Source organism: Microtus oregoni, unplaced genomic scaffold (assembly GCF_018167655.1).
Source record: "Microtus oregoni isolate MIOR12 unplaced genomic scaffold, Mior012 000022F_ref0000154, whole genome shotgun sequence".
In the NCBI taxonomy this organism is placed as follows: Eukaryota; Metazoa; Chordata; class Mammalia; order Rodentia; family Cricetidae; genus Microtus; species Microtus oregoni.
In genome coordinates, this window is record NW_024543081.1 from 10,274,699 (window position 1) to 10,346,089 (window position 71,391).

The window sequence follows — 71,391 nt, forward strand, 5'->3', positions numbered from 1 at the left end:
AAGACATAACCTACGGAAGGAGGGAGAGCCATCCCATCTTCCAGGGCGGTGAAGATACAGGGCTGGGGTGGGGTGAGGACAGCATAAAGGCATACTGACAGTAGCAGGGCAGGCTTCTCACTGTTTGGTTCCCTTAGAAAAATACTGTGTCAGTCCAGGAAAACCCAGCCATGCGTCATGAGGACATAATCAGCATCAATCAGTTGGCCTTGCAGCGGAACAGCGAGGAAGCCTGCCAAAACTGGAGCCAGATGCCCAGCTAATCCGGTTAGGGCTGAAGCTGAGCAGACACGGACAGCCTGACCCATGTCTATTAGGGAGTTCACTGGCTCCCAGAACCACAGCTCAGGGCTGCCCAGACTTCTGCTAACAGGGTGCTACCCCAAACGTGAGGGAAGGGTGATCGCTCTTCCTAGTTAACAGATAAACAAAAACAAACAAAAAAACCCACTGAGGGTCTGCTTGGCCCACGGTCACAGAGAGTGAACTGCTGAGACACAGTGTGTAGGTATCCCAGCCCGTCTGTCTCCTAGGGGTAGGTATACCCTGGCTAGCACTGTCTGATATTACCATGTGTGAGAATGGACCACAAGGCATTCGATGAAACCCACGTTAAGAGCTTTATTAAAAGAGAAGGAAAGGAGGGGCATGCACAGGCCTGTCTGCAAGCAAAGCAAAGTGGCGAGAGAGGGTGGAGTAGGAGTGTCTGGTTTTTTTGTTTGTTTGTTTTTAAATTAATTAATTTATTTATTATGTATACAATATTCTGTCTGTATGCCTGAAGGCCAGAAGAGGGTGCCAGACCTCTTTACAGATGGTTGTGAGCCACCATGTGGTTGCTGGGAATTGAACTCAGGACCTTTGGAAGAGCAGGCAATGCTCTTAATCACTGAGCCATCTCTCCAGCCCCCGAGTGTCTGTTTTTTAAAGGAAATTTAGTGTATGTGCACGGGACTTACAGAGCCACACCACGCATAGGTTACAAGCTCATGCTGCACACAGATTATGTAAGGCATAAGACACCTGGTGTCACTAGGCAATTGGGCCTGAATGCTGATGGCCATGGGACTCCGGATGTGACGGAAATGACAACCCTGTCATCGAATAGCTCTGGCTGACTCTGACAAATCCCTTTCCCATGGGTTCTTTTCAGTACCTGGAAGCCACACCGACCCCTACTCCCTATCCTCACCCCTCCACCCCCATCCAGAAATAAGCTTTGATTCCTTTGTAGACTTCCTTGGAAAACATTTGGCTAGGTCATTTTCTGGGGACTTTCTTTAGGTCACAGAGAACTCCTGTCTCAACCCCCTCCCTCAAAAAGATGTCTTATGACTTCTACACATGTGACATCTGCCCTGCAATAAGAATACATAATAAGGGTTTTTGTTATTTGTTTGTTGTGTGTGTATGTGTGTGATTAGTTTTCAAGACAGGGTATCTCTGTGTAACATCTTGGCTGTTGGGGCTGAAGAGATGGCTCAGTGGTTAAGAGCATTGCCTGCTCTTCCAAAGGTCCTGAGTTCAATTCCCAGCAACCACATGGTGGCTCACAACCATCTGTAATGAGGTCTGGTGCCCTCTTCTTGCCTGCAGACATACACACAGATAGAATATTGTATACATAATAAATAAATAAACATTAAAAAATAAAATAATTAAAAAAATAAAAAACATCTTGGCTGTCTTGAAACTCTCTCTGTAGACCAGGCTGGCCTCCAACTCACAGAGATCCACCTGCCTCTACCTCCTGAGTGCTGGGATTAAAGGCGTGTGCCATCACCATGCCTGGCCAAATAAAAAGTTTTCCAAAGAAAATAAACCAGTGATAGGGAAGAATGGACACAGTATACAGACGACGACAGACACACACAGCTACATGTAACAAAACAGCAGGCATGAGAAAGGGACCCTTGCTCTCCAAATGGGGGGGGGAAGGTGCCTCATGAATATGTAAATGACACGATGTGCAGGCTCAGGTAGAGCTCTGCAACCCACTCCTGCCCTCAGGAGTTCCTTTTCCTTCATGGAGAAACCGTCTGTTTCCATCATCAGCCACGTGACCACAATCTTCGTTGTGGAACTCAAGAACCTGGCCATGTCAGTGGGTTTTCTCTGGACTCAGGTTCATTCCCGTAGCATCAGACAGACAAGACGCACTGTACACCCACTAATCAAGCTGAAGAGACACTGAGCTGCATCTGGTGGATTGATTACATGTCATTGTATGGATGCCACCTCCGCATGGGGTCATCAGAAATGACAAGTGTGGGGAATGCCTGGGAACCCTTCTGCTGGGCATAGTGGCGCACACCATCAACCCCGGCACTCGGGAGGCAGAGGCTGGTGCATCTCTGGGAGCTTGAGCTTCAGCCTGGTCTACATAGTCCTTGTCTTAAGCATAGATAGATGATAGATAGATGATAGATAGATAGATAGATAGATAGATGATAGATAAGAGATAAAAATAAACTTCTCCCTCTGTAATAATAAAGTCAAGAGGCTAGGGAAACAAAGCTGTGTTTAATATGCCATTCTATAGAAAGGAATGTCAGAAAAAAAAAAAACAGCCGCTGTGCGACTTGGTGCCAGGCAGTGGCTTTTAAATCCCCAACCCTGAGAAATCCCTGCCCTCTTTCTCCAATAGGGCAGGACTTCAGGGATGCACAATCCAGCACAGCCCTCTTCGAAGATCCTCTGCCGCATTGGTTTGCGATTCAAGCCCTTTTCTAAGGACTCCTCTGGGACTATTCTGATCATGGCTTCAGGTCCTATAACAGATTGCCTGTCACTTTCCAGTCTCAAGAGTTTTAAGACAAACAGGTCGCAGCTTCCAGCTAGAGAGGGGCCTGATGCCTGCTTCTCTCTCACCTGTAACTCTGAGGAACCCTAAGTGCACCCTAAGTGAAAAGGGACCGTAACAATTTATTGTTTACACCAGGGATGTCACTATGAGGCTCCTACTCTAGACGACTGGGAAGAGGCGGCACATCTCCCATCCTGCTGGAAGTGGTACACAGGACTGGAGACTAGGCCTGCAAAGGGAGGAAGAAGACCTAGGCGGTAGGTCCCTCGTCACCTGCTCTACCCACCCGGGTAGCAGGGCAGGAAGGGAGGGATTTCAAACCCCAAGGGAAAGCTCACAAATGGAAATCTGAATCTTCAGGGCCACACCCTGCAGCTGCCCCAACACAGGCAGGAGGGCAGGCACTGAGCTAATTCCATCCTCCCCCTTCCCCACCCGCTGTGATCACACTTCCCTGAAAGCCAGATAGTCAGTAGCTCAGGAATCAGAACAGTCTGAATGTATACATTCAAACGACGGGAATGACTGTGTTTAAAGAAAAAAGGCTTCCTCTTGTTCTGAACAAATCCCATTATCCCCTGGGGCATTTCTCCTGAGCAACCCAATATCACATCTGTTTGCCTTGCTTCGGGCATAATAAGTAATCCAGAAATTACTGACAGTGTGTGTGTAGCCTGGGGTGTGATGATGCAGGCCTGTAGTCCAAGAGCTAGGGAGGCTGAGGCAGGGATTGAGAGAGTCTGAGGCCAGTCTGGGTTACTTTTTTTTTTCCATTTTGAGAAAGACAGGATCTCACATAGCCCAAGCTGACTATAAACTTGCATACAGCCAAGGCTGGCTTTGGATTTCTGATCCTTCTGTCTTGATCTCTCAAGTGCTGGGATTACAGTCTAACAGTTCACTGGCAGCCACTATACCTGATGTAAAACACTTGAGCACCCATGGGATTCGGCAACTGCAGGACTCCTAAAAACACCCTCACAGGTGGGGGGTCCTTGGACTTCCCACAGGGCCGGGAACCCTGATTGCTCTTCAGGCTGGGGGGGGGACTTAATTGGCGGAGGGGGAGGGAAATGGGAGGCGGTGGCGGGGAAGAGACAGAAATCTTTAATAAATAAATAAATAAATATACCCTCACAGTCCCTATGTATTATGAGGGATAAATAATAATAATAAGCTATTATTATTATTGAGCTATATAACCCTGGCTGGCCAGGAACTCACAGAGAGCCATCTGCCCCTGCCTCTGAAATGCTGGTATTAAAGGTGTGCAAATCTACAACTAGCTGGGATAATTTATTATTCATGATTATCAAGAATGTTTTACTGAGCTCTAAAGTTCAATACCATAGTCTTTTCCCAACATTCTATAGAATTAATCAGCCATTCATACCATTCTCTAGTGTCTTTGTTCACTTCTTTTAGTTTATTAAGCATTTTAAAGTTATTTTACCATATGTGTGTGTGGGTATTTTGCCCTACTGGATATCTCTTATAGAATATTAGTTAAAGGGGCTGGAGAGATGGCTCAGAGATTAAGAGCACTGCCTGCTCTTCTAAAGATCCTGAGTTCAATTCCTAGCAACCACATGGTGGCTCACAACCATCTGTAATGGGGTCTGGTGCCCTATTCTGGCCTGCAGGCATACACACAGACAGAATATTGTATACATAACAAATAAATATTTTAAAAAAGAATATTAGTTAAAGATGTGATACATTTGTTTATACTGTGGAATACTGTGGGATAAAGCTCTTATGCACTGCAAAGACTTGTCACTCATATTGGCTTAATTAAACGCTGATTGGCCAGTAGCCAGGCAGGAAGTATATGCAGGGCAACCAAACAAGGAGAATTCTGGGAAGAGGAAAGGCAGAGAGTCAGTCACCAGCAAGATACAGAGGAAGCAAGATGAGAATGCATTACTGAGAAAAAGTACCAAGCCACGTGGCTAAACATAGACAAGGATTATGGGTTAATTTAAGTTGTAAGAGCTAATTAATAATAAGTCTGAGCTAATAAGCCAAACAGTTTATAATTAATATAAGCCTCTGTGTGTTTCTTTGAGATTGTATGGCTGTGGGACCTGGGACCTAGTAGGACAGAAACTTCCATCTACAGTGGAACATTTGGTTAATGATGCAAAGATGTGTTGTAACACATCTTTTATGTTGTTCTTTTCTGTTGCATTTGTTTAACTCTGTGAAGCTGTGTTACTTTGCCTGTATAAAAACACCTGATTGGTGTAATAAAGAGCTGAACAGTCAATAGCAAGGCAGGAGAAAGGATAGGCGGGGCTGGCAGGAAGAAAGAATAAATAGGAGAAGAGGAGAGATCAAGGAGCAAGAAAAGAAGGGGACAGTCACATAGCCACACAGCAAGCCACGGAGTAAGAAGTAAAGAAAGATATATAGGATAAAGATTAAAAAAAAAAAAACCCAGAGGCAAAAGGTAGACCAGATAATTTAAGAAAAGATGGCTAGAAATAGCCAAGTTAAGGCCAGATATTCATAAGAAAAAATAAGCCTCCTGTGATTTATTTGGGAGCTGGGTGGCAGGCGCCCAGAGAGCTAAGAGTAAAGAATAATAAAACAACCAACTACAGGTGTCTGCATACCATGTGTGTACATAGTACCTGTGGAAACCAGAAGAATCCATCAGATTTCCTGGGACAGACAGTTTTGAGCCATCACATGGGTGCTAGGCTTGAACCTGGGTCTCTGGAAGAACTTAACTGCTGAGCCAGCTTTCCATCTCTTTAAGTGTGTGTGTGTGTGTGTGTGTGTGTGTGTGTGTTCACTAATGAAACAGCCTGCCTCCATCTCGGACTTAAAATCCATCTTATAGTAAAGGTAAACTAGATTCATTCCTCTTCATTGTCTGTTCCTGCCTGGGTGGTGCAGGGGTGGTCTCAGTTTGTGGTCTTTTTTGGAACTAGGTATTGCCTTAGGGTAAACTACTGAGACTCTGGCCTCTGTTGAGTTTGTCACTGCCGGGTCCTACACTGTTTACGTTTAAACCTATTGCTCAAGGACTGGGCTATGTCCCTGTTAAAGTTTTTTTCTTAGGCCTGGTAAGCCTCTCCAAATTAGACCAAATCAGACCAAATCAGAAAAAGCCCAGGTTTAACGAATGCCAGCATTCCAGGGAGGCCCTCTGGGAAAGTAAGAGACGGTAAAAGAGAACTGAAACCACATGTTCGTTCTCTGGGGGGCAGTTTAAATAGCTTGTTGGAGGGGTCACTGTTTGGTGGGCTTCCTCGGAGGTGGAGTTTGGACAGAGGCAAGTCCCAGGGGAACGTGCTATGACTCCCCCCAGCCAAACGTTCCAGACTCCTTGTATATATGGATGCCAGGGGGCTAGCGTGACTCTTGCAACCAAACATTCCAGACTCTTTGGATATAGGGGTGCTGGCTCAAGTCTGGCTAATTCTGTGAGCATGGGGCAACGTGGGAGAGGGGAGAGCTGGGAGTTGGTGGGCTCGGCAAGAGGTGTGGCTGGAGAGGTGTCCGGTTTACTGCCATCTTGGAGACCTCAGGCATCTGTTCCTTGAGGGAGCTGAGAAGGCAGGTGGCTAGGAGAAAAATATATTGTTGTTATTGGCCCTATGAAAGGGGCTAGCCATGGAAGGGTCATTAACTGTCAGAAAGAATGGGACAGAGAAGTGCCCTGGTTGTACAGAAGAGGCTCAGGTGAATAACCGAGACATGAGAGCAGATATGCCCTTGAAAACCAGATTTTAGTTGGTAGGTGTCCTTTTTGAGCCAAGAGCTGGTTCTGATGTTGGCATTGTCTGGAGGGCCCTTTGTAAGCTGGTCTTGGCCCAGACAGCAGGAGTGACCTGTAAAATATGCTTGAAAATGGGTGGGGTTAAAATAGGCTCTGGAGACTGTTAGTTCTACCAGACCAGATTTCTCTGGAGAGCACCAGCCTTAGAAGCAGTACCTGCCCTGAGCTGCTGAGTACAAGAGGCCAGAAGATTTTTTTCCTGTGGGGGGATGATTTAGTCTACCTGTCTTGGCAGGATGAGACAATCAATCCCTGGTGTTGCATCCAGGAAGCTGATGAGGTGGAAGGCTGTTTTTTGTTGTGTGGGTGGCTTTGCCATACCCAAAGGCAAGCCTCCGGGTGGAAGGTCTTTGCAACCACGGATCTTCTTGGAGGAGCTATAGGATGTTGTAGGAGCTGGCATGTCATTGTGTTAGAAGCTCTTTTTTTTAAATGCCATACTCTTAGATCTGCAAAGGCACCTGAGAATTAGGTACCATTACCTGTTAGTTATATTTAAATTAGACGTATAAGTTAAATTTAGACATGTATTTTACCCAATTAGTTACGGCTTACCAATGCTAGTAAATATAAGATTAAAAGGAATATTTTAATAAGTTAAAGAATTTTGGAGGTGAAATGTCTCCTTGGTAGGTCCAGCACAAGTGGGTACTCTTACCAGAGATGGAGCTGAGGTCAAAATGGTGGCTACCCACGTGTATTTTTCCAGAGCTGCTGTAATCTGGAGTTACAAGTTTTACAGATCTTAAAACGCATACACATACACCAAGAAATATGACAAACATACTATGGAAACAAACACATATAGACATAAAAGCACAGAGTGGCCACATTATTTTAACAGACAGACAGAAGTTTTTCTTTTGTTGTTTTTTTTTGTTTTGTTTTGTTTTTGGAACCTATGTCAGCTGACCAACTTAAAATCGCTGTGTAGGCGGCTGAAGCCAGGGAAGCACACAGGTGGTCCCATTAAGGACCAGATTAGCAGATGCTGCAAGAAGAAACAGAAACAAAGGACAGAACACCTCTACAGTTTTAGAGCGGAGGGAACCGATCCTTCATAGAGGCCTATCGTGAGACGAAACAGCACACAGCTAGAGAAGCCGAGAGGGGAGCAGGGAAGGGGAGTGGGAGTAAAAGGCAGCCCAGTGCTGATAGAGGATCCGGCTTCGAATTGCAAGAGCCCATTTATACAAATCTATGCCAAGTGATATGATTCTGGAGTCAGAAAACAGAGGGGTGTGAGACTCGCGTGGGAGACAGACTGTCCCACGCAATCTCACCTTAGCAAGGACTGCCTCACCACTTTTGGTGGGGTCAGGTGCCTGGCACAGCCGTGACTTCAGCAGACTATCCGGATGAACATTTGGGTCCTGTACCCTAGGGCCATGTACTTGATAAAGGGAAGCTCACCCAGGCAAAGCCGATCTTAGCCAGAGAGCACGGGTGACAAGGGCATTTTCCATCATGTAGCCCCAGGCCAGTGGGAAAAACAGCCCATCTCAATGGGACCTCCAAATATTAAATTTTTTCTTTGGCCATGAAAAAGCCTCTTTGCAGACGCAGTAATCCAAATCAAACCAAACCAGATCGAATTAGAAAAAGCCCAGGTTTAACGGATGCCAGCGCTCCCAGGAGGCCCTCTGGGAAAACACTGAGAGAGGAAAGGAGAACCCAAGAGACCAAGTGTTCCAGCTCTGGGGGACAATTTAAATAGTCTGTGGGAGTGGTCTTGACCCTCCTTGGGGAGGGGTCACCGTTTGACAGCCTTTCTCATAGGTGGAGTTTGGACTGAGGCAACTCCCAGGGGAGGGGGCTTTGACACCCAGCCAAACATTCCAGACTCCTCGTCTATATGGATGCCAGGGGGCTGGGGTGACACTTCCAGCCAAACAGTCTTGTGACCTTAACTACAGAAGGTTCTGGTTCTGCCTATCTCAGGAATGGCAATCATGTCTTTCTTTGAAAAAGCATATAATCATCTTGCAACCCTACCTTTACGACTACCTTGTTATAAGGTATACCCTGATCACTTTGCGATCATGTCTTTGTTTCAAGAGGTCATTAGGACTAACCTGTTGGTCCTATTCCTGTAACCCCACCTATTCTGTCTGCTAACCCCCCATTAGGAAACCCCCAAACCCTGAACTATAAAAGCTGCCTCTTCCTCACATCCAATGCTGACCTCAAACCCCACCTTAGCGGGGAGCAGCCGGTGTACACGGATAAAACAGCTTGCCTTGGGGGCTGGAGAGATGGCTCAGTGGTTAAGAGCACTGGCTGCTCTTCCAGAGGTCCTGAGTTCAATTCCCAGCAACCACATGGTGGCTCACAACCATCTGTAATGAGGTCTGATGCCCTCTTCTGGCCTGTGGACGTACATGGAGGCAGGATGTTGTATACATAATAAATATATAAATAAATCTTAAAAACAGCTTGCCGTAATTAATTGCTTGCTTTAATTTGGCCATGATGATTTGAGTCAGTGGTCTTTCTCCCACTAGGACCTCCTGAGTTGGACATATCCTTACTTCCCATACCCGGCTCACTTCCCATACCCGTCTCACTTCCAGAAGAAGCTCATTTGAAGTTAGACAGGCACCTTTTTTCTCTTGGAAACCAGAGAAAGAGGTGGAAACTGCCTGGGGTGGGAGGAGTACCTGTAAGCTGTTTCTGAAAACTCATTCATTCACTCAGCCATTCATTCATAATTTTTTTTTTTTTCTTTTTGAGACAGGGACTCATTGTGATTGTGTGGTCTTGGCTAGCCTGGAACTTGCTTTTCTGTTTTGAAACAGTCCAAACTTGTTTTCAATAAAGAAGATTCTTTTCAGGTTCAATAGTGAAACACTGACTGAGATCAAATTTCAGGTGAAATACCCTTTAGTTACCCAGGCTACCTGCAGAGGAGAACTGAACTGTAGACCTGGACCGCAAAGCTCACCTTGAAGGAATTTCCTCCCTTGTGTTCAGAGGGGAACTGCGGAGATAAGGCTTCACAGCAATTGAGGAACTCGCCCAAGGGCTTCCGCTTGCCAGCTACTTTCTAGCTCTCAAAGGTACTAGAAAGGCTGTAGGGCAGTAAATCGGGTTGTTTGGAACCTGAAGCAGATCCGGTTTTCCTGACCTCCCCACCATAAGGTCTCAACGGGGGGGGGGGGGGGGGGGGGGGGGGGGGGGGGGTGTAGGGGGCGGGGCGCGGGAAACAGCCAGGGGAGTAACTAAACCTAAGGTCCAGCCAGTGCTTCTGGTTCTCACAGCTCCAGAGTTCAGGTTGGTCTCCAACTAAAGGCAACCCTCCCGGCTCAGCTTCCTGAGTGCTGGGGATTACTAGCATGAGCCACCACACTCAGATTCAGCCTTCAGAAATTTGGTTTTGTTTTCAAGACTCGGTTTCTCTGTGTAGCCCTGGTTCTCCTGGAATTTCCTCTGCAGATCAGGCTGGCAGGGATTTGTGATTCTCTGGGAACAGAATATATATACCTTTCTTTCCCTAACCACAGTGGCGCCAGGTTTTCTCTTTCCCTAAGACTTCCATCTTCGAATCCTTTTTTCTTTTTAAAAAAATATTTTTGACTTTTTATTTATTGAAGAGGGTCTATGTAGCTCTGCCTGGCCTGGGACTACAATGTAGACCAGGCTGGCCTCAAACTCACAGCAATCCTCCTGGCTCTGCCTCCTAAGTACTGGAATGCACCAACATGCCTGGTCTGATTATTCCAATTGTTATTTTTTATTTACGTGTATGCGCACACACGTGTGCTCATGGAGGTCTATATAAGAATAAATGTGTTAGAGCCGGGCGGTGGTGGCGCACGCCTTTAATCCCAGCACTTGGGAGGCAGAGGCAGGTGGATCTCTGTGAGTTCGAGACCAGCCTGGTCTACAAGAGCTAGTTCCAGGACAGGCTCCAAAACCTGGAAACCCTGTCTCAAAAATAAATAAATAAATAAATAAATGTGTTAAAACCTGGTAATATGACTATCACGTGGGACCGAACTCAGGTTGTTGGACTTGGAAGCAAGCATTTTTTCACCCCTAAACCATCTTGCCAGCATCTGGAGGCAGCTTGTAAGTGCCCGATCAGATGCCTCAGCACCACCAAGGTCTCTCTACCAGTAACTGCCAGTAAGGTTAAGACTACCCCTAGCCATTTAACCAATAATACCCATGCGACTACTGAAGTAGAATCCAGATGTTTACAAGAACAGGGTGGTAGCCAATAAGACCAGATTTGACACAAAGAGGTGCAGAGGATGCATCCTATGTGTTAGTATTCAGGCATCTGCACTGGCCTGCCCTTGGGGTCCTGACGGGCTATGTTCTCAGCTCCAGCCACTAAGGGCACCTCCTGTGCACATTCACTATCTACTCTTTTAAAAGGTGGGCCCTGCCCACCTCCCACCTCCTGTCTCTTTTTGTCCTCTCCCCTCCCTTCTACCCTCCCCTCTTCTCCCAGTCCTGTCCCTGGTCTCCTCCCTCCCCTCCCTCCTTTCCTATTCCCTTTCCCCCAATAAAAAACACCTGATCTCTGTGGCTTGGTGTCTTTCTCTCTCGCAGCGTTTTTAAAATGACAACACTATGTAGCCTGCTTATGGGAAAAGGGAGCTGACACAGCCATGCTAACCCTCAGGATGAAGGGAGTCAAAGGGACTTGGGGAAATCCCCACATATTTGAAGGCCTAGGATGAATTTTAGATAGAGCCAGAGGGGAAAGCCGTCCTTTACTGGATTGGATAACGGCTGCATGGAGGTAGGGTTTCCCCATACTTGATCTAACTCGATTTGAGGCAGAAGGAAAATGGAAGATGGGAAAGAAACAGCTCAACTGTCAATAAAATCGGGTGTACTTTAATTTACCAGAACAGTCTGTGTTGGCTTGAACGTAATTGGCCATTATAAACTCAGCACCCAGCAGTGGTGCTGAAGGAAGCGTGTCACTACGGGGGCAAGCTTTGAGGTCTCTTCTGCTTAAGTTTTGCTCGGTGTCAGAGTCCATTTCCTACTGCCTTCTGATCTAGATGTAGCCAACACCATGTCTGCCTGCACGACACCACACTCCCAGTTGCCATGCTCCCCACCATGATGATACAGGACTGAACCTCCAAAACTAAGTCACCACCTCAAATGTTTTCCTTATAAGAGTTACCATGGTTATGGTGTCTCGTCACAGCACTAGAAACCCTAACTAAGACACAGCCCAATGCCACGGATGCTGCGCTACTCCCTACCATGAGGAAAATTCTAATTAATGACAGAAAATGACGAGATCAACTCTGGCCAATTGCCAAACCACTGGGGAACCATCAACTACATCCCTCAGCCTAAAGAATTGGAGACAGAATACGGTATCCCTCCAGCCCAACATACAGAATCGAACCAAACCAGCACCACGCAAAGCCTCACCTGAAAGGTGACCTTTATTTAAGCAGAGGCCAGGCAAGGCTGCCACCCAGAGCCAACCCTCCATTCTGTCAGAAAATCAGGGATAGAAGACCATTTGGAAGAGGAGATCAGATATTAATGAGGCAGCCCCAAGGATGATTCGGAGACAGATTCCTTAGGCAGACCAAAGAATGGATGCAATCAACAGCTCCAGAATCAAAAAGGACCCCAGACCCTTCCTACAGATCCCAGCAGAGGTCACGGGAATGGTTCAAGGATGGAGGGGCTGACTGACAGACACAAGGAGTTAGGTGAGAACTTGCAGCCTCTGCCCACCCCTGCCAAACCACGATACTGAGGTTAGGATTGAAGGAGCAGCACGAAAACCATTCAAAGCAATGACAGAATCTATCGAATTACTAGTCTGTAACTGACCTCTAAATATTCCCACAACATTTATACCAGCATCTAATCGTGTGCTGAGGATGGATGTCATCCTCAAATTATTTACCCAATGGCATCACATTAAAAAACTTAAACCAGGCCAGGCAATGGTGGCGCACGCCTTTAATCCCAACACTCATGGGGCAGAGGCAGACGGATCTCTATGAGTTCGAGGCCAGCCTGATCTACAGAGCAAGTTCAAAGAGAGCCAGGGCTGCAAAGAAACCTTGTTTCAAAAAAACCAAAAGAATAAATAATAAATAAATAAATAGGGGCTGTACTGCTCTTCCAGAGAAACTGAGTTCAATTCTGAGCACCCACATCAGGTGGCCCACAACCACCCGTAACTCCAGCTTCAGGGAATATGACACCTCTAGCCTCCTTAAACACCTGCACCCATGTGCATAGCCTCCAACACACATACACATACACAAAATTTAAAAATACATAAATATTTTTAAAATAAATAAATAAACCCTTAGACTATATATCACTCAAGTCCAAATCCCCCTTATAAAACTCCTCAAGAAGCTGGGCAGTGGTGGCGCACGCCTTTAATCCCAGCACTTGGGAGGCAGAGGCAGGCGGATCTCTGTGAGTTCGAGACCAGCCTGGTCTACAAGAGCAAGTTCCAGGACAGGCTCCAAAACCACAGAGAAACCCTGTCTCGAAAAACCAAAAAAAAAAAAAAAAAAAAACTCCCCAAAATTAAAGGATCATTTACCAAGCAATACCCGCTCCACAGAGGTGATGAAATCATCAAAGATGTTGCAAGTCAATTATCGAGGGAAGATATTATTGAGCCCACATTGATCCTTTGACTTCAATAGTTTTTTCTGACCAGCAAAGAAGCCAAAATAGTCGGGGGAGTAATTAACTTTCTTGCAAATACCAGAAAGTTTACTGATGTGGAAGATACATTATTTTGCTTTGTTTTGTGTAGTAATAGGGGCGGCTGGGCTGCATCCCCGGCACCCGGCCGCCCCCATGGCTAGGTTTACCCAAAATAATTACACGAACACTGTATTCTTTTAACACTGCTTGGCCCATTCTCTTCTAGGCTAATTCTCACATATTAATTTAGCCCATTTCTAATCATCTGTGTATGGCACCCCAAGGTGTGCTTACCGGGAAGATTCTAGCCTATGTCCATCCTGGGTCGGAGCTTCATCCCGGGAGCGGGGCATGGCGTCTCTCTCAGGCGTCTGCTCCCAAGAGGAGAGCTGTAGAGACTCTGAGCCAATGACCTTCCTCCATCAGTTTTGTTTTGTTTTTGGTTTTCAAGGTAGGATTTCTCTGGTAGCCCTGCCTGTCCTGGAACTTACTCTGTAGACCAGGCTGGCCTTGAACTCACAGAGATCGGACTGTCTCTGCCTCCCTCCAAGGCATGCGCCACCACCGCTTTGCAGAAAATATTTGCTTAAAGATTAGGAATTACAACCCAAAATCCTTTGTCATCATAGGCTATCAGACATGTGCTTTAGCATACCAGTCAATGTGGACTCCAGAGACAGTGCTACCTTCACCTCTAGTGATAAACAACACAGATTCAAGAGTGTTCAAGGCTATAAGAACCTGATCACTGCCCATGTGACACTAAGGCAGTCTCTGGAGAAACTACCTATATTGGACTATCTACTCTTTTTCCTTTTTTCTTTTTTGTTTTTTCAAGGTTCCACTCTGTCATAGCCTTTACTGTCCTGGAACTTGGTTTGTAGACCAAGCTGGCCTTGAACTCACAGAGATCTGCCTGCCTCTCCCTCCTGAGTGCTGGGATCAAAGGCATGCACCACCACCATCAGGCTAGACTGCCTACTCTTAAACTATATAGATAATATTTTGATTGCACAAACAATACGGATAATGTTCAAAACCAAATGGAGACAGTGTTTGATACCCCAGTACACGATGGCTGGACCATTAATAAAGACAAGGAGAAAGGGACAGATACAAAATTTCTAGGTGTGGGGGCTGGATAGATGGCTCAGAGGTTAAGACCACTGCCTGCTCTTCCAAAGGTCCTGAGTTCAATTCCCAGCAACCACATGGTGGCTCACAACCATCTGTAATGGGGTCTGGTGCCCTCTTCTGGCCTTCAGGCATACACACAGACAGAATATTGTATACATAATAAATAAATAAATATTTTAAAAAAATTCTAGGTGTGTTATGGACATCTGAAGGACCCCAGGTCCTATATACCATATCGCACAAGATTTTAAATATCTCCGCACCCAGAGACAAAACTCAGGTGCAACACCTGATTGGTACGTTTGCAAACTGGAGGGACCACATAGCATATTTACAGATTATCGTGAACCCCTCTACAGGGCTATTGGAAAGACAGCTGGTTTCCAGCGGAGAGAGGAATAAAGAGAAGCGTTTGAGACAGCCTGTAAATGTTGTAATTGGAGCAGTGGGGCTGCATCCCCAGCACCCTGGCCGCCTGCTAGCTTATGCCTTGAAATAATTGCATGGACACTGTATTCTTTTAAACACTGCTTGGCCCATTATATCTAGCCTCTTCTCGGCTAACTCTCACACCTGGACTAGCCCATTTCCAATCATGTGTGTAGCACCCCAAGGTGCGCTTACTGGGAAGATTCTAGCCTACATCCATCCTGGGTCAGAGCTGAATAGCGTCTGCCCAGGAGAGGGGAGCATGGCGTCTCTGCTCCAGAGAGCAGAGCTGTCGAGTCTGAGCTCACTTCCTCTTCCTCCCAGCATTCTGTTCTGTTTACTCCACCCACCTATGTTCTAACCTATCAGGGCAAGCAGTTTCTTCATTTAATTAACCAATGACCTTCCTCCATCATGTAAGCTCCTCTCTGAGCAATCAGCCTGACCAATATTGAACCAAATGACACTCTAATTATGGATATCATGTTTATCAGGGACTATGACAACATGACTCTTTATAAAGCAAAAGGGAGTGCATCAACAGTTGCCTGTGGGCTTCTGTTGCAAGTGTTCCCATATGTGCAGAATACTCGTTCTTTGAGAAACAGACCTGGTCAATTTATGAGACATGCACAACCCTACAGTCAATCATTGCCAGCCACCCTATCTATGGCCATAAGGGAGTCTATTCTAATGATGGATTGGATCCGCTTAAAGGCAGAGCATCCTTGAAAGGCTCAGCCATAGAAGGAAAGGTATTTCAGTAGAACAGGTACCTGCCTGAATTCCTTTGTGACCAGGATGTGTAGCCAAGGCACCTGTGACTTCCTGCACTGAAGAAATAGCTCAATTGCCTATAATCCCCAGACTCCAAACCACTCACCCCTCTCTGAAAAGAGATACCTATTGGACTGCGGGGGCCAATGGAATGGTCACAACATTTGGATAACACATGGTTCACTGATGGCTCATCAACAACCGATGGGACCAAAACTAACCGGAAAGCGGCAGCCTGCAGACTGGGGGATGGAATGGCTATTACTGAGGAAAGAACCACTAAATCAGCTCAGCACACTGAAGTAGTAACAGCATTACTGGCTATTAGACAGCTAAGAAAGGCAAAAGGAAAATCTATATCTTCTCCGTTTCATAGTGTGTGTGCAATGGTACAGCTATATGCAGGCAAAACTTAGCAAAGACATCACAATTTATGTAGCCTATGTAGATGCCCACACAGGCAAGACAGACCAGGTGTCCAAATACAATGGACTGGAAGACAAACCGGCATCATGTTCACGTAAGACTGGAATATTACAACTTGTTAGGGAGCACACTCAGTACAAACCAGCAAGGACGGTAGATCACGTAGTTGGTAAACTTGAAAGTTTACCCTAACACCGGAAACTTGGGAAATGGAGAACCAAACTGAATCAGGACAACCCTGTGAGATAATTATTGAAAGGAACCCTGACTGGGAAATTAAGAAACCTGGGAGCAGTAGTATAACCAGTAAGGAAGAAATCCTAGGTTAAGACATTGGGACAGGCAGGTGCACACACACTCAGTGCCAATGGTTTCCTAAGAAGAGCCCCAATGTGTCCTGGCATACCTGGGAACAGGTCAGTAGAGACTGCCACCGTTGCCCAGCACTTAAAACCAGATTCAGACATCAAGTCCCAGCTGTAACATGGTCTCCTAGACAATTTAATTATAAACTACAAATAGATTTAATTGGATTCTTGAATACTCACAGGGACCCTGTATGCCTGCACCCTTGTAGATGTAAGCACAGGGCTTAGACTAGCCAAAGAAAGTCATAAACCAGACCAGTTGGCAACGTTATACACCCTCTGGTGTTGGACAGCCAGATACAGATGCCCAATAATTATTGAGTCAGCTCAAGGAACAAATGTTACCGGATCTGAAGTTCAGACGTAGCCCCAGACTCTGGACATACAATGAGACTCCCATCTAGCATGTAACCCCACTACAGCTGGTAATACAGCATGATGGAATGGATTGCTCAAAATCAAGTTATTAAAACTTAAGGATACCAGTTAAGGAAGGCCATTGAAATTGCTTGCTACGAGTTAAATCCTAGACCAAGATTGAATAGAGCTTCTCCCTTAGAAGAGGCTATTAAATTAGACTTAGAGCAACCACCGGATATTTCCAGACCACACAGAATAACTCCCCATAAATGTGTTTACAGGGACAGAAATAATCAAGACTTAAAGGAGACAGAAGCCCTGGAGCCTAGAACAGACAATGGAATCCGGACCACAGACAAGAAAGAAGATCTGAATCTTAGAGAATTAGATGATCTACAACCATATGTGCCTAGGACCACACCGAATACTTGCCCTTTCATATGGGTAGTAAGAGTCTTAGGGAGAATTTACTCAGCACTGGTGCTAACACTGGTGCCTGAACAGAGAGGGAAGGAGCACATGGCCAGGCAGGGCCATAGAAACTTAAACCGGAACACCATGGCATCGATATGCTGCGCCATGGCACCCAGGACACTGTTCCTCGGACTCCTCCTGTTGAACTCTATAACCTTACCATTACCCAACGAGTCAATCTCAAGTGCCCATTGTCCAGTTCGCCATCCCCAACGCCAACACCATTGAGCTCATCAGAATTAGGGACATCATCAACACCCACATCTACAGCAACACGGACAATAAATGAAGCTACAGTGGAGGCGACCATATCAACAGCTACAAAACAAGTAAACCAAGGCTCAAGCATGATATTGGTGACTTACCCTACTACACCTTGACGGATTCCTACCAGAAAACTGGGATCATGAACACTTCTTTCTAACTGTCACATACACCAGGAAAGCATTCTATGCTCAGAATGCTCATTGTGAAGCTATTGGGATACAGTTTGGTATAGCCATTGTGATGCACGGAGGAAGGCTAAGGTCTGCTTTGATTTTGAGAGCCATAGTCACCAAATGACCAAGAGGAAGCAGAAAACACCAATTCTGAGGAAAGAAATCCATTGACGCTGAAACACAGATTTGGAGAAATAGCCATCTACAGCTTCCATAGAGAGAAATATCTCTTAAATCATCCCTCCACCTTACAGTGAAGAACAGGTGGAGAAAAAGACAAGATACCAGACATGGGAGACTCCATGTTTGACTGTGAAATAGCCAACACCAAATTTCTCTAAGCATTCTGTGCCCCATATGCATGGCAAATGAACCCCATCTGACGACCAATACAATAAAACTACAGGGATCGAAAATGAAAATGTATATGTTTACATCAACATTAGCAGGCATGATACAATTTGCAGCCTGAGGATGCCCTAGGTCCTATCATTCTTTTGTGCCATGTTATCATGTAAAAAAAGGCAGACAACAGAACCTTACAATGGTGGAAAACCTCAGACATGGATCTTTCCAAACCGGAACCCTGGAAACAGACATACCCAGGACGTCCCTAATATTTCTACATGATGCTCCCAGTACCACAGCTCAAGGAATGTGGCACTGGAGACTTTTTTGTGACCCATAAGCCCATCTCAATAATATCGCATGCAGGAACACTGCACAGGGGTCTCAATTCAATGAGGTATATGTCTTCCCCATAATGCAGAAATCCCGTGGAACCAAAGAAGGCAGCCTAACATCGTGCATCATTGATGGAGGAGAACTGGATGAGAGCAGCAAATTCTTCACAGCCCACGACAAGCCAGCATTTGTCAACCCTCCTACCTCCCCACCAGTGGTTACCGGCAAGCCCATGATAATGACTGACCTCAGCCTGCCTGCAAGACTTAACATTACACCTAGGACCCAGAAGATCTCATTTACCTTCAATCTTAAAGCATGGCTCCCACCTGAGGAACTCTGCTCTGAGCCCGAGTTTAGGGGAATAGCAGTCTTCCCTACTCCTCGGGAACAGGTCTGCGGCAAGAACACCCTGATAAGTGATGTTGCTGGACTGTGTCAGTTGGCTCTTCACGCGGAGCTGGCTAACACTTTGTTCTTTCGGACATTGATGCAGATATAGCAGACACCAGAAATCTTACCGACCCATAAACATTGACTACTAATGCCTTGTCCGATGGACTAGCTACTGCTCACGAACTGATTATAGGCCTTCATCTGGAACTAAATTTATTAAACCAACATTGGCCGATACTAATATACAGCTGGAAATTTGAAGAGACTAGCTGTAGCCAACCAGATCTCTCAAAATTATCTGCTACAACTTACTCAGAGAAACAGACAAGGAGGTCTCCAAGCAAGACTCGCTTTTCAAGGAGTAGAGATAGACTTGTCTCAGCTCTTTTCTATAGAATCTGGAACAGAAATGACAGTCTACAAGACTCTACCAGAACCAAGGCAAACCTCTTGGTGCGAGCATGCATTCTGCACAATACATTTACTCTTAGTCTATCCAGACAATGCGGCCCCAGATTATTACACACCCATTGCCTAAGAAACCTGGGGACGGATTGCTATACCCACTGATTCTATCCTATGGACTAGTTGGACTAATACAGAAGTTTTCTGCTACCCGGAGGAACATACCATCTGACTCGGGACAGTACCTTTCTGGCCACCCACCTTCTGTCCAATGAGCTGCAAATATCAGAACTGACCCCTTCTGACTAACTCACAGCCCTTGGCAATGGAGTCCTCAACACATGCTCCATAAAAGAGCTTTTAACCTACAGTAGACATCTGTAAATCACCATGAACACCTTGGCCTCCCCTTCTTGTTCTATAGAACCTGATTGTAGGGCTATATATAATGCTATAGAATCATAGCACGTCTCTCCGGACAGGTAAACATATTACCCTAATCTGTGAACAGGACATGCTTTTGACTCAGGTATGTTATATGACTATAACTATATAAACTATAACTATATATATATATATATATGTCACTATATATACCTATCAGTGAACACAAAGATGACTCACTAGGGAAGGCCAGGAAAGCTGTTAGTGACATTCCATTGTTCTCTCCTTTAACAAGCGATGGTTACAGTCAATAGAGATTACTAAGGATAGACCCTGGGAGGACAGAGAGAGTCCAACATTTTTCGGCTACACTCAAAGCAGACACTATATTGCTTATACTCATAAAGTTAGCAAGCTCGGGAAATGCTCTTTATCTGACGTGATGCGATTGGTAGGCTGCCTCGATTTGAGTATTCTTGCTTCCCAATGCAGAACGTATTCCACCAGATAAACAAGAGCTTTTGGCTTTTCGCATACATTATATTGAACCGTTGAGCATGGAAGTTCTTTACGATTATTTTGGGCTTGTTTAATAGACTTCATTTTGGAAGGACTATGTCAGCGAGCTCCAGAGACTGTCGTACCGGGAGGTGCAAACCAGGCATGCATGATTCCAGCAGACACATCTGTGCAGACCGTGATTGAAGAAACTTCTTCAGGAGATGTTTTGTCTCCATGGCGACACCAGGAAGGTTGTATTCCAGATTTTTGCTTCTACCCCACCAAATAAATGCCATTTTTTTTCCAGAAGAGATTATCTGTATACCCTGGTCTCGACCCAAGACGGGCGCCTCTGGAGACTGGCCAGACTTGCTGATACTCTATACCCACCTCTTGGTTTTCCATGAGATAAGCATACACAAATCTGAAAACAACACTGGAAGCTAATGACAAACTCACTGGACTCGTGGGTGCTCTTTTCATTAATAAAAAGGAGAAATACCTGGCCCATGGCCGTGACCTCCGTGCTTGACCCTGATCAGGTCAGGATGGTGCTTGGCTCAGTGGCTTATCTCAGAGCCCTACAGCTCCACACCTGCTGGGTACCTGTTGGGGGCTGTAGGCCCTGAATTTCCTGTAAACAACCTGTTATGCTTGCAGCTACTTTGAGCAAAACAACTTGTTTTTTCCTGTGTTTATAGCTACTCTGCACGTGAGACCCTCAGGAGTTCCTGATGACAGGGGAGTGGTTTCTGGTGGGTTTGGCTGGGGTGTGGCTGTCAGTTAAGGATCCACAAATAAACGGCTCTGGTACACAATAAAAGGGACATTCTTTTTTTTTTTTTTTCGAGACAGGGTTTCTCTGTGGTTTTGGAGCCTGTCCTGGAACTAGCTCTTTTTTTTTTTAAATATTTATTTATTTATTATGTATACAATATTCTGTCTGTGTGTGCCTGCAGGCCAGAAGAGGGCACCAGACCTCATTATAGATGGTTGTGAGCCACCATGTGGTTGCTGGGAATTGAACTCAGGACCTTTGGAAGAGCAGGCAATGCTCTTAACCTCTGAGCCATCTCTCCAGCCCTGGAACTAGCTCTTGTAGACCAGGCTGGTCTCGAACTCACAAAGATCTGCCTGCCTCTGCCTCCCAAGTGCTGGGAATAAAGGCGTGTGCCCCCGGCTAAAGGGGACATTCTTGTTTCAAGGATGACCCATGTCTCTGTCTGTGTGTCCTTGTGTGTTTAAATCTCCAGGTCCTTGCCCGGCCTGCGAATGGCACTATAGGCGTAGTACTGTAGTACGTGTAGTAGTACAGACAGTACAGGTACCATTTACTCTACAACATTTTTGTTTAAAAGTGATTGCATTACCTTTTATTTCTGAATGGGGTTTTCAGCCTGGCACATACCACACCCGGAGGAAGTGCATACAAATTTGGGGAAATAGGCGTGTGCTGCAGGGATCACTGCAATGTCCTGCGATGTGACATCAGACACTTGCTTCACCGTGTTTTGCTCAACCACTGTGTGCTTCACTGCCTGAGGGTTCTCTCCTTCCATTTGTCTCACAGTGGTTGGGATGTTCGCCGTAGGCTTTCTCCTTCGCCCGTTTTGGCCTAAATTTGCAGTTTGCCGTGGAACTATGATGTTAAGAATTCTTATATGTGGTCCTCATTGGCACTTTTTATGCCACAAGGACCATAATGGACATAGTAAAAAAAAAAATGCCTTTTAGACAGGTCAAAAATAGCTTAGTTAGGCTCCCCAGTACATCGAAGGCTGCACCTGATACCCGGAACCCAGGGACGTCACTTACTCAAGATAACAAGACCCAAGACTGGAAGCCCATGACACCCACTGGGCAGTATATATAAGCAGAGGTCAAGAGCAACGCTCTGCAGCACACCTGGAGAGATGCCACCTTGATCTGCCCTGCGGGTGGAGAGGTTCCCTAGGGCCCTCGGATCAGAGACTTCTGCTAGAGACTGGACCTGACCTTCGAGATGCTTCATGCGGGTGAGCAGCCGTGGAGAGATAGGCTTGGGACCGTCGTTGGGAATTTAGAGTGTGAGCCTTGTGTAGAGACCCTCGGCATGATAAAATATAGCTTTTGTTGTACCAGCAACACATATCTACTCTTTTGCTTGCGACATTTAGCAAATGCTCTTAACGGCTGGGCTGTCTCTCCAGCTCTGGTTTGTTTTTCTGAGACAGGGTCTTATGTACCCCAGGCTGGACTGCAATCCACGGTATAGCCTAGGACGACCTTTAACTTCCGATTCTCTGGTCTTCATTCCTCAAGTGCTGAGTTTAATGGCGTGCACCTGCATACCTTTCATTCTAGTATGTGGGAGGCAGAAACAGGTGGGTCTCTGGAAGTTCAAGTCAGCCAGGGCTGTTTCAAGAAACCCTGTCTCGAAAAACCAAAACCAAAGCACAACAAAAAAAAAAAAAATTTGTGTACCTCCATACCTGCTTTATATAGGCTGGGGATTGGACTCAGGACTCAAGCATGCTAGGCATGCACTCTGCGCTGAGACCCAGCCCTATTGCAGGATAAAACATTTTCAAAGTGTTTCCAAACGGCTTGTTTTCCCCTCCCTCTGCCTCCTACTCAGGAGCACTTCCTCCGTGGTGAGAACTATTTGGCTCTTGCAGATCAGACTCCTGAGACTATTGGCCCCCCAGAGCGAGAGACTTCACCTCACTTCCTTTTCTCTCTCTCTCTTTTTTTTTTTTTTTTTCGAGACAGGGTTTCTCTGTGGCTTTGGAGCCTGTCCTGGAACTAGCTCTTGTAGACCAGGCTGGTCTCGAACTCACAGAGATCCGCCTGCCTCTGCTTCCCGAGTGCTGGGATTAAAGGCATGCACCACCATTGCCCGGCCTTCCTTTTCGCTTTTGCAGCGCTAGGGCTGGAACTCAGGCCTTACCTTTGCTCCTGCTAGGTGAGCTGGGGCTGGAACTCAGGGCCTTACCTTTGCTCCTGCTAGGTGAGCTGGGGCTGGAACTCAGGGCCTTACCTTTGCTCCTGCTAGGCAAGCTCCACCAGGAAGCTCCGCCCTCAGCCCCTGGATCTTCTCAAAACTGGATCACTTCGTTCTCTGCCTTGGGAAACCCTCCCCAGGCCCCCGTGTGAGGACGCATGGGACTCTAGACCGTTTGCACAACCAGGGTTTCAGCGTCTCTACCCCCATTCTTTCCTGGCACCTCAGCGTCCCTCCGAAAGCGTCCATTCGAGTCCTCTTGTTCACCCTGGAGAAACTTAGGCAGGCGGGTGCAACACCTGCCCTCAGCCCCGCATGCTTCCAGGCTTGCTAAGATGGTATCACCTCGAGGCCTTCCCAGGGCTCCCGAAACCTGTTCACTGCAGAGGCTCTGGGTAAACTTTAACCATTCACCCTCTGGGTGTTAGGTTACAGACCCTGTGCACAGCCGCTCCCCCCTCCCGCCCCCCCCCCCCCTCCAGCAGCTCTCCGGTGGGGGAGAAAATTGATAAGCCAGTCTAGTCTGGCCTTGCAGTCTGTTTCCCAACCCTTCCCCACCTTCAACCCAGGCCCATGACGATCTCGAATTATAAATTGACTTTAGCTAGTGCCTTGCCACCTGGTGATTCCCGGCATTATAACAGGCATAGCAGGGATGAAGCCTTCCCAAAGGGACACTTTGGCAATCAGACTGTTGAAGCAGTGGACCCTAAAAAAACCTACTTCCTTCCAGGAAACTTGTGCTGGAAGAGAAGGTCATGAACCAGGGTCAGCCCCAGGAAAACTTTTCTCCCAGAAAGAGTCACCATGCTGGGTGACAAGTAGTGACTCACCACACCACACAGGAGAGACAAGAATGGTCCCCAGTAGGTGGGACCACACCTTGACTGACAGCTGCTGAGATAGGGATGACTTTGGCTTTTACTCTAACCTCAACTTCACTTCAGGAGCCTGAAGACCGATTGAGGCAGGGAGCATGGATAACTGTTATCTCTTTAAAATAATAAAAATTAAAATCTCCTCTCCCTCTCTTTTTTCCTTTTTTTTTAAGATTTTTTTTTTTTATTTATTATGTACACAGTGTGCTGCCTCCATGTATGCCTGCAGGGCAGAAGAGGGCACCAGATCTCATTACAGATGGTTGTGAGCCACCATGTGGTTGCTGGGAATTGAATTCAGGACCTCCAGAAGAGCAGTCAGTGCTCTTAACCTCTGAGCCATCTCTCCAGCCCCTCTTTTTTCCTTTTTTATTATTTTTATTTTTTTTTTTGTTTTGTTTTTTTGAGTCAGGGTTTCTCTGTGTAACGGCCCTAGCTGTCCTGGAATTCGCTTTGTAGATGAGGCTGGCCTTGAACTCACAGTGATCCACCTGCCTCTGCTCACTGGTTATGTCACTTGCTATTCTTACAAAGGACCTGGGCTCAGTTTCCAGCACCCACGTGGTCACGCACAACCATCTATAATTCTAGTACCAAGGGATCTGATGTCCTCTTTTGGCCTCTGTGGGAACGAGGCATGCACACAGTGCAGAAACACAGGCAAGAAGCACTCACACACATAAAATAAAAATTAAAAAAAGAAAAAAAGAAATCCTTATTCTCTGGGACTGAAGGCTCTCTCTCTTCAAGACCCTGTCATGGCTGTCAAACTTCTGCTAATGTAGTTTATCTGAAGGGCAGTATGTCCCAGCACCTGTCTACATCAAATCAACAGCCTTCTCAAGATTTTTAAAAATGTGTATGTATACGTGTGTGTGCACATGTGTGGGTTGCAGGTGCTCTCAGAATCCAGCAGAGGGCGTCAGATTCCCTGGAACTAGAGGTACAGGCGGTTGTAAACCACCTGATATGGGTTCTAGGAATAAACTTGGCTCCTCATGAAGAACAGCAAACACTTAACTGTTGAAGGGATCTTCAACCCTTAACCCTTCTCCCTCTGGGCCCCTTCACTGAGTAGCCCTAGTTTGGCCTGGAACTCATAGAGACCTGTCTGCCTCTGCCTTCTGAGTGCTGGGATGACAATAATGGGCTGTCCATGTTAATTTTTGAGACGGAATGTCACTGAACCTAGAGTCAGATGTCACTGAGTTAGACAACTAACTGTCTTCCCAAATGTGGAGATTAGAGTTGCACCCTGCTGGGACTGGTTTTTTGTTTTGTTTTGTTTTGTTTTGTTTTAACATGGATGGAAGGACTCAAACTCAATCTCATGCTTGTCTTATAAACACTTTCTCCAAGCTAGTCATCTTTCCAGACCCTTGTTTGTGTGTATAGTTGTTTTGAAACAGGGTCTCACTGTGTAGCTCTGGCTGTCTTGGAGCTCACTAAGTAGACCAAGTTGGCCTTGAACTCACGGAGACCTACCAGCCTCTTCCTCCCAGGATTAAAGGTGTGTAGTGTTACACACAACCTTATTTGGTTGTGAGCCTAGCCTTTAACGGCTGAGCCATCTCTCCAGCCCACACAGCGTCATTTGGGTTTTCAGGTGGGAGAAACCTATCTTCCCAGCATTTGTGAGGCAGAGGCAAGTCACAAGTTTAACCACTATAGTTTACACATATATATCCGTTACCAAGAAAGTTGTGGGCTAAAATGAAACCCAGTCTGAAAAATCCAAAACAAAATAAAACTCTGGAGTAAGGAGAACTAATGGGAACGAGAGGGACAGGCTCGCCAGATGGCTGTCAGTGGGAGGCTGAGGATCTCCAGGGAAAGGAGGGGTGGGCACACCCAAGAACTGGGTAGTGTCAGAACCGGGTTTGGGGGATGAGAGTTGTCTACAGATTCACTTATTCAAAACCTCTTTACCCGGACTGTTCTGAGAGTCGGGATAGAGTGTTTCCATTTTCTCAGAGTCCTGGACGCCGATTTGTGTGGCGAGAGTGACGAAGGGGGGCGGACGTCCAGTAGGGGAGGAGAGCTGGCTGGGAAACTGCCTCTAAGGGACAGCTTGCAGTGGGCCCAGCCCTTCCCTGGATCATAGCAGGCCAGGGAGTGGAGAGTGTTTTCAATAGACGCTGGGAAGTGGCGTCTGGCCGACTCCAGTTCACACTCTCTCCTTCTCAACTGCAGTACATTCAAGTAACTACCCAAACTGCTTTGAGCCTGGATTTTTGTTTTTTTCTTCATCTGTAAAAATGAGAAAACGGAACCAGGGGTTGGGGACTCATTCCTGTCTTCCCAGCGCTTGGGAGGCTGACGCAAGGGGACTGCTAGGAGTTCGAGGGCAGCGTGGATTAGAGAAAGAACTAGGGTCTCAGAATAGGATTGCACGTTGTGTAGCGTGGGTGGCCCGGAGGCTCAGAAAGCGGTTCGCACCTGTTGGTTACCGGCTAGCGATGACTCAGGTCGTGGTCCCCGTTCAGTCAACACCCCCCATACCACCCCCCTTCGGGCTTCCTGTAGACTCTGAGGACAAGCTTCAGGCGAAAGGTTGTGCAGGGACCCGCCGGGCAGGGCGGGCTGATCCCGCCCAGGGCTGGAGGGGCGGCGCTCCTGTCCTCTGTGCTCTAGCCACCGCCCTCCAGGGCCGCAGTAGCTGCCCGCCGCCGCGGGAGCCAGAGGTACTTGGGGCTCGGGGTCAAGGCGGCGGGCGGGAGTACTCGTTGGGATCCAGGGCTCCCCTGATCTTGGCAGGGCGGGGAGGTGAGCCTCGAGACCCCAGAGACCCGGGTTCCCGCCTTGCCACCTGTTCCACAGGTGACAATTATCCGCCCACCAGTTCTGCGCTGTGGTCCCTCCATCACCGCCTGTACCCGAGCTGCGCCCCGAAGTTGAGCCCTGCGCGGGCTAGTCTGGGCCGGCTAGGGGTTCCGAGATTCACCCCGCAGCCCCGTCGGCTCTTGGTGGGTGAGGTCCACCGGGGAGGGGGACGACTGGGGATCCGAAGCCCGTTGCCAAAGCGCTGCTCGGCGACCTTGCGCGCGCAGGAGTTCTGGGAGGCCGCGGCGTGGCGAGTCCGGGAGAGGACTGGACCACCGCGCGCTGCAAGGAGGGCTGCGGACCGGGAGTCGGCGGCACTGCCTTTCCGGTTGCTCCGGCCTCGGACCCGCCGCACGGGGAAGGGTCTTTAGGTGGAGGGGATAGCCTGGGAAAGAGCTAGAGAGCAAGGAAAGCCGGCATGGAGCCACTGATCCCAGCGCTCGGTCTGGGGATCAGCACGCTCTCGCCTCCTCCAGATGAGAACAATTGAGGTGGAATTGAAGTCTGATGGGATTGGAAGAGGCTGCAGCTAGGAGATTTATCCTATCTACGCGTCTTCGCTGTTAGGGCGAACCCCCTAACCTCCGTTTCCTTGCATGGGACTAGAAGTTCTCATCTGCTTATCATTCTGCTGAACCTCTCTTTTGATGGAAATTAAAAGTCTCTTCGTGGACCCTCTAATCTCTCACGTCCACGGCAATCCATCTGCTGCAACCCCACCCGGTTCCGAAATGCCTACCTCTCCCCCTACACCGCTCTGACCTTTCTGCTTTCTCCTAAAGAATGAGGAATCCGGTATAGTAGGGCTGCCCCCGCCCCTCAACTGCACCCGCAATCACCCCAGCCTTTGACCTTGTGTGGGTCCCTAAAGCCACCTAAACGCTTTAAGCGGAAGTCCCACAAAGGAAAGTCCTCAAATCAAAGGCCTAAATGCACCGGAGCTGGGTGGAGGGAGAACCGGCCTCCTGGTTTTTGTTTTGTGTGTGTGTGTTTTGTTTTTGACAATGTTTTTCCAGCGGCTCGTGAACCGCTCAGTATGAGGGCTCCTACCTGGAATTCTCTTGGGTTTACTTTCTTTACTTCAGTTATGGCCCTGCAACTGTCTAGGTTGACAGGATTAGTCTCAGGGAGAGGTTGTGACTCAGTGGGAGGAGTGGCCCAGGGTAGGCCGGGACCTACCGCATCAGCCCAAATCAGCCTGCTCTTGGTGGGTATGGAAATCTTAGTCCATAGTGTTCAATGACCCAAAGTGACACCTTTGTTGACCGAGCCACCTCAACTGCCCTGGTTATTGTTTTGTAATGCATTTGTTTCTTTTAGCTACTGGTACTTTTTGTTTTGAGACAGGGTCTCACTGTGTAGCCCTGCCTGTCCTGGAACTCTATGGAGACGAGACTGATCTCCGACTCAGAGATCTGCCTGCCTCTGCCTCCCTGATACTGGGATTAAAGGCCCTTCCCACCCCCCATGCTGTGCCCACCTAGATACTGTTACATTCTAATAAATGCATACATGTATACATTGCTGGATTTTCCCAGAAAAGAATTAACTGGTCAGTGTGTGAGAATAAGAATGTCTCTCAGCTGGCTCCACTGAAACCCTGAGTCTTGGCACACTTCCTCAGGCTGTGGGTGTATCTCGGTTTTCCCTAGAAATGAAAAGGAGGAACCCAGGGTTTGTGCGATGTGTCCAGCAGTGCCAGCTCTTCAGTGACGGCTTTGCCCCTTGTCCTGCCTTCCGCAAATGGTTCCTTCTCTATTGTAGTTTAGCTTTCTGCTCCTGTCGCTACATGGACATGTTTGAAGAGCTGGGGTTTTTGCCGTGGTGGTTTGGTTTGAGATTTATTTATTTTCTTTCTGTGTCTGAGCATTTTGCTTGTATGTATGTGAACCCCACTGGTGCCTGGTGTCCTTGGAAGTCAAAAAGGGTGTCCAGTCCTCTTAAACTGGGAGTTGAGAGTCATCACCGTGTGGTGCCTGGGAAGCAATCCTGGGTCCTCTGAAAGAGCAACAAGTGCTCTTAACTGCTAAGCTGTTCCCAGCTCTGGGAGCTGAGTTTCATGGGTTTGTTTGTTTGGGGTTTTTTGTTTGTTTGTTTTGAGATAGAGTCTCAGGCAGCTCTGTGCAGGCTTCTGCGCTATGTTGTGTTAAGGTGGTCCTTAAGCTTCCAATTCTCTTGCCTCCCAGAATGATGGGACTATTGACTGCAGTGTCCAGTTTTTTTGGGTGCTGGGCATCAAATTTAGGGCTTCATGCAATTTAGCAGTGTAGCAACTAGTCTTCACTCCACCCCCCACAAGGAGCAGATTTTTTAATTTAATTTTCCTTTGTGTGTGTGGGTGTATGTTGATGGATGTTTACTGAGAGACTTGGCTACATTTAGAAGCTGATTGTGAATAGGCAGAAAAGGGCTCTGCGGAGACCTAGGATGGAGGAAGTCACCCTAGTCTGAGGCCCCAGGGGACCCGGGAAGTAGGAGGAAATCAATCTGTATCTGGGAGAAGGAAGGGCAAGAATTGGGAGAAAGTACCTTTGAGTACCCTTGGGGGAGATGAGACTCTTCAGCAGGGACAGGGCTTCTGTACCCCAACTGAAGGATATCTGGGGCTTCCTTGATGCCAGCTGCTAGGGTTGGACTGACTGAGTCTCTGACATCTGGAGTCCTCAGGTGTTGACATCCCCCACTGGTAAACACTCCAGGAATGGGGAAATACTTCACGTGGTTGTTTCCCTTTGGGGGCTTTGAGTCTGAATAGATTTTAAGAAGTGGAGTCCAGCAGCCCCAGTGTGACTGAGTGTCCCTTTCTCCCTCCCTGGGGACCTTCATTTCCTTCTGGGTACAGTACCCTTCCCTCCTGGGCTGGGAGAATGGCCTTTCTTTCCAGTCTAGACCCTGCACCTCTCCCCTCGGCCCAGGTTCTCCCACAGACTCACCCCATCTGAAAATACAACCTCTGAGGCCACGCCTGCTAGTGTAAGCTGGTAAACGGGGAGCTTGGGCCACCGTGCACACAAACTATCAAGTGGACCAAACCCAGTGAGTTACTAACAGTGGAAACTTCTCGGCCCGCCCACCCCCTACCCTCACTCTCGAGCCCAGAGGCGGGATTTTGCTTCCCTCCCTCCAGTTTCTCATTGTTTCTCTTCTCTTGGTCCTCAACTTCTCTCTTAGTCTGCTTGGCCTCCCCTCCGCCCCCCTTCTTTTCTATCATGGCCCGACCCAGTTCAGTCTGGACTCTTCCCAGATCCCTCTGTCTGTACTTTCTCAGATCTACAATAAAAACCTCCTCAACCATACCTAGGAGTGGTCATGTCCTCATTTTCATTCATGGAGGCAAAGAATATACTCTGCTGCCAAGCTAACCCGTGTGTGTGTGTGTGTGTGTGTGTGTGTGTGTGCATATATTGGGGTGGGTTTTTTTTGTTTGTTTGGTTTTTGGTTTTGGTTTTTTGAGAGAGGATTTCTCTGTGTAACCTTTGTTGACCTGGAACTTACTCTGTAGACCAGACTGGCCTTGTACTCAGAGATTCGCCTGAAGATCGTGCCACCACCACTCAGCTATATTTTTAAAAAATTACTGTTGCGTGTGTGTGTGTGTGTGTAGGCACTGGTGTGTGGCGATCAGAGGACAATGCTGTAAAGCTGATTCTTCATGGATATCACGGACTGAGTTTAGGTTTCAAGGCTTTCCCAGCATGAGCCATTTTCCTGTTCTGCCGCTTATTATTAATAATTTTATGTTAATTATGCATGAGCTAGGCAAAGAAGCACTCTACGCTTTTAGGTGTATTTTAATTCAATTGGGTGTGTGAGATGGGGAGATGGAAACAGCCTTGCTGTGTGGTCCAGTTTGGTTCAAACTTGGGTCAATCCTCCTGTCTCAGTCTCCCAAATGCTATGATTACAGGTGTGTGTTACCATGTGTCCAGCTTAATGTTATTTTTTAACCTTCAAAGAATTGTATGTGTGTGAGTGTTTTGCCTGCATATATGTCTGTTCACCGCATGTGTGCCTGTTGCCTTCAGTAGCCAGAGGGGAACAGACACTCATGAGCCTCTATGTGGGTGCAGGAAATCAAATCAAATTCCTCTGCAAGAGCAGCCAGTGCTCTTAACTGCTGAGTCATCTCTCCAGCCCTAATCATTTTAATCTTATTATTTTTTATTTCATTTCTGAGATGAGCTCTCACGTAGTCCAGGCTAGCCTTGAACTCACCTGCGGATTACCTCGAGTTTTTGTTCTTCTTTGCCCCTACCTCCCAAATGCTAGGATTATGGAGTGAGCCACCATGGTCACTGTCTACAGTGTTGTGGATAGGACCTAGGGTTTACGTAAATAGATGTGGAACTTTTGTCCTGACCACTGGGTCTCAAATAATCACACATATTAATTGCAGAATGTTTGGCCTATAGCTCAGGTTTATTACTAACTAGCTCTTACAACTTAAATTACCCATTTCTGTTCATCTACATTTTGCAGTGTGGTTTTGTGGCTTTACCTGTTTTCTAACATCTTGCTTCCCCAGCGCTGGCTCCGCCTTTCTCTGTATTTTCAGTTTGGCTTTCCTGCCTGGCCTTATTTTGCCTTGCTATAGGTCAAGGTAGTTTCTTTATTAATCAATGAGAGGAGTATATATTCACTGTGTACAGAAGGATTATATCCCACTGCAGGTTTATCCTTGCTAGGCAACCACTACCCACTGAACAGGAGCCGGGACATGGTTTTCTTTTGTTTCTTTGTTTTGTTTTGTTTTGTTTGATGTCAGATCTCTTTTTGTAGTCCCAGTTCTCCTGGAACTCCCAATGTAGACCAGGCTAGCCTGGAACTCAGAGAGATCTACCTGCCTCTGCCTCTCCAGTGCTGGGATCAAAGGTGTGCACCACCATTCTGGGCAAGTGTAGAAACTTTCAAGTGGACCAAATCCAGTGCTTTTCTAACTCAGGCAGAAACTTCTAGCCGCCCTTTGGGAGGATTATTGCAGTCACCTGGGTGTATGAGGCTGCGAGAAGGTCCTGGGGCTCAGGTTCATGGGGCCTTATGGTGCCTTTCACAAGGAATCAGAGGGTAACCTCACCCTGGCCCAAGGAAGCCAACTGCAGTTCCGGTACAGGACAGGAGTGACCCTTGGAGGAACAGGGAAGGTGCTCTTGGGAAGGCCACAATGTGTGTCCTTATTTGTGCCCTCAGGAGGTCAGATGGGTTACAGTAGTTACAGTTGTGACTTATTCCTTAAATCCGAGCACTGGGGAGGCAGAGGTGGGGGATCTCTGTGAGTTCCCAGCCAGCCAATGCTACACAGTGAGACCTTATCTCAGAAACTGTTGTAATAGGAGCAGCGGGGCTGTGTCCCGCCACCCAGCCGCCCGCACGGCTAGCTTTATACCCGAAATAATTACATGGAAACTGTATTCTTTTAAACACTGCCTGGCCCATTAGTTTCAGCCTCTTAACCCATTTCTAATAATCTGCGTAGCACCACGAGGTGTGCTTACCAGGAAAGATCTTAACCTGCGTCTGTCTGGAGTGGGAGAATCATGGCGACTCCTCGACCCAGCTTCTTTCTCCCAGCATTCTGTTCTGTTTGCTCCGCCTACCTAATTTTATGTCCTTTTAAAGGGCCAAGGCAGTTTCTTTATTTAACCAATGAAATAATAGATAGAAAGATGACCCTCCTCCAATAAGAAACAGTTTTTGTCTTTGGATGGGAGTCAGTAATTTATAGGCAGCATTCCTCTGGATTAGTTACTGCATTTGATCCTGGAGAAAAGTCTGAGGTAATCCAGTCACATTCAGAGACCTTGTAAGTGTGCGCTGCCTGGATGCTTAGGCTTAGGGAGCGACTGTGTCCTGATTCAGTCCCCTTTAAGAAGTTTAAGAAGGATCTTGGGGTTTTCTTTTTTTTTTTTTTTTTTTTTTTTTGGTTTTTCGAGACAGGGTTTCTCTGTAGCTTTGGTGCCTGTCCAGGAACTAGCTCTTGTAGACCAGGTTGGCCTCGAACTCCCAGAGATCTACCTGCCTCTGCCTCCCGAGTGTTGGGATTAAAGGCATGCGCTACCACCACCCAGCCAACCTTGGGGTTTTCTAATCTTTCTGACAGCAAACAAATCTGTGACCTACAACATCGCGCAAATGTCACCTTTCTGTGGGACAAATCCCCAGAGCACGTTAGCTGCTACAGGGATTGGTGTGTGTTCGTGTGTGTGACTGAGGTCACCCTCTGGTGTGTCCTTGGCTGTCCCCCTTGGTTTTTTTATTGTTGTTGAGACAAACACTGACCTGGAGGCACCAGGTAGGTCAGACTGGTTGCCAGGGATCCCAGGGATCCACGTGCCTTTGTCTCCCCAGCTCTGCGATTGGTTTTGCCAATTCTGATTGGGTAAGTTGTTATCTGTGTGGTTCCTTTTGCATTTCTTCTCCATTGAAAAGTATCCTGGCGGCCGGCCCAAGGATCTGGCCCAGGTGATTGGTTGCTTGCCTAGCATTCATGGAGCCCTGGGTTTGATGGTGCAAAGGCACAATCTCAACAGTCAGGAGGTGAGATAGGAGGATCTGGAGTTCAAGGCCTTGCCCAACTACACTGAGTTTGAGGCCAACAGGGCACCTGGAGATACTGTCTCAAAAACAGCAACAAAAGAACTCTCCTTGATCTTGCATAATTATTAAAGGGTCATAGTTTATGTTCAAATGTCCTTGTCCATTTTCTTTTGGGGTGATATTTTGTAATTCTGGGATCTCTTTATATTGTAGGAAAAACAAGACCTTAGTGATTTGTTAGCCTTAGCCCTGTATTATTTGTTTTTGGTTTTGTTGTTGTTTTTTTGTTTTGGGACAATGGTGTGGGAGGCCCTTCTTTGTTGCTTTTATTGGTTAATGAATAAAGAAACTGCCTTGGCCTGTTGATAGGGTAGAACTAAGGTAGGCGGGGAAAACTGGACTGAATGCTGGGAGAAGGAAGGCGGAGCCGCCACTACCTGAGATAGACTTGCTGAAACTTTGCTGGTAGGCCACGACCTCGTGGTGATATACAGATTAATAGAAATGGGTTAAATTATTATGTAAGAGTTAGCCAATAAAAAGCTAGAGCTAATGGGCCAAGCAGTGATTTAATTAATACAGTTTCTATGTGATTATTTCAGGGCTGAACAGCCGGGAACGAACAAGCGGCCTCACTCCCTCCAACAGGACAAGGCTTTGTTGTTGTTGTTTTTTTAATGTTTTATTATCATTATTATTATTTAATTAAGACAGGGTTTCCCTGTGTATCCCTGGCTCCCCTAGAACTCATTTTGTTGACCAGGCTGTCCTTGAACTCACAGAGATCCACCTGCCTCTGCCTCCTGAGAGCTGGGATTAAAGGCGTGCGCCACCACCGCCCAGCTAATTTCTTCTTTTCTGCTTGCAGGGGTACAGTGGGTACAACAGTGAGCGGCAGTGACTGGGCTGGCCACTGTATATACATGTTATGGCCCAGCCCCAGGGGATGAACCCGAGATTCCACATCCCCCTGGGTATGAATCTGGCCCCTGACTTTTGTGTTAGTCTACATAATTTAAGGACATAGGCCTTGATTTCTTTCTTACTAAAAATTAATGCAGACTGCTTTTTTTTTTAATGTTTCTTTCTTTTTCTTTTTTTTTTTTTGGTTTTTTGAGACAGGGTTTCTCTGTAGCTTTGGAGCCTGTCCTGGAACTAGCTCTTGTAGACCAGGCTGGTCTCGAACTCACAGAGATCCGCCTGCCTCTGCCTCCCGAGTGCTGGGATTAAAGGCGTATGCTACCACCGCCCGTCCCAAAAAAATGTTTCTTAATATCACTTGGGACCCTTGGGTTTATTAATATGATTAATTATATGAATGTATTTCTAATATCAAATCACAAATGAATTCCATTTAGATTGGTCATTTTATTCTCTTAATCTTTTTTTGAAATCTCTCTCTCTCCCCCCCTCTCTCTCTGTACCCCCGTTTTTCCAGATAATCTTGAATTCCTGATCCTCTTGCTGCCCTCTCCCCAGTACTGGGATTATAGTCTGTGCTGACACTGGCAGTTTTCTTTCTTTGTATTTTTTCTGATACTTTCTTTACAATCACTTAAATTGTTTGGTCTTATACTCTTTGTTACTGGTCATTCTTGTAACTGTATCTGTAGTTGTCCTATGACCTCCACATGCTTGCCATAGCGCGCACACACCCTCACCCCACACCCCCTACACACACACAGAACAAGCAAATAAATAATATAACTTTCAATTAAAATATTTTTCTTCTTAAAGATACGTGAGTTCAAATATAAATTTGGGGCCAAACTGTTTAAAAGAGAGCTAAGTGAATACATCCGGTACTGAATACAGATGTCTGGAATCTTCCCTGCCATGTGATGGGGCGGAAAAATTCTTTAACCAGCCTGGGGGGGGGGGGTTGCTTTTTAAAAACTGTGGTCCTAGCTAGGCAGTGGTGGCTCACGCCTTTAATCCCAGCACTCAGGAGGCAGAAGCAGGCAGATCTCTGTGAGGTCGAGGCCAACCTGGTCTACAAGAGCTAGTTCCAGGGCAGGCTCCAAAGCTACGGAGAAATCCTGTCTTGAAAAACCAAAACAAAACAAAACAAAAAAAACCTGTGGTCCTAGAAGCTGGAGAGAATCTACTCAGTCGTTAAGAGCGCTGGCTATTCTTGCAGAGCACTGGTTTACAGGTCTAGCACCAACACGGCTCACAAACATCCGTGACTCCAGTTCCGGGGGATCTGATGCCCTCTTCAGGAATGAGGCAGGCACATGGTGCAACTACAGACGTACAAGCGAAGCACTCAGACATGTAAAGTAAAAATAAATAAACCTGGGACTGGAGAGATGACTCAGCTGTCAAGAGCCCTGACTGCTCTTCCAGAGGACCCAGGTTCGATTCCCAGCTCCCACGTGGCAGCTCACATATAGGTCTGTCTATAACTCTAGTTCCAGTGGATCCAAAATCTTCACAGACATAAATGCAGGCAAAGCACCCATGCACGTGAAATAGAAATAAATAAAAAATTAATAAACCTAAAAACATATCAAAACTGTCAGTGCCAAGCCTGAAGACACAGGAGGGAGGTAGGAATGGATGGATCTCTGTGAGTTCCAGGCCAGCCTGGTCTACATAGTGAGCCCCATTTAAGCAGAGATAATGTAGTGAAACCCTGACTCAATAAAATCAAGCCAAACCAAACTGTTCTGAGCCAGCAAAATGCCTTAGAGTAGTGATTGTTAACCTGTGGGTCATGACTTTCTAGGGGTCCCAGATCAGATATTTACATTATAATTCATAACAGTAGCAAAATTATAGTTATGAAGTAACAGTGAGATGTTATGGCTGGGGGTCACCGCAACACAAGGAACTGTATTAAAGGGTCGCAGCGTTAGGAAAGTTGAGAACCACTGCCTTAGTGGGTAGAGGCATCTGACTTGTGATCTGGTAACCTGAGTTCAGGTTTCCAAACCCATGTTAAGTTGTTCTCTGATCTCCACACGTGTAATCCTACTACACCCCAGCACACACACACACACACACACACACACACACTAAAAGCAAATGTCTTACGGTTTCCATTGCTGTGATAAAAAGCATGACCAAAAGCAGCTTGGGAAGGAAAGGGTTAATTAATTTTATCTTTGAGTTTTGTAGTTCATTGTTTAGGAAAGTTAGGGCGGAACCCAAAGGCAGGAGCTGGTGATGCAGAGGCCTTGGAGAGGTTACCTGGAGAGCTCACTGCTTTGCTAGGAAAGCTTGCTCAGCCTGCTTTCTTACACAACCCAGGACCATCTGCCCAGGGATGGCGCCACCAGCAATGGGCTGGGCCTTCCCCATCTTCACTAGATAAGAAAATGCCCTACAGGCTTGCCTACAGCCTGATTTTATGGGAGCATTTTCTTTTTCGAGACAGGGTTTCTCTGTAGCTTTAGAGGTTGTCCTGGAACTAGCTCTTGTAGACCAGGCTGGTCTCAAACTCACAGAGATTCACCTACCTCTGCCTCCCGAGTGCCACCACTGCCCGGCGGGAGCATTTTCTTAATTGAGGCTCCCTCCTCTCAGTTAGCTTGTATCAAGTTGACACAAAAGTAGCCAGCACACGGAACAAAAGCTCCATGACTCCATGGTCCTGATTTAGGAAGGATTTTTTCCCCCTTCTTTTTTTTTTTTTTTTTAAAGATTTATTTATTTATTATTTTTTCCCCCTTCTTTGTCTAAGTGGTTGTTCTTCTCTTTCTCTTGCTTAATCTCTGATTTTTTTTTTAATTTTAAAAGATTACTTTATGTATATGAGTTTTTCCTAAAGTGTGTGTGTGGACTATGTGCCTGCCTGTTCCTGAGGAGGTCAGAAGGCATCAGATGTCCGAGGATTGGAGTTACAGATGGTTGTGAGCTACTGTGTGGGCGCAGGACATCAAACCTGGGTCCTCTGCAAGACCAGCAAGTGCTCTTAATCAAGCAGAATTACCTCTCTGGCCCCTCTCTGATTTTTTTTTTTAATATTTATTTATTATGTATACAATGTTCTGTCTGTGTGTATGTCTGCAGGCCAGAAGAGGGCACCAGACCTCATTCCAGATGGTTGTGAGCCACCATGTGGTTGCTGGGAATTGAACTCAGGACCTTTGGAAGAACCGGCAATGCTCTTAACCACTGAGCCATCTCTCTAGCCCCTCTGATTTTTATATAGAGTCTTGCCCTGTAGTCCAGGTTGAGCTTGAACTCTGGATTCCCCTGCTCCAGAGTCCTGGCATCGAGGGACACATAGCCTGGTTTGCACGTGGATATAAAGATAAAATACTCCAGCCACATTTTTGAGTAGCATTTATCATTTGAACAAAGAGATGTCCTTTGTCTGTCCTCCTCACCTTCTTCATGGCTCTGCCCCATTTTAGCTGATACTGTGAGCAGGTCTAGGGGAGATTCTTAGTTCTGCCATCTTTCAGGGGAGTTGAGGCATGTAACATGAATTCGAATTATGAATGAAACCCTGAGCCAGATACTAGGGGGGCGAAAGCTGAAGGCTCAGAGAAGACAGAGCAGACAGCTACTAGAGAGACCTTTCACCTCTATCAGTGTTCAGACCAAAGGGGCAATTCTGTCCTCAGACTGCAGGGGTGATCCACCCCAGACTGCTCCGAACTTTCATCTCCCGCCTAACCTTGCCCTCTCCTCCCAGCCATATCCCTTCCTGTCCCCACCTCCCTAGTGCTGGGATCACCTTTGTGTGAGCTCTGTTTCTCTTTTAAACAGATTCAGCCTTGTGTAGCCCAGGGTGGTTTTGAATTAACAGAGATCCCTTTTGCCTCTGTCTCCCTAGTCCTGGGATTAAAGGTGTATACCACAACTCCCTGGCGTCTAGTGGCTTGGCTGTGCACTCAGATTTTTTTTTTTTTTTTTTTGTTTTTCGAGACAGGGTTTCTCTGTAGCTTTGGTGCCTGTCCCGGAACTACCTCTTGTAGACCAGGCTGGCCTCGAACTCCCAGAGATCCGCTTGCCTCTGCCTCCCGAGTGCTGGGATTAAAGGCGTGCGCCACCACCGCCCGGCTTTGTGCACTCTGATCTTTAGGCAAGCCTTATTGGTTAAAACGCAAACAAAATCTCACTACAGAGGGACACAGCACATTTGTGAAGATCAGAGGATAATGTTCCTTCCACTGTGGGTTCTGGGGTTCGACTCAGGTCATCAGATTTACACAGCAATTGCCTTTCATCTGCTGAGCCGTCTTCTTGGCCCAGTGACGATAGTTCTTAGGGTAAAAGCCAGGGCTCTAATCATAGCAGCCCATTAAACCCAGGAAGGCCACCTGTCCCAGAGGCAGTTGAGAGGAGTAATAGCAAAACCCAGGTTTATTTGATCGCATGGGAAAAGGAATGAAGAAGTCCAGTAACTTCCAATTTAGGTTTAAATGGTAGAAAATTAGGGAAGGGGCATGCCTAATGAAACAGTCCGGGTTGAGCTGTGATCTGGCTGGTCATCAACCATATCCTGGTTGAGCAATGTGGTCATACCCTTGCTGTCATTGCTCAAGTGTTCCTCCAAGATGACCTCTGTCCAAGGGTGTAATCTTGTCTCCTCTTCATTGATAATTCTTTTCAATTGGGCATTGGTCTCTAGGTAGGAGTGTGTGTGTGTGTCTGTCTCAATCCTTCCTGCTTCAGCTTCCCATGCATCACCGACCCGTTCCTGTTCCTCCCTCCCTCCTTTTATTTTGTTTTGGTTTTTGTTTTTCCTGCTTCTTTGTTTTTTATTTGTTTGTTTTGGTTTTTTGTTTGTTTGTTTTGACAGGGTTTTTCTGTGGAGACCTGGCTGTCCGGGGAGCTCCTGCTATGACCAGGCTGACCTTAAAACTCAGAGATCGGCCTGCTCTTGCGTCCTGAGTGCTGAGATTTAAAGCCATGTACACCATGCCTGTTGAAATTTTTTTTCTTGTGTGTGTGTGTGTGTGTGTGTGTGTGTGTGTGTGTGTGTGACGTGTGGGGTGCATGGAGGTCAGAAGAGGAAGTTGGATCCCCTGAAGCTGGAACCCATGCCTCACATGGGTTCTGGGAAATGGACTTGGTAATGCGTTTTCTTTACCCTGATAATAGATTTCTCAGCCGACTTAACAAAGCAGATCGAGCCGAATTGAACATGCACAGGTTTATTTGAGCAAAGCAACTCCCGGATGAGTTGCAGCCCCAGAAATTGAGGCAGGAGAAGTCACAAGCCTGAACTAAAGCAGGGAGCTTATATAGGTTGTAGGCGAGGGCAGATGATGTGTCTGCCACAGGCTGGGTTTGTGCCCAAGTGTGATCAAAAGCTGGAATGCCTGGGCGGGGACTTGGGCTGCTGTAGCCTCCAAGAACACAGAACTGGGTATTTTGATGCTTTCCCTTTGTTGGCGATTCTCTGAGAGGGCACAGTTTGGAGACAGAGACAGGGATCTGGATCAGGCTGGAGGTTCCAACTGAACATCCCCACCTTTCTGGGTATATGAGTGCCAGTTCAAACCTGACTACTTCCTGTGGGCATGAAACAATGTAGGGAGTCAGGAGATGAACTTGTGCTCAGTGGAAGAGGCATTTGGTTAACCACCACCTTGGAGACCCTCACGAGTCTCTTTTCTTCTGGGAGGAAGCAGAAAATGCAAGTTGCTAGGAGAGAAAAGTAGATTATTACCACCGGCTGTCTGAGTGGGACTGGCCATGGTAAGAGTGAAGACTGCCAGAAAGAATGGAATGGAGATGTTGTGCCCCCCAAAATCAAGTAGGAAACCGAGACCTGTATGTAAAAGCAAAGAGCCTTTATTCTAGCTTGAGCCTGTAGTCTCCATCTGTCCAGCACAGCGGTTGAGAACAGAGAGTGCCAAGCCCAGTTAGGATAGGGTTTTTATCATAGTAGAGGTTGGGGTGAGGGAATTTCCAGGGTTCAGGACCCTGATTGACTGATATTTGTCTAGGGGTCTTGGCAAAAGAATTAATTGGTGAGTCCTTAGCTCAGGGACTTCTGGTGGTCTCATCTAATCTTATCTAATGGTTGGAATGTTAAGTACTTCCCTTTAGATGATGGCCCTCCCTGGGTGGTGTCAGTTTAAGGCTACAACCCAGTGCTGCCCTGCCTGCCAAGGCAGCTGTGCAGCCTGGGCCCCACAGGAGGTGTGCCCTGGTTTTGTTAGCAAAGTTCTTCAGACAGCTTCTGGAATGAGTGGGTGTTAGTTTCCACCAGACCAGATTCGTTGATTCTGTAGCGGCGCTTTTTCCACAGGAACATGCAGGTGCCTGGAGAACAGCTGGGACAGATTTACACCTCGGTGTCATAGCAACGGCTGTGATTTTGGGTTAAAAGGCGTGAACACTTTTCCCATGTCCAGAGAGCCTGGTTTTAGCCCGATGAGACATTCCTGTAAGTCTACACTTAGAAGACAACCGGGGGAAGTTTACAATCTTGAGCTGGTGGCTGAGTAGTAGGCGCTGTATCGGTTCATCAGAACTCCGTGTGTCAGTGCTAAAGCCCTGAACCTCTGCCGTTCCAGCATAACAATAGCATAGGAAGGGGACAGAAGTCCCAAACAGCTTTACATGCCTTACACCATTTAGTTATGCCTTTACAACTTAAATCATTTCCTGTGTTCCTTTAGTGCAAAGGTGTATATCCTGAAACCTGTTTATCCTTTACTATGAAGTCTTTGAACAAGGCAAACCTCTCTGTTTTTGTTTTCCCGAGACAGGGTTTCTCTGTGTAACCATGGCTGTCCTGGAACTAGCTCTGTAGACCAGACTGGCCTCAAACTCACAGAGATCCACCTGCCTCTGCCTCTTGAGTGCTGGGGCTAAAGGTGTGCACCACCACCCAGCTCCCATTTGTGTTGTTTAACAAGAAACTTAACTAAGGAACTAACTAAAAAAACTACCACGGTGGTTGTAGCCTTGGGGTGTGGACTGTAAAACTGGCAAAGCCGTCAGTAGCCTAGTCATCAAACACCATCAGATCTGGAAAGGATACAGTTCACCTGAGTAAGCTGAATTGAAGACCAAGTAGCTTCCAAATCTGTTACAATGACAGGGACTTACTAACTACCTAGATAGCTACCCCAGGTTCTGCCCTGGTCATTGGGGACAGGGGTCCCCAGACAGCATCAGTCTTCAGCTGCCAGGCCGAGAAGATCTGACAGACTTTCCTGTGGAGTAGGAACTTGGGGGCCTGACCCATCTTGTCTAGGCAAAGCAGGACAATCAATTCCCCAGTGTACTGCTTGTCCACAGTCTGAACAAGATCTTGGCAGCAGTTGAGGTGAAAAGCAGTTTTTACTGCTCCTTAACTAGATTGGCTACATTTAAAGCAAGCCCCAGGTGGAAATTCTGTGCCCACCATCTTTGGAGGATAAAGGGTACTACTAGGAGTTGGCATGTCTCTATCAGGAAAAGCCTTTTTATTAAACATTTTAAATGCCATATTCTCTGATCTCTGAAGCATTTGAGGATCATAGTCAGATAAGTATATCTAAACTAGACAAAAGCAGTTTGTTTCTAGTTTCAGATATGAAAACATATCTGAGAAGCTAAATCTGAACAAATCAAAGGATTTGATCCTTTATGAAGTGACTTGACTATTAACTTGTAAGTTATATAATGTATAACTTATAAATCTTATAAGATTAGGGTTTTATAGCTTCATCCCTGTTCAGGCTAGTCTTAAAAAATGACAATTTCTGAATGGAAGTTCCTTTAACTCATAAACACAGTCCACAGAGAGATTGGTGTCTTTCCTGATCCTTTTACAGTGCACCACTATAGAACACAACAGTTTTCTTCTGTATGACTTAGTTTACCAAACTGCTACAGCTTAACGATGTTAGTGTTATGGTAAAAGTAAAATGCTGTGGTTCCCTGAGGGGGGCAGCGACAGAAACGCTGCAGGTCCCCAAGTGGCGGCAGTGGGCAGCAGGTCCCAAGACCACTGCGGCCCATGAAGGCAGCCAGCCAGTCCTGGGTTGGGAGCCCCTGAGTGGCCCGAGGGCCATGAGGGCCAGTGGGTCCTAGACAAGGAGCCGCATGGTGGGTGAGAGATCAGGATGGATAACTACCATGAAGAGGAAGTGGGTATTTAGTGGGTTATGGAAGGAAAAGGGGAGAAGGGAGAGAGGCAGAAAGAAAGAAACGGGGGAGAGGAAAAGTGGGGAGAAGGGAGAGAAGCAGAAGCTGCCTCTTTGAGAGAGAGGCAGAAAGGAAGAGCTCGGACTGCAGGCAGGAAAACGTGAAAACCCACAAAAACCACCACAGGGCCTATAGAAGAGTGGCCTCTCTCTACGGGTGGGGTGTTAAAGAAACTCAGAAGCCAGAGAGGCTAGAGGTCGCTCTGAGCAGTCTCTCACGGCAGGGACCATTTACGACTGGTCCAAAAGAAAAGAAAGAAAAGGGAGAAGGAAAAGTCCGAGGGACCCTGGGCCCCCAAATTGAATGACTGCACAGCGTGTCCAGTGCTAACTAGCGGGGAGGGCCAACCCTGCGTCGTCCATCACATTTTTAGCTATGGGAAGCAACCAGAGACAAACATGAGCGAAGGCTGTGGTTGGGGGCTGGAAGGCGAAAACTCACCACCGGAGCTGCTGGTGTGCTTAGACGTCGGTGTTTAGGCAGAGCTGTTGTGAAGAAACCTGGTTCCAGAGCCCAGGGTTCCACGTGTCCTCAGCCAGCAAACCACGTGTTGTTTCCCAGGACAGCTCCGATTTGGAGGTACAAGTTTGTTTTTTTTTTTTTTTAAAGATTTATTTATTTATTATGTACACAGTGTTCAGCCTCCATGTATGCCCTCAGGCCAGAAGAGAGCACCAGATCTCATTACAGATGGTTGTGAGCCACCATGTGGTTGCTGGGAATCGAACTCAGGACCTCCGGAAGAGCAGTCAGTGCTCTTAACCTCTGAGCCATCTCTCCAGCCCAAGTTTGTTTTTTTTTTGTTTTTTGTTTTTTTGTTTTTTTCGAGACAGGGTTTCTCTGTAGCTTTGGTGCCTGTCCCGGAACTAGCTCTTGTAGACCAGGCTGGTCTCGAACTCACAGAGATCCGCCTGCCTCTGCCTCCCGAGTGCTGGGATTAAAGGCGTGCGCCACCACCGCCCGGCATGAAGGTACAAGTTTTAAGTTAACTTTTGTTATAGACTTTTAACCATATCTAATTCCCTTAGCTGTTTCTCTTTTCTTTGTGCCTTCAACCATGGTAAGGGAGATGGGCACCAAATGAAGGCAGAGACACCAGACGTTCATCTTGCTTGTAACTCAACCTAAGAAGCCTGTGCTTTTGATAAAAGCAACTTCCTAGCCATATGGGAGTATTGGCATATTTTTGAGAACCATGGCTCCTTTCTGGGGAACTAGGGTTCTGGGAACTTGATTACTGCCAAATCTGGCCCAAGCCAGTGGATTTTGAGTTCTTGTCTTGGGGAGTTTGAAGAGTAAAACTGATGGACCATGGAGTGTGAGTTTTAGGAGGGAGGGAGTGAGCCATTCCTTTTGAGTTGGGAATGGAGCTGTCTTGAGTCATGTAAACAGCTATGTGGCAAAGGGGCGGGGGAGCGGGAGAGGCGTCAGACACTAAGAAACCCAGCCTGCCGTCATGGCAGCTCTGTCATTTATGAGCACGCTGAACTCTCTCTGTTTGCTTCTTAGCTTTTACCCCTTGGTAAGATGGGGAAGATGGTGCAGCCAATGTAAGGGGGCCACTCCCACTGTCTTCCGGCTCTCTTGCTAGGTTTTCAGGATGTTTTGCTTTGGGTTGGGTTTTGGTTTGGGCTTTGCTGGGGTGTGAATCTCACACCTGAATGGCTCCAGTCAAGAGCTCTATCAATAAGTGGTGTCCCACCCTCCCTGCTGGTTTTGTTGTGGTTTGAGATAGTGTCTCATGAATTTACAGAGATCCTCTTGCCTCCTGAGTTTCTGGGACCCTGGACTCTGATTATATGTAACCACAGGCTCCTTCCACAGGTTCCTGAGGAATGCTGACTGTAGGCTTTTGTCTGTCCACCAGTAATCTTTCAGGATTTAGCCTGAGCTGAGAGATTGGGACCTAACAACTGGGTTGCCATATTTTCACGGTCAATTTCTTCTCCTTCTCCTTTTTCTTCTCTTTTAATTTGCAGGAAGTCAGAGGGCAACCTTCTGGAGCTGTTCTCTCCTTCCACCAAGTGGGTTCTGGGGACTGAGTTCAGGTCAGCAGGCTTAGTTGCAAGCTCCTTTTCCGGAATCATCTCTCTGGCCCTCAATCGGTTCTTTCAGTTTTTAAGGGGACAATTTCATTAGAGTTTAGAAGAAAAACACCCCAGGATGGGCGAGGGTAGATCTTAGCTGCTGCCCAGAAAAACACCTCAGGATAGGCGAGGGTAGATCTTAGCCGCTGCCCAGAGTACCAGAAAGAACATACTTAGCTTCTGGCCAGCACCTGAGAGAAAAAGAAATAGTTCTGTTGTTCTGAGTGAAGACACAGAAAAGCAGATGAACCCAGCCAAACCTCAAGACTACTCAGCTGGTAGTACTGCCCGGAATTTCCTTCGTATCTACCAAAGCAATGGTGCTTGCCCTTACCCCCCCATATTCAATTTAATAAAAATTTCCTGTATCAGCAGTTAACAGGTTTGTTTGTTTTAGAAAGGGTCTTGCTATGTAACCTTGGCCAGACTGGAACTTGCTGTGTAGACAAGGCTGGTTTTGAACTCACAGAGATAGCTTGTGTCTGCTCCCAAATTAAAGGTATGCACCCCCACAGCCAGCCTGACATTGGGTTAGAGGCCTGGGCTCTAGGTCTCTATTAAAGGGCCTCTTCCTCTGCTGTCTTTACCGGTACCATGGTTGATGGCTCTTCATCCTCTCAGAGGGTACCCTGGTTTGGGGGGTCAGCTGTGTCATGGTGTTAAAGAGGAACCAACACCGAGATATTGCAAGGAAAACTATATTCACATCCAGGCCAAATTTACAGTTCCCCTCAGGTGTAGGAGAATGTAAGCGACCCTCAGCTGCAGCAGGAGGGATCGTTCATAGGTCCTTATGACTGTTGTAAGCAAACAAAGCTTAGACAAAAGTCAAACTTTTTTGCTGTTAGCATTTGACACAGTGTCAAAGTTTTTTTGACATCGTTGTGATTGGCCGGTTTCAGAGAGCCTTGTTTTCAAGTCAAGTCGACCTGGTTTTTCCAGAAGGTCTTTGTGGTCTGTTGGTTTGAAAAACAGTCTACACAATAGGAACATGAATATTGTCTCACCTAAGGAAACCAGGGACAAACATCAGGATTCTGGGACTATGTCTGGGAGCTGAAGAATACGAGGAACGGAGGCTCTGTTATTTGTTAGCAGATGAGGTAATTTATTTATCCCATATTAAGTCAATACTGAAAGCAGAAATGGGGGATTCCGCCTCTGCTAAGCTGTTGATAGCTGGGAGCCCTTTGTCAAATTCAAAGGAAACCCCCATTTCCCCAAACTCTGGCAGTTAAACAAAAGCATTCCCTGGAACTTGAGAGGCTAGTTCCTCTCCACAGAAGGGAGCCATTTCCCTTATGGCTAGCAGAAGGAACTTGTGGCTACCTGTGGTGTCTGTTAGCCTTACCAAAGCCCATGCTGGCCTCTCTGGGCTCCCTCAATTTCAGAGTCCCTGCTGGTTTTTGGCACTTCCCAGCTTTTCTCTCCTACCCTTCCCTAAGCCTCTCCAGCCTCCCTCTCACCGCCCCTCATTCTCTGCATAACCCTGCTATTTTGGTTTACAGGCTCTTTCTCGCCCTCTTTCTTGCCCATACTCTCTTTCTCTGTCTTCATTTCTTCCTCTCCCTCGTCCCGTCTCTCTGCTCCGGCTTCTTGTCTGGCCAGGTCTTGTCTGCTGCTGTGTTCAGTTTACTCCTCTCTGCTCTGGACTCTTTCAGATCTGTTCTCTCCCTCAGAGCTACCATAAAAACCTTCCCCAGCCTGGTGGTGGTGACACATGCCTTTAATCCCAGCACTCGGGAGGCAGAGACAGAGGATCTCTGTGAGTTCCAGGACAGCCAGGGCTACACATATAGAAAAAGGGCTGCCTCCAAACAAAACATAAACAACCCAAACCTTCCCCTTAACCAAACCATGGAGTAGCCCATGTCATTAGTTTATAAACCCCTCTGAGCTGTGTAGCTCCTGCCTCCTCCCATCTCCCCCTTAGAAGTGAAGCCTGGGCTGGGCGGTGGTGGCGCACGCCTTTAATCCCAGCACTTGGGAGGCAGAGGCAGGCGGATCTCTGTGAGTTCGAGACCAGCCTGGTCTACAAGAGCTAGTTCCAGGACAGGCTCCAAAACCACAGAGAAACCCTGTCTCGAAAAACAAAAACAAAAAAAAAAAAAGAAGTGAAGCCTGGACCACCACAATCACTGGAGTTTCCTGAAATCCTGTTTCTGGGTCCCAGTGCATCTCCATTCCGTTCACTGCTCTGTGTGTCAGTCAAAGGTTCTTTGGACCACACTTACGTGTGGGTAAGAAGTTTGTGTTTTCTCTGTACCCCAGATTCTCTAAAGATGTAACTTGTTTATTTTTCTGTGTAGCGTTTGAATCCATAGAAGAAGGAGCAGAACCAAGCTGTCCTTTTACTCCCATTGGGCCTTCTCTCCTTTCCACTGCTTTACTGTTAGTGAGGGTACAGTAAAGAAACCACCAATGGGCACTGGCACTGGCAGCTCTTCCAGAAGTCCTGAGTTCAATTCCCAGCAACCACATGGTGGCTCACACCAATCTGTAATGAGATTGGCGCCTTCTGCTGGCAAGCAGTAATACATGCAGGCAGAACAGTGCATACATAATAAAAAATAAAAAAAAAAAAACACCAGTGGGCAGTGGTGGCGCATGCCTTTAATCCCAGCACTCAGGGGGGCAGAAGCAGGTGGATCTCTGTAAATTCAGAGCCAGCCTGGTTTACAAAGCAAGTTCCAGGACAGCCAGAGATGTTAAACAGAGAAACCCTGTCGAAGAAAGGAAGGAACGAACAAACAAATCACTGAAGTAGATGTTGCTCCGTGATTAGGAGGAAGACTTTCATTGTGGATAAAAGAGAGAGGGAACATCCAGAGGCATGTGGAAGAGTCCAGAGCAGAGAAAGAAAGAAGCAGACTGGATGTGGCCAGGGCTATCTGTAAGAAAAGCCAGCATAGCAAAGAATAGCAAGAGTGAAAATAGGAAGAATAGTGGGGAGAGACTAGCAAGAAGAGCGGTGGGCAGGGAACACCCTTGCCATTATATACACAGTGAAGGGGTACCTGGGCAAGGGAAGCCTGCTAGCATCATCCAGGATGTGTGGGAGGTGAGAAGAACCAGGATGCTAACAAGCTTTGGGGTGTTAAACAAGTACATGTAAATGTAAATAGGGCCGGAAGCCGCTGGAGGCCAGCGTGGGCTCTGATAATCTGATTGGTGCCCCAGGGGTCAATAGACAGCCTATGTCCCTTCTGCCAGAGGCAAGGGAAATGCTGCCTTTTAGTTGTCAAGGTCCTGAGGAATGCTGGCTAGTCTAACTGCCAGAAGTCCGTCTAGAGCAGAGGTTCTCAACCTGCTAACGCTACAGTTCCTTGTGTTGTGAAATTATTTTCATTGTTATTTTATAGCTGTACTTTTGCCACAATTACGAATGGTAATGTAAATATCTGATGTGATGGACAGTCTTAGGTGACCCCGTGGAAGGGTCATTCAACCTCCAAAGGGGTCGCCACCCACAGGTTGAGAGCCGCTGTCTATAGTCCAGCTTGAGCTGAGCCTAGACTCAATTTTGGACCACGCCAATAACAATGGGCTTGCCCTTTTGGGAGGAAATGGGGTATAGTTTGGTCCTGATACATTCCTTCTTTCAAGAGTAGAAATGTGTATACAATATGTTCTAATAAAATGAATCTCAAATTTGCATCAGTATACAAAATTTGTATAATAGACAAAAGTTCAATCCAATTTAAAACAGTTGTAGCAGCTAATAGTTGCTTTTTAAAAGTAGATTCAATAATCTTTTTATCTTATCGTATCTGTATCCTCCATTTTTTTCTTTTCAGAGTAGATTCAATAATCTACCCTTTTTTTGTTGGTTTGTTTTGCTTTTCAAGTCAGGGTTTCTCTATAGCTTTGGAGCCTGTCCTGGAACTAGCTCTTGTAGACCAGGCTGGTCTTGAACTCACAGAGATCCACCTGCCTCTGCCTCCCAAGTACTGGGATTAAAGGAGTGCGCCATCAAATAATCAACCCTTTTATCTTATCATAACTATATTCCCTTTTTTTCCAAAACAAGAGCCCTGGATCTAATCACCTTCGTTTAGCTTTTTTCCTGACTATTAACCGTAACACCTTGTAACCAAAACTCTAAACAAAGACAAACATCCATAATCCATTTTTTGGGAATGTGGCCAGAGTTTTCTAGGCTACTTCCTGCTGATTAGGGCACTGATAATTAATGCTATAGCTTGCCTTCTTTCCTTTCTTTCTTCCTTTTTTTTTTTTTTTTGATAGAGTCTCATATCCCAGGTCAGCCAAAGAGGACATTGAATTTCTCATCTTCCCGCCTCTATCTCCCAAGTGCTAAAATTATAGGCATGGGCCACCATGCCTGGTTTGTGTGATGCTTGGGATGAAATTCTGAATTTCATGGTTGCTAAGCCAACACTCTGCCAGCTGAGCTTCTCCAGCCACAGAGCACCGGCTATAGTGTCCCTGATGGCCCAGGAAACACAGCAGAACAGGATCCTTCTTTCCCTTGCCTTGGGTGAACCCCATGCCCTAGGCCTCCTACTGTTACCGGGAACCTGGGCACTGCAAGGCACCCAAGTCTCAGGAGGTGACTTGTCCTGTGGCACATGTCCTATACATAATCCTGCTGGGAAGAGATGCAGGAGTGGACTGGGAACTCTGCAATTCTTTAGTACCTGTAGACAGACACTAGAGTAGGAAGGGAAGCTGACTTGACTGCACCAGGAGCAAATGTGATCACAGGATGGGGATTGTGTGCTCTGACTGTTTGCTCTTGATAGCTGGGGGACAGTAATAAACAAGACAGCCAGTCCTGGCCAAAGGCTGCTTCCTGACCACGCACATTGGTACTGCTGAACTTGGCGATGAGAGCAAAAGGGCCGCTGTGTCCTCCATGACCTTAGAGATTATCCCAATTGGATGAAAAGAAGGAATAAAGAAGGGCAGACATGCCTGCTCCTAGGTATGGTAGAGGAGAAGGCTTACTGTAGATACGAGGGAGAGCATAGCATAGTCTGGAGTGGACATGGCCAGACTGAGCTGGGCCATGTGAGGAGAGAGTGCTGGAAGGGGAGAGGAGCCGCTGACCAACAGGGGCAGCCTGGGCTAAGAGACTGGCCAAGAGAGAAAAGGGTAGATCGAAAAGGGGCAGATAACCAAAATGACTGGATTATATGGGGAAGGGCAAGTGGGGGAAGGGCAACCCAACCCCTAGGCTGGGGAAGTTTGGGGGGGGTGGGATATGCCAGCCAGGTAGAAACTGAGAGATGCTAGGAGAACCTGGCAGCCAGGTCCACTTTGCTAATGCTAAATAGGTACCTTAGACTTAGGGACCTACCACCAATGTCTCTTCTTTCCCAGGCCCTTCACAGATACTGACAAAAAACATCTGTCACTCAGGCAGGGCCCTAGACACCATGCTCTCCAAGGCCAAATGGGTTTTGTTTTAAGCTTGATCTGCAGGGCAAGTTCTAGGACAGCAAAGCTCCATAGAGAGACCCTGTCTCCAAAAAAAAAAAAAAAAAAATGCGTGAGATGAAGGCCCAGCAGGGCTGAGTCTCCAGCTAGCCTGGAGTCTTGCCACTCCAGGGCCACATACCAGGGGTCAGCAGTTCACCCCATCCCAGCCTGACTCATCTGGTGACCTAGAAACTCCAGTAGACTTATCCATAGACCTGATGGGGACACCCCTTTGCCCCTCCTCCCATCCCACCTTGCAACGACCTCCTGGGTCTCCCACTGCACAACCCCAGCCTAGCTCCTCAGGCTCCGTGTCCTCATTCTCCTAAGTGTGTCACCAAGGGACCCTGCTTGGTTCTTGAACGGAGTCTCTTGGGTTTCCTTGAATCTTATGAGGACCCCTAGACAGGATGTGAGGCCTGGGGAGGGGACCTTGCCTGAGTCACCATCAGAATGTCTGACCCTCCGTTGGCTCAGCCCTGGTTTTCTGTGAGCCATTCTATTGGTAATCTTCCCAGAGGTGGGAATCTATGAAGTTCAGTGTGGGCTGCTTCTGATTGTCCCCATGGCACTGTCCTGGCTCAGGGTCAGCCAGGGAGACAGATGGAGGTACAGCCATTAAGGGTGCACCACTCAGGTTGGAAAATAGTGCATGGAATTAGTACCAGCCTGTATTTTTGTTCAGTCTCATTGGCTGCAGTGAATCATGGAACGTCCTGATAATAGGAAGCCATGGAAGGGCTTGGAGTAGCAGAGTGACCAGTTAACACACTACCTGGAAATAGCTTCCTGCCCTAGGGAAGGAAGCCTGGAGTTGGGGGAGGTAACAGAGACATGCCGGGCTCCTCTGACAAGGGCCAGGGCTTGGGGTGCAGCCACAAGTCCCACCCAGGGGGGCTGGGAGCATGCTTTGAGTCTGAGGTCACGTGGGTATTGAGCTGTGGCCAACTTGGCCCGGGATATAACTTCTATTCCTGGTCTTCAGCTCGGACACCAAATATGGTGTGGCCTGCGTCTAGCACCTCCAGCTGTGGTCAGGCACACTCTCCCCCACCTCAGGCCTGGGCTCCACCCTGTATCATGGCACAGTGAGGGCCTCCTAGGACTTGGGGTCCCAAATACTCAGAGGTTCACTCTGTTGTCTGCTCATCCACATTCAGGTGAATTCTGTCTGTCTCCCACTGAGCTAAAAGTGCTTATGCCAAAGGGGGTGGTGGCTCACACCTTTAATCTGGATGCTCGGGAGGCAGAGGCAGGCTGATCTCTTGGTTCAAGGCCAGCCTGGTCTACAGAGCGAGTTCCAGGACAGCCAGGGCTGCACAGAAAAACCCTGTCTGGAAAAACTAAAACCAAAAAAAAAAAAAAGAAAGTGCTTATAACCAAAGCAGCCTCACTCGCCAAAGGAGGACAAAGCTGCTGCTATTCTGGGGTCTGTGGCAACTCCCTCATAAGCATGACCCTGGCTGGGGTCCCGAGCCGCTCAGTGGTGCCCTTGGTTATCCAGCAGCTGCCCCTCTGCTCAGTGACTCCTCTGCCGGCTCATTTCCTCCCCTGCTCATTTGTTGACTATACCTATCAAGAGCTGGACAGGGTTCCAAACGCTGAACAAATACAAACCCAAAGTATGCTTTTCCATCTGGGCGGTTGGTGGCACATGCTTTTATTCCCTGAACTCTGGAGACAGAAGCAGGTGGATCTCTGAATTTGAGGTCAGCCTGGTCTACCGAATGATTTCCAGGACAATTGGGGCTATACAGAAAAACCCTGTCTCCAAAAACAAATGTGTGTATGTGTGTGTGTGTGTGTGTACTTTTCCTTGAATGTTGTATCACATGCTTCTAATCACAGCAGGAGGAGAGGAGGTGGAGGTTGGGAGCAGGATCATGAGTTCAAAGCTAGCCTGGGCTGCTTAAGACCCTGGCTCAGAAACAACATGAGGCTATGATGTAACTCATTTGGTAGTGTTTGCCTTGCTTGCATGAAGGCCTGGACTCCATCCCCAGCAAGGCATAAGCCCTTGAGGAAGGAGGCAGGAGGATCCGAAGTTCAGGGTCATCTTTGGGCTAGCTGATAAGTTGGAGGCTAGCCTGTTCTACATGAGTCACTCAGTAAAACATGCTATCTGTCCTTGTTTGGCTATTTACAAATAAGTTACCTAAACAAATGAACACAGTGTGCTGTGATAAGAGCTAGGCAGAGTACAGGGGAGCAGAAAGCCGGGAACTCTGGAGTCTTCGGGGTTTGAGTTACGGGTGGAGAAGAAGCCATCACACAGAGAACTGAGACCTTGGCAGGTCTCCGGTCCTGAAGCAACAGGTTCTGAGAGGCAGCAGCGGCAGATGTGGTTTAGACTAGGAGCTGGGGGAAATGATGTGAAGTCAGAGGTTTGGAGACCTGAGTCTCTTGTATTACTTAGGGTCTGTGCAATCCTCTGATATGATTTGGCTTGGGTCATTGCTGCTATTGCTGCTGTTATGGATAGAATCTCATGTAGCTCAAGCTGGCTTTGAACTCGCTATATAGCTAAGGATACCCTTGAGCCTCTTACCTCATCTCCCTGGTGATGAAATGGTTTTTTGTTTGTTTATTTGTTTTTGTTTTGTTCGATTTGGTTTGGTTTTTCAAGACAGAGTTTCTCTGTGTAACCATGGCTGTCCTGGAACTCATCACTGTGTAGACCAGGCTGGTCTCGAACTCAAAGATGGGCCTGCCTCTGCCTCATGAGTGCTGGGATTAAAGATGTGTGCCATCACTGCCACTCGACTGTTTGTATTTAAACAGCGTCTGGCTGTGTTGCCCAAACTGGTCCTAACCTTGTGAATGAACTCAAGTGCCCCCCAATCCTGCAACCTGGTCACCGTGTCCAGCTATGACTTTAATTTATCTTGTTATTGCTCTTGACTTTTGAGACAAGGTCTCACTATGTAGCCCAGGCTGGCCTGGAACTTGTGACTCTCCTGCCTCTCTGCCTCTCCAGTGCTGGGGTTCAGCCTTTGACTGTCATTTGCTGAGAAGGAGCTGGCCGGTTTCCTTCGTGCTTCCCACAGTCCCTTAGAGCCTGTGGTGCTGATGAGATGCAGAGTTCTCACGGGCCAACACCTCCTCCATTTAACTGACCCTTCCTTCCTTTCTCTGGTGCCCAGCCCAAGTGCAATTCCACCCAGGGAGTTCTAATCGGTTGTATTGTCCCTCTGTCTCCAGATGGTGCTTCCTCAGGGCTGAACACAGGCTAATGTACTCAGTTTAGCACAGGACTGCACTCTGAAAGCCAACGTTATGAGCTGCTGGTGGCCTACAGCCCGCTCACACTTTCTGCCTTCCATCTTTTGCAGGTGGGCTGGCAGCCCTGCGCATCAGAGGATAGACCATGTTCCTGTTGGCATAGAAGATGGGCGCCTAACCCAGTGCGCATACCCAGGATACCTGCAGGTGGCTAGGACTCCACCTCCTCGTCATGGGCTGCCCAGGCTGGTCAGTAGCCCTTTAACCTGGAAAGAGTCCATCCAGGTAGCTCAGACCCCAGCTCTTCCCTGTGGGATGGCCATTCCAAGAGTCCTGGAAGGGACTCAACTCTCAGGTTCCCGTAATTCCTGCCTGACTGTGTCCACTCAAGTGTCCTGGTTCCTAATGTCAAAATGATGCAACTGTCCCCTGGAGTGGCCAAGAGTCTGAGGGGTGTGAACGTAGCCTGGAAGATACAACAGCTGTGGTGTTATCCAGGGCCAGGGCTGCTGTTAGTCTTCTGGGTATAGGACTGAGTTCCTCCAGTGAGCCACACACCCTTTCGGCCACTCCTTTTCCAGACCAGCTCTCTCCCCAGGACAAGGTGATGTGGTAAAAGTATAGGCCTCCCACCCCACTCCACCCCTACTCTTCCATACACATCCTGCCACTTTCTGCCTGGGGACAGCATGAGGGACATAGACTGTCCTCCTCCCCATCCATAAGGCAGAGGTGAGGATTAACCCTTTCAGCTGCTTATAAGGGTTTGACAGGTTTGTATGCATGAAATGCTGCAGTGTTGGTCAGAATGTCAATACTTCTTAAAGGAGCAAATGTGTGACGTAATAGGGCATGGTGGTGCATGGCTGCAATCCCAGCACTCGGAAGGCTGAGGCAGGAGGATCATGAGTCAAAAACCAGCCTGGTCTATATAGTGAATTCAAGGCCATCCTCACCAATTTAATTAAAAAGTCTGCCAGGTGTAGTAGCTCAAGCTTTTAGTCCCAGTGCCACCGGGCAACGGTGGCGCATGCCTTTAATCCCAGCACACAGGAGACAGAGGCAGGTGGATCTCAGTGAGTTCAGGCCATCCTGGTTTACAGAATGAGTTCCAGGACAGCCAGGGATATACAAAGAAACCCTGTCTCGAGGACCAGTCCCCCCCCCCCCCTCTAAAAGGGTCTGAGGGGCACAGAAAGGTGGCTCAGCAGTTAAGAGCACTTGCTGCCCTGATAGAAGACTTGAGTTTGGTCTCTAAGACCTGTGTTGAATGGCTCACAACCACCCATAGCTCTAACTCCAGGTGATCCTACACCCTCTTGCTCTCTGCAGACATCTGCACTTGTATACAATGTGCCCCCCCCCACACACAATTTATAATTAAAAAGGAAATAAACTTAGGCTAGAGAGCTGGCTCCGTGGTTACGAGCACCAGGCTCCCTCAGAAGACCCAGGGTTGATGCCCGCCCAGCATCCACATGATGCCAGGCCACAACCTTCCCATTTCCAGTCCCAGGAGATCCAGTGCCCTCCTCTGAGGGCACTTTGTGCATGCAATACACAGACATATGCACAAGAAGAACACCCATGCACATGAAATAAATAACTTACAATAAATAAATCCTCAGATCAAAGACCCGCTTGCCCCAAGTGTCCCTCTGTCTCTACCTCCCCGGCCTTGACTACACACCTGCACTGCTGTTCTGTCTTCCGTGGGTTCCCAGGATCTGAACTCAGGTCCTCATGCTTGCTTGTGCATTTTCCCCACTGAGACATATCTGCAGTCCTCAGCCCATGTCTTTATGCTAAATGTGTTTGAGACATTGAGCAGCCTGTCTTTGAGTGGGCCAAAGCCTGTTCATGGAGCTGAGGGGGGTCAGAGGATAGGCTACCACCCCAGGAGGCCAAGAGAGGCAGATTTTGTCAGGGTTAGGGTTCTGTGAAGCTTAAGTTTTTGCTTCTGGCTGTCCTTGTATCTGCTAGACTCTGGCTGCTCACTGTGAGAAACACTGGTTCTGGTCTCCAGCCAGTCACAAGTTTGCTACACAAGGGGAAAAGGACCCTGTCCAGGTTCTAGTCTGGTCTTTTACAGGTGAGCAGCCAGCTGGCCAGGGTACAGCTCATGCCTCTTGGGTCCCAGAGACCCCAAGCCTTAAAAGCTGGCAGTTCCCATGTTTCTTGAGAGTCAGGAAGCCCTGCAGTCAGCAGACCTGAATGCTGGTGTTCATTTCTTACAGACCATCACTCCTTGTGGACATCTCCTGCTGTGATCTGGGGAGACCATGTTCAAGCCTCCCGACTGCCTGCTGAGGATGCTCCGGGGCACCCCCAGACAACGGGTCTTCACTCTCTTCATTATCAGCTTCAAGTTCACGTTCCTCGTCTCCATCATGATCTACTGGCACACTGTGGGGGCACCCGAGGACCAAGGACGACACAATAGCCTGCCAGTGGACTTCCCCTGCCCCCAGCTGGCCTTTCGTGGCATCCTTGCCCCAGGCAACATCTTCTTCCTAGAGACCTCAGACAGGACCAAACCTAGCTTTCTGTTTATGTGTTCTGTGGAGTCAGCCGCCAGGGCACACCCAGAGTCCCAGATAGTGGTGCTCATGAAGGGGCTTCATAGGTACAAGTCAGGCCTGCCTCGGAACCTTGGCATCTCTCTCCTGAGATGCTTCCGCAATGTCCAGATACAACCTCTGGACCTGAAGGAGCTGTTTCGGGACACACCTTTGGCAGCCTGGTACTTGGAGGTGCAGAAAAGCTGGGAGCCCTACCTGCTGCCGGTACTGTCTGATGCCTCTAGGATCGCGCTCCTCTGGAAGTTCGGTGGCATCTACCTGGACACAGATTTCATCGTCCTCAAGAACTTGAGGAACCTGACGAACACGCTGGGTGTCCAATCCCAATACGTCCTTAACGGGGCCTTCCTAGCCTTTGAGCGCCACCATGACTTCTTGGCGCTATGTATACGTGACTTTGTGGACCACTACAATGGTTGGATTTGGGGCCACCAGGGCCCCCAACTGCTCACCCGAGTCTTTAAGAAATGGTGCTCCATCCGCAGCCTGAAGGAAAGCCACACTTGCCGAGGAGTTACTGCCCTGCCCCCTGAGGCCTTCTACCCCATCCCCTGGCAGAACTGGAAGAAATACTTTGAAGACATCAGCCCTGAGGAGCTGGCCCGGCTGCTCAATGCCACCTATGCTGTTCACGTGTGGAACAAGAAAAGTCAGGGTACACACCTCGAGGCCACGTCGAGGGCTCTGCTGGCCCAGCTCCATGCGCGCTACTGCCCCACAACACACGAAGCCATGAAGATGTACTTGTGAGGGCCCTCCAGACTGCCTTCGTGTTATCTCAGCTCTGTTACTGCCTTTCCTAGGGAGGCAAGATGAGCGGGAAGCAAAGAGGGCTCTGCCCTGCTGCTGCTGACTTTAGAGGAGACCAAGGCTGACCTGGAAAGCATTGCCACCTCTGCGCTCCTGCCCCTCCAGGCCAGAGTGACCCTGGTGTGGTGAAGATCCTTGAACTCGTGTTCTGGGCTGGCAGGTGATTCTAGAATTAGTAGCATCTGGGGCTTTACTGAGCTAGATCAGCAAGCCTGGAACACTGGAGAGCATTTCTAAGGTCGCTGGAAGACAGATGGGGCCAGGAGCAGAGCTCAGAGAAACCTGGGTAGAAGCGTTGTGAAAGGTAGGGCTCTCTCAACTGAGTGAGCCCAAGGGGAGGGGCAGAGCTGCTGGGAACTCCATCTTTCCTCCCTTGGAGCACGGCTCTGCAGATCTGCCATAGCTCATCCCGGTGATCAGGGGATGTGGAGATTACTTTGGTGTGAGGTGTGGGAAAAGTGTTTTTTTTTTTTGCGGGGGGGGGGGGTTGTTTGGTTTGATTTGGTTTTTGGATTTTCAAGTCAGGGTTTCTCTTGGCTATCCTGGAATTCACTCTGTAGACCAGGTTGGCCTCGAACTCACAGGGGCTGCCTGCTTCTGCCTCCTGAATGCTGGGATTAAAGGCGTGTGCCACCACCACCTGTCTGGGAAAAGTGTTTTAAATGCCCTCCCTGTTGTGACACTGGAGGCTATAATAAAAGTGACTTACCAACATCTAATGCCTCGTGGTCACATAGCACATTTGTGAACACGTACTTCGGCAAACACACCCTGTTCTACAGATGGGAGAGGAGCTGGAGGGTGGCCATTTCATGGGTCACAAAACTTGGAGAGGCCAGGCTCAGAACTGGGTGGCTGGCTGATAAAGCACGAGAGGAGCCTGTGGTCCCACCTCACTTCTCAAGGCTCACAAATAGCTGAAGTGGGGTCCCGGCCTATTCACACCCTTTCATAAGCCCTAGGTCTGTTTTAGCCTACATGGGGCTCAATACAAACACCAAAGTGTGAGGCTAGGGGCTAGCCACAGCGAAGGGCGGGCTTCACTGGCTTCTGAGAACTCCTGGAAGCGCCCTGCTATGTAGTCCCAGGGCTGAGATGTTCTTTGACTCTTCTGGCTGGGCATTCCTGTGGGTGATGGGAGGTCAAAAGGCTGCCGGGAGCCCTGGAGTACTCTCTAGCAGGCCAAGCAGGGAGACATACCAGCCTGTGGGCTCTGCCCGCACATATCTCAGACAGCCCTGTAAAGGGGCTGAGCTGCCTGGCTCCAGAGGTATTCAAGAGAAGATGAGGTTTGTGATGAAGACTAAGGATTGTAAGCCAGTTATTTCTCCAGTCAATCACAGTATCATTTGAGGAGGTCTTAACTGTGGGGGGCTGGAGAGATGACTCATCTGTTAAGAGTACTGGCTACTCTTCCAGAGGACCCGAATGTGGTTGCAAGCACCCCTGTGGGGCAGTTCACAAATCCCTGTGACTCCAGCTCCAGGGGATCCCCTCCACTAGCTCCCGTACTCACAGGGGCACACACACATGCACATCAACAACAATAACAACAATAAAAATCTCTACAGTCACAGCTGGCTGGTGTGGAATTTACAGCAATTCCCCTGCTTCAGTTTCCCAAGAGGTAGGATTATAGGCATGAGCCACCAAGCTTTTTCATTTCTTTCTGTCTTAGAATTACAGGCTTTCACAACACGAACACTATATGTAGCTGTACATATTGGAACAAGTGAAATGTCTCTTAGGGTTGGGGGGTGTTTAGCCTCATGATCATCATATGGTGAGACCCTAACATGCTAACACACAGACATGAAATACATCTCTCCCTCTCCATAAGCTCACCCACGGCACCCTCTGCCCAGGCCTGATTCCAGATACCCTGCAAGCATTTCCCCTGCCCTGGGCCAACCCCACAGTGCACAGACAGCCTGGCAACCTCGGGCTGCCTCTTTATGGAGAAGTCGGAACATTCACTGTGCAGCTGGATTCTGAGAAAGGAAAAGGGAGGGGTGCCATGGTGGAACATGTCTAGGGGACATGAAATCAGACCCTCAGGCCCCTATGGTTTCTCACTGGATTGTCTGTTTACAGATGTTTTTGTCCAGGGCCGAGGAAGACAGAACCCACAGAGGCCCCAGGCAAGCTCTCTGTCAATTACCTAATGAATCTTCCAGGCTGGCCAGCAGGGAAGTCTTTCCCAGCAGCTCAGAGCTAGGGGACTAATTTCCCTTGGCTGCTGTATCAACATTCAGCCTTTTGTTTAAATATTAAATGGGACCTGCCCTCCATTTGAGTGCCTGAGGAGAGGCCAAGGATGGATGAGCACTGTGGGCTCCATTCCTGGAAGTCTGCTTAGGGCCAGCTGGGCGCTAGGCATGCTGGGAATGCTGCTGTGAGGCTGGAGGACTGGGCTGGGCAAAGAGTCAAACATGACCTCTCCTGGGGCAGGGCAGTGGGTGGGGGTTGAGGGAGCAAGCATGTCCTCCTTAGGGTTTCTATCGCTGTGGTAGACGCCACAACCGAAAGCAGCTTGGGAAGGAAAGGGTTTATTCCATCTTTCAGCTTGTAGTCCAGTGTCCAGGGAAGTCAGGACAGGAACATAGAAGTAAGAACTGATCCTTTAATCCCAGCACTTGGGAGGCAGAGGCAGGCGGATCTCTGTGAGTTCGAGACCAGCCTGGTCTACAAGAGCTAGTTCCAGGACAGGAACCAAAAGCTACGGAGAAACCCTGTCTCGAAAAACCAAAAAAAAAAAAAAATAGAGTAAAATAAAATAAAAAAGAAGTAAGAACCTGATGCTGATGCCTTGGATGTGTGCTGCTTACTGGCTTGCTCCCCATGACTTGCTCAGCCTGCTTTCTTATAGAACCAGGACCGTCAGCCCAGAGGTAGCACTACCCATGTTGGTCTGGGCCTTTCTTCATCATTAGTTAAGAAAATGTAACCACAGGCTTGCTCACAGGTCAATGTGGTGGGGGCATTTTCTCAATCGAGGTTCTTTCTTCCAAAATGATGCTGGTTGGGGGCTGGAGAGATGGCTCAGAGGTTAAGAGTATTGCCTCCTCTTCCAAAGGTTCTGAGTTCAATTCCCAGCAACCACATGGTGGCTCACAACCATCTGTAATGGGGTCTGGTGCCTTCTTCTGGCCTGCAGGCACACAGACAGACAGAATATTATATACATAATAAATAAATAAATATGTTTATTTAAATAAATATTATGTGTCAGGTCAACATAGAACCAGCCAGCACAAAAACTTCCAGGAAAGTCTTATGTGGGAGGAAACCAGTAAGTGGGGACCAGAAGCCATTCCTAGTGCCCTTAATATAATAATATACCAACAAAACTCAGATTCAGGCCAGCTCAACCAACTTGCAAGAAGAGAAGCGTACACACATGCACACACACACACCCAGAGCAAGGATTGGTTACAGAACCCTGAAAGCTGCTTCATGAGAAGCCCAGTGGTCTGCAGGTCATGTTCGCCTCCTGTTAGTCCAAGGCCAGAGGTGTCCCAACCCTCCCTGGGCTGTTTGTCAGGAATTCAGCTGCTGCCACTTTCCAGTCAGCAGAACAGGCAGACAAGCATCCAAAGCAGATGTCTTCAAGGACATGATCCGGAAGACGCGTGACACACAGCGTCTCCTCTCTTTGGACCACATCCGGAGAGTAGGCAGAAGAGGAAGCAAGAGCCACAGGTTGAGTCGTCTGAAGACTGGTTCCCTGTCAGCTGCTCTTACTGACTGCCTCTGCCACCAGACTGAGTCTGACAGACACGGGGAAGAACCGTGACTGCTTGCTAGATGAACAAAGAGGTCCCAGAGCGTTGAAAGCCCCTGAAGGTGGCATTCCTGGGAAATAGAACCTCTCAGAGCTTGGCCTTGTGGGATGTCTTTAGGTCCCAGAGGGGGGCGGGGCATGCCCTCCAAGGGAACTGTGGGACCCAGTCCCTTCCCGTTTTGCTCACTGGCACGTGGTAAACTGTGTGCCCTCCCTCGCCATCCAGCGCTCTACTGGATCTCTACCACCTACCTAGCCATGGATCGGAACAGCTACAATTCTTTGCCAAAACAAGCAAACCTCCTCTCTTTTGCAAACTGACTAGCTTAGTGCCTTTGTTACAGTCACCGAAAACAAGCAGCGGGACTGGTCGGGAACCTTGCCAATTATTTTATCCCAAAGAAATTAATGCATGAAACACAGTGCTACACCTTCTAAGCTCAGCACCTACCTGTGAGGTAGTGGCCAGCGTCAGCTATGCATTAAGTTTGAAACTAGCCAGGGCTGCATGAGACTCTATCCACCCCCCAAAAAAAAGGGGGGCGAGAATTTAATGTCGGGCATACATAGTAAAAGAAGCATGACAAGACATTAGAAGGGGCAGAACCGAAGAACAGGGAGGTGGCCTCTTCCAAAAAGCAGCTGCCACTCCTGAAGATGGGCATTGGCAGAGGAAGCAGGGTCCTTGAGCCAGTGTTTAGAGATACCAGGTGGGGAGAACTTGAGCCTATCTGGATGTCCACTTGACGGGATTGGGGAATCCCTAGGAAGCAGTAGAACGTTATTTGGCATACACCTGGGGAGTTAACTAAGTCTGTGTGGACCAGGTGGGAAAGACCTGCCTTCAGTGCCTGAGGCTTCCAGTGGGGTGAGATAGTCTCTTCCAGCAGGGTCAGGGTTGGGTCACACTCTTCCACCCCTACAACCCAGCCATCATTCCTGGACTCAAGCTGGCCCTGCAAACAGGAGGACACTCTCCAGTGTCCCCCTCTTCAGGCTTCCAGTTCCAGGCTGTAGTGATGCCATCGTCAGTGTCCCTGGTTCTAAGCCTGGTCTCTGCAACAGGAACGGACATTTCTGTGCCACTGACAGGGTGTTTCCTTGTAGGGAACATGGAGGTCTTTATGCTCACAAATACGCACTAGGGAGGACCAGGAATGTTGACACGGAGTCGTTCCTTCAAGGGGAGGAATGGAAAACCTATTTTCTGCCCAGAGGTTGGAGCCAATGTGCATACTAGCCTGGTGACCTTTATGCAGCCTGTGTGGCCAGCGCTAGCACAGGCTCTCCTCCAGACCTTTCTCGTAAACTTGTTTTTCTCAGGCAATCTTAGAACCCATCTTTATGGGCGGTGCCACACGGACTTTACAAAGAGTTTCAATGCAATCACGTCTGAGCTGTGTTTAGTTTACTTTGTACCTCAAAGAGATTTTGGTATGCTCTGTTGTGTACTCGGGATTGAGTTAATCATCGCAAGGACAGTTATCAAAAGATTATGCTGTGTTTAATTATGCCTAAAATAAACAACTCAGAGCCAGGCTCCCCAAGTTTCAACTCGCTGGCTACTGAGTTGTTCTGGATGTCTTGCCTCCCGTGGCTCCTTGCTCTGCTGTCCATTTACGTCACAGAGTAGAATTTCCTACTCCCCTACAAGATGGCTCACACTGATCCAGCAAATCTCCTATGCCTTTAAGGCAGAATCGGCGTGCTATATTGCACCCACAACTGGAGTCTTAACTCCAGCTTCATCATCAGGCTGCCATTCTGGGTTTTGCCACAAAGACAGCAGCCTACTAAACACCCACTCTGCCTTAGAAAACTCCCTCTGAAGACAGGCGGTGGTGGCGCACGCCTTTAATCCCAGCACTAGGGAGGCAGAGGCAGGTGGATCTCTGTAAGTTTGAAGCCTGCCTGGTTTACAGAGCAAGTTCCAGGCTGCAAAGCTACAGCGAAACCCTGTCTCAAAAAACAAGGAAAGAACGAAAGAGAGAGAGAGAGAGAGAGAGAGAGAGAGAGAGAGAGAAAGCTCCCTTTGAGTTTTGGGTGACATCTGCATGTTTGTACCTTGCTCCCCTGTTGCTGAGCTAAGCTAAGATTAGGGACAAAGGAGGGGGAAGTATCACCTTGACCCAAGAGGGCGGTAGACGACTCCCCAGGTTCCATCACCCTCCACCCAAGGGCAAAACCAAGTGGGTGGAACTCCTGACTCTGGAGTCTTGTAGGAGGCGATGGGATGGTGACAGTGGAGGCTGAGAAGAAACAGACTCAAGTCTCCAAGCCCTCACAAGACAAGACTCAAAATAAAAGCGAGGCTCTGTGGGTAGAATGCTTGCCTAGCGTGCCCGAAGTCCTGGGTTTGATTCCCAGCAGGGAATAAGTCCAGTTTGCTGGTGAATCCCAAAGCTTGAGGAATGTCCGCAGGGAAATCAGAAATTCAAGGTCATCCTCCACTCCAGCCAAGCCGTGAAGTAGTGATGTGTACCACCAAGCACAGTGTGATTGAATTGTATATTTGACAGTCGCTGAGAAGGAGCTGGCGTGGTATCAAACACGTGTGTTCCCAGCACTCAGGAGGCTGAGGCAGTAGGATCAATTCAAGTTTATGGCCAGCCTGGATTACATAGCAAGTTCCAGGTCAGCCAGAGCTGCGTAGTGAGACCTTGCCTTAAAAAATCAAAAACAAGGCAGGGCTGTGGCTATAGTTCAGTTGGTAGAGTGCCTGCCTGTTATGCACAGAGTCCTGTGTTCAATTCCCAGCACCGCATAAACTCGCATGGTGTCGCACCTGTGATCCTGGCACTTAGGAGGTGGAGGCAGGAGGATCAGGAGTCTGAGTTCTTCCGTGACTAACTAGCAAGTCTGAGGCCAACCAAGGCTACACGAAAGCCTGTCTCAACACAAAAGTCACACTAGACACAGTGGCTCGTTTTTTTTTTTTTGTTTGTTTGTTTTTTTTAAAAACTAGGTTTAGCCGGGCGGTGGTGGTGCACACCTTTAATCCCAGCACTCGAGAGGCAGAGGCAGGCGGATCTCTGTGAGTTCGAGACCAGCCTGGTCTACAGAGCTAGTTCCAGGACAGGCTCCAAAGCCACAGAGAAACCCTGTCTCGAAAAACAAAAACTAGGTTTATTTATTTATTATGTGTATAAATGTCTTGCCTATATGTGGTATGTATCACAAGTGTATCTTGAGTGTTTCTGGTGCCCAAAGATCAGAAGACGCAGTATATCCCCTTGAACTGAAGTTACAGTTGGTTCTGAGGCACCATGTATGTGCTTGAAAACAAACCCCGGTCCTCTGCAAGAGCAATCAGTGCTCTTAACCGCTAAGCCTTCTCTCCAGCCCCAAAGAGGTTTATGTTTTTAATCCCAGCTCTTGGGATTAATCCAGATTTTGTTTTTAATCCTAGCACAGACAGGGGGATCCCTGAGTTCAAGACCAGCCTGGTCTATAGAGCAAATTCCAAGCCAGCCAAGGCCATGTTCAACAACAACAGAACCATGTGCAGTGAGGTCAGAGGAGCTGTGGTCACCTGCAGATGAGTGTCAACATTGTGCTTATAAACAGAGATTCCCCCCTCCCGCCAGAGTTCCTCAACCTTTCTTGGTCAAAAGAAACTCGGGCCTGCTGTAAACCACTGTCTACTTAAAGGGCTGAACCAGCTCCTGTGGCTGGGGCCTATAGTGGGGGAATTAGGCTGACTAACTCAGTTTTTCTATTTTCTAGGGTTTTTTTTATTTAAAATTATTTTTAGATCACATTTTGTTTATTTCTCTGTGTATGTGTGTGGGCTCTAGGGAGTCAGTTCTCCCATGTGGATCCTGGAGACTGAACTCAGGTTATTAGACTTCCTGGATCCTGTGAGGGCATGACTGTAAGTGTGTGTGTGTGAGACACACACACACACACACACACGCACACATGTGCACACATGCATGGAGGACAGAGGTGAACGCTGCATGTTTTCCTGTCTCCTGTAATCATTTCCCACCTTTCCGTTAGCCTTTATTTTCATTTTGGGGGTGTTTTGCCAGCATGTATCTCTGTGTGTCGCATGTGTACAGTGCCTTCCGAGGCCAAAAATCATACCCAAAACCCTAGACTACAGTTGTAGGTGGTTGTGAGCCTCTGTGCTTGCCAGGAATTGAGCCTAGGTCCTCAGGGAGACAGTCAGCACTCTTAACTGACAAGCCAACTCTCCAGCTCCGCATCTTATTTTGTGAGACGGGATCTCTCACTGACCCTGGAGCTCACTGCTTGGTTAGGGTGACTGTAAGCCTCTGGGATTCTGCTGTTCCTACTTCCCGGCACCGGAATTGAGAAAGTGTGCCACTCCCAACAACAGACCCCTCCCATCCACCCCCGCAATGGGGTCTGAAGATCCATTTCCGATCCTCATGCTTCTACGAGAAGCATTTTACCAACTGAGCCTTTCCCCAGGCTTCTTCCAAGTTTGTCCTATCTGACTACGCAGTGATGTCTTCCGCCAACCCTGGGACGGGATTGCCCATCCCAGAGAGGCACACAGGTGCGGCTGTGCCCCGGGAACCAACAGCTGGGTACGCCCTGAACCCTAAACCTGTGTCCCACTGTACTGCCCAACACCGGCCTGCTGCATTCCCAGTCTGTGCCGGAGGCTCCAGTCATCCCGCCCCTCCCCCAGTTCTGCCTTGGTACAGCCCAAGCCTTTAGCTTCCCCCTTCTGTCCCCTTCCCCAGGGAACTCGCCAGCAGTCTGCCATATTTCAGAGAAACCACATGAGCCTAAATATTTCTTCACTGGGAAATGCTATATCCTAGGCATGCTGGGAAGTCAGGCTTAAAGAAAAAAAAAATCAGAGTCAATTAAAGAAAAGAAATGACTCATGTTTTGGTAAAAGGGAGCAAAAGGAACACTATTCCATACGCTCCTTTCTGGGCCTCGTACAAGGGCGGTAAACTCTCCAGTCCCAGAGAGACTGCAAGAAAACCCTGGCTCCTACGGCAGCTAACTTTCCATTTGTACTTTTTTTTTTCTTCTTTTTTTCTATTTTGGTTTTAAATGTAGCTCAATCCCCAGATCAATCATGAAAGGTCGGGGCTGAGGTTAAGGGAAAACAGTTCATCTGAGGAAAGTGAGCAAAGACAGATGAGGTGGAGTCTCGCCCTGCTGCCTCCCAAACCACAGGGTTTCAGGACGGGCAGGGAGTGTCCTAGGCTAGCTGCTGGAACCCCAGGCAAGAGTTTCAGATGTGTAACAAGCAGGCACACCTAGAAACAACCAAGGCTTTGTTCCTCTGAGGTGCGAGATAGAAAATGGGGAGTGGGGCTCAATTAGTAATTCCCTCCAGATCACCCCAGGCTTCTAGAATCTTCCTCTGTCTCGGAACACTTAGCTTTAAAAACTTTTTTTAGTTTATGTGCGCTGGTGTGCATGTGTGTCTGTTTATTTTTTGTTTTGTTTTTTGTGTATGAGTGCTTGCTGCATCTCTGTGTGTGTGCCATGCGCCCTCCTGATATTCCCTGGAGGCCAGAAGAGGGAGTCAGACCTCCTGGAACTGGACTGATTCTGAGCCACTATGCAGGTGCTGGGAACTGAACCCCGGTCCTCTAGAAAAACAGCAAATGCTCTTAACCACTGAGCCATCTCTCCTGCCCTGACTTAATTAATTAACTAATTAATTTGAGGCAAGGCCTCACTATGTAGCCTTGGATGACCTCGAACACACTATGTAGACTGAGCTAGCCTCAAACTCACAGAGATCTGCCTGCCTCTGCCACGTGAGTGCTGGGATTAAAGACGTGCGCCACCAGGGCTGGCCACACTTCTGCCAATATTGATTAGGCCGTACTCCCCATAGTTGCAAGGGTAACTGGGGAAAATAGTTGTCAGGTATGAAAACAAGAACCAAGGTAACAGTCTAGTGCGATACTGTAGAGACAGCTGATGGTTAAAACGCTTGTTTCTCTTGCAGAAGACCCAGGTTCAGTTCCCAGATCCAACATGGTGGCTCACGGTCATCTGTAGCTCTAGATCTGTGGGATCTGACACTTTCTTCTGACCTCTACTGGTGCCAGGCACATGTTTGGTGGAAATACATAAAGACGGACAAAACACTCAAGCTCATAAAAGAAAGTAAATATTAGAAATCATTCTCGCCCAGCAACGGTGGTGCACACCTTAACTAGGGAGGCAGAGGCAGGTGGATATCTGAGTTCAAGGCCAGCCTGGTCTGTAGAGCGAGTTCCAGGACAGTCAGGGCTACACAGAGATATCCTCTCTCAGAAAAAAGGGCTTGGGGATGGATACTAAGGAGAAGTCAAGCCATGTCTGTCACAAGAGCTGTCTGTCAGTTGCTGCCAGGGTCTGGGGATGATTCGGTGGCTACTGCACAAACATGAGGAACCAGCTTTGACTACCTAGCACCTGTGTGAAGAAGCTAGACATGCTGCAAGAACCTGTAACCCCAGTGCTGAAGAGCTAGAGACGGGATCCTTGGGACTTGTTGGCTGGACAGTCTAGCCAAGCCCATGACTCTAGCTTCAGTGAGAGATCTAAAACAGGAGGTAGAGAAGCAATTGAGAACATCTCAGGTCCACGTCTAGCCTCTACATATGCATACAGACGAGACATGCGAAACCACACACACATCAGAAGAAGGAAGGAAATGAAGTCTGACCAGCATGTGGCATGACTTCCAAGAATGCTCTGATAAAACATGAATATTGTCACGCAGGGCACAGATGTGAGTGGTAGAGGTGGGAGCTGGGAGGCCTGCGGGCAGCCTATGCCCTCCTTCTGTTTGTGCAGCCTGACGTGCTATTGTCAAACCACAGAAAGCCTCAATTCTAAAAACAGTAACATGTCTTAAGCGAAACTCATGACATCAGTTATGAGACCAGGAGCCATCTCAAGAGATGATCTATGAGCTGACCAAGCAGCTGAATCTCAGGGTAGTCAGAATGCCCTTCTAAGATTAAAGTTCTCTGAGTCTGTGTAGGGCATGGGAGTGCACACCTTTAATCCCAACACTCCAGAGACAGAGGCAGGCAGATCTCTGAGTTCGAGGCCAGCATGGTCTACAGAGCGTGTTCCAGGACAGCATTCACTTCCTTTGGTCACTTTGTTTGTGTAGCACGAGTGTACGTGTTCTTTGGAGCTGTGTAGAAGACTGGATTTTTGTTTGTGTGTGTATGCCTCATGTGTGTGACCTCAGAGACCTGAGGCAGGTGCCCGATCCCCTGGAGCTGCAGTTACAGACAGTTGTGAGCTGACCAAGTGGGTGCTGGGAATGGAACTCTGGTCCTCTACAAAAGCAGCAAACACTCTTTCTTTCTTTTATTTTGTTTGTTTGTTTGCTTTTCAAGTCAGGCTTTCAAGTTCCAAGCCCTAACTGTCTCGGAACTCACTGTGTAGACCAGGCTGGCCTCTGACTTAGAGATCTGCCTGCTTCTGCCTCCCAAGTGCTGGGATTAAAGGCGTGCGACATCTCCCCCCCAACTGAAATGGATTTTTCTTTAATTATTGTTTTTGGGTGTTGAAGAAAACAAAACTTGGGTTTTGTAACAGGTTAGCTGAACAAGATCATTTGATCTAACCACCTCTTGAGGATCAGCTAATCTACCCCAGGGTTACAGTGATGGCCACCTGTCTGTCACCTGACATTGTGGACGGCAGCCTCCTCAACAGTTTGTGAGTCACCCATACCCACAGCTGAGAGAGAGGACGTGTCTGCCACACAGAGAGCAATGCTCAGGTATGGACTGAACCCCGGCACTAGAAGGCTGGTGTTACAGCATCAGATGATTGATGGGTCCTGGCTCACACACGTGCTGAGATTGGCTCGTTTGTATAACTCCAACAGTCTGCAGGTGCTAGACCCTTTGCAGGGAACTGAAGGGACTGGGTCTATTTTATTTGATAAGGATGGCTATTTGGCTGGGATAGGACATATGTTGATACATTAAAAATTCTGGCTATAACGCCGGGCGGGTGGTAGTGCATGCCTTTAATCCCAGCACTCGGGAGGCAGAGGCAGGCGGATCTCTGTGAGTTCAAGGCCAGCCTGGACTACAAGAGCTAGTTCTGGGACAGGCACCAAAGCTACAGAGAAACCCTGTCTCGTAAAAACCAAGCCGGGCAGTGGTGGCTCACGCCTTTAATCCCAGCACTTGGGAGGCAGAGGCAGGCGGATCTCTGTGAGTTCGAGACCAGCCTGGTCTACAAGAGCTAGTTCCAGGACAGGCTCCAAAGCTACAGAGAAACCCTGTCTCGAAAAACCAAAAAAAAAAAAAAAAAAACCCAACAAACAAACAAAAAAATTCTGGCTATCTTTGAACTGCCTGTGATAAGAAACAAAAGGAGTCTGATTAACCAAGGAAGGGATAGTTCAGTTGCTTGGATTTCAGGTAAGATGAGGAGGTTAGAACTGGGCAGGGTGGTGCACACTTGCAGTCCCAGCACTCCAGAGGCAGTTAGCAGCAGGGATTAAAAAGGTTAACATTGAAACAAAGTTGTGTAACAGCCAGGCGTTGTAGTGCACTCTGGTAATGCCGGCTCTCAGGCAGTGAAAGAACACTCTGCTGGCCTGAAAAAAAGTGTGTGCGGGGGGGGGGGGGGGGGGGGGGGGCGGCTGGTGAGGTGGGTCAGAGGTTAAGAGCACTGCCTGCTCTTCCAGAGTTTTTGAGTTCAATTCCCAGCCATCACATGGTGGCTCACAACCATCTATTATGAGATCTGGTGCCCTCTTCTGGCCTACAGGCATACATGCAGGAGGAACATTGTATACGTAATCAATCAATCTTAAAAAAAAAGGCAGTACGCACGGTACACATGGGCTTGGGTTTTGTTTAGCTGAGTGCTATTGCAACAAAATTAACTTATTCCACTTCCCTTCCACATGCTCCTCTACAGGAATAGTTAACCGGCAAGGTTCATCTGGTTGTACCATGGTCCTGCCCACTGGCGAGTTTCTTCTTTCTTTTCGTTTTTCTCCCGTTTTGGCAAGTTCTTTATCTGCAAACAGAATCTGAAAAGTTTCACTAAGCAGAGCCAGTGGCCCGAGCAGCAGGCTGGGTATCCAGGAGCAGGTACACTTTACGAGGGACTTTTTAATGCTTTTGTTTTTGTAGCTCAGGATGGCTTCAAACTCACTGTATAACCAAGGATGTCTTTGAACCCCTTATCCTCCGGCCTTCCCATCTTCCCTGAGCGCTAGGGTTTCCAGTGGGCATCAAACCCAGAGCTTTATGAATGCTAGGTAAGCACTCTACCAACTGACCCACGTGCCCACCAGCCCTACTGTTAACCTTTGTATCCCAAGATCCCTCCCCGATGGGTTCAGTCAAAGTCAGATAAAAAATATCCAAGGGCGGACCATTGAGGTGGCTCAGTAGTTAAAGGGCCAGTAGATCCCTGCTGGCCTGAGTTTTATCCACAGGGCCCATATCAAGGCAGAAGGAGAGAGATGACTCAAAACGGCTGTCCTCTGATTTCGTGCATGCATAGTCGCAGGGCTGCACCCCACAGGGCGTCAGTGATGTTACAGGGGAGGGTCCCCTCCTCCTGTGGCCCTTCTTCTCAGGATGCCACCTCTCCTCATTCACCCTTGCAGGGCTCCTTAACTGCACCTTTGTGTTTATGCCCCATACCTACCTGAAGGAGTCCCATCTTCGAGGTGGAGTGATGATTAGACCTTAGAGTCGTCATCATCATCACACTTGGCTTGGGTGGTTGTTTGAAACAGGGTCACCGTGTGTCGCTCAGACTGACCTCAGGCTCTCAGATCTCCTGAGATTCCGAGCTGCGTCACCACACCCAGATCACAGTAACGATTTCAACTCTGACCTCTCGGAAGATAAATAAGACACGTGCACTCTCGGCTGCATTAGGGGTCCAAAGTCCCAGCCCGAGACTTCCTAAGAAGTCCCAGGTCTCAAATGGAGAAACAGGCCTGGAATCTTAGCAACAGAAAGAGAAGGCAGGAGGACCGGAACTTCAAGGTCATTCTCAGATGCAAGTGGAGGTCGAGGCTAGCCTGGTCTGTTGGTTGTTTTGACTCTTTGCTCTTTGGGGGACCTACCACCCAAATGAATCACACAGAGGCTTATTCTTTCTTATAAATGCCTTGCCTTAGCTTGACTTGTTTCTTGCCAGCTTTCCTTAACTTAAATTATCCCATTTATCTTTTGCCTCTGGCCTTTTACCTTTCTTTCTTTCTTTCTTTCTTTTTCTTTTCTTCTTCTTCTTCTTCTTCTTCTTCTTCTTCTTCTTCTTCTTCCTCTTCTTCTTCCTCTTCCTCCTCTTCCTCCTCCTCCTTCTGTTTTTTTTTTTTTCACGACAAGGTTTCTGTGCAGCTTTGGAGCCTGTCTTGGCTTTTGTAGACCAGGCTGACTTCAAACTCAAAAAGATCTGCCTGCCTCTGTCTCTCGAATGCTGGAATTAAAGGTGTGTACCACAACTGCTTGGCATTCCTCTATTTCTGTACACCTTTCTTTACTTACTCCATGGCTTGCTGTGTGGCTAAGTTACTGGCCCCTTCTTTTTTTGCTCCTTGATTTCTCCACTTTTCCTATATATTCTTCCCGCCAGCCCCACCTATCCTTTCTCCTGCCTTGCTATTGGCTGTTCAGTTCTTTATTAGACCAATCAGGTGTTTTAGACAGGCAAAGTAACACAGCTTCACAGAGTTAAACAAATGCAACATAAAAGAATACAATACTCTGATGGTACACACCTTTAATCCCAGCACTTGGGAGGCAGAGGCTAGTGAATCTCTGTGAGTTCGAGGCTAGCCTGGTCTACAAAGTGAGTTCCAGGATAGCCAGGGTTGGCTATTACACAAAGAAACCCTGTCTCAAAAAAAAAAAAAAAAGAAAAGAAAGAAAGAAAGAAAAAAAGCAGCATATCTTTGCATCATTAAAACAAATGTTCCACAGCATAAACAAATATAACACATCTTAAAATAGTATTTCACAACACTAGACTATATGAGACCCAGTCTAGCAAAGTCGGGGAAGGTTTCCCAGGTCTAAGATGGGGATGAAGCTACACAATATTGTTTTGCATGTTACAAAGGTCTACCACATGCATCGGCTTGATGCACAGAGAGGACACGGAC

At 47.8% G+C, this 71,391-nt stretch overlaps 1 protein-coding gene across 4 annotated transcripts; it reads left to right on the plus strand.

The window, feature by feature from the left end:
- Nucleotides 1-26,565: 26,565 nt before the first annotated feature.
- On the plus strand, nt 26,566-56,991 carry A4galt (alpha 1,4-galactosyltransferase (P blood group)). 4 transcript variants are annotated; one of them, XM_041671723.1, is made up of 3 exons: nt 26,566-26,585; nt 53,228-53,402; nt 55,355-56,991. In XM_041671723.1, exon 3 carries the CDS (start codon nt 55,400-55,402, stop codon nt 56,447-56,449), a length of 1,050 nt encoding a protein of 349 aa, XP_041527657.1. In that variant the 5' UTR covers nt 26,566-26,585; nt 53,228-53,402; nt 55,355-55,399; the 3' UTR covers nt 56,450-56,991. The 4 variants fall into 4 exon arrangements, 3 of the variants coding, with proteins under 3 accessions (XP_041527657.1, XP_041527656.1, XP_041527658.1); XM_041671722.1 differs by having other exon boundaries at nt 53,228-53,366; nt 55,355-56,990; XR_005976146.1 differs by lacking the exons at nt 26,566-26,585; nt 55,355-56,991 and adding an exon at nt 55,101-55,156 and having other exon boundaries at nt 53,232-53,366.
- The last annotated feature ends 14,400 nt before the right edge of the window (nt 56,992-71,391 follow it).

Excerpts from the sequence above, each read along its gene's own strand:
- A4galt (XM_041671723.1), top strand. The coding sequence starts at position 55,400 with ATGTTCAAGCCTCCCGACTGCCTGCTGAGGATGCTCCGGGGCACCCCC.